Raw genomic sequence first — 70152 nt, 5'->3', positions numbered from 1 at the left:
ATGAAAACATGTCATTAACTTATTACCTTATTAGGAATCTGAATAAAAGCGACAAAATTGTATTTACAGGTTTCAGAGATTGAGGCAAGATTGACAGACAAGTTAATGGCTAATTCCTGGCATGGAATGAAATGAGACACTAATACAAAAAATGAAAATGGCTCTCGCAGATATTACAGGTTTTTGTCCTAATGACTAGATCTCGTTAAAGGGTTTAACTGCTCCTAATTTGTACCTGCTTTAATGGTGCAACCTAATTACAGGTCTGGCTTTTTTTATGGAAGATTAGTAGTGTGAAGCTGAGCACATTAAGCCTCTTTCATGGGGAGAGGAGAGATAGCATCACACCATCATGTGGGTATGTGTTGGAGTTGAGGGCTTGATGCGCAGGACGTGACAATATGTGGAACATTTTGCGTAAAACACCCTAAACCAGGGAGAAGGTGCTTCATTTTCACTGACATTATTAAAAGAAGAATTACATGTCAATTATGAAAGGAAGATCCTAAAAACAGATGTTTCAAACTCTGAGTGGCCTCTATTTCACATCACGCTGGGTTTGTTTGTGCAATATTTATTCTCAGTTTTAAAGGTTATTTTACACCTTTTGCGAAAGGAACAGTGTAAAAGTGAGCTCGGAAAGAAGAGGCATCACATTCCAGTATTTACTCACATATTACGGGGCCGATTTCTTTGAAGGTCTTGTTCAGAAAGCCTTAAAGTGAAAGAAAATGTTTTCCTATTACTTAATTCAATCAGAGTGCGAGGCGGGGGCTTGACGCGCAGCGCATTGGGCTCCTCTATGACAGAGTCGCCTTTGTTGCGTCTATCCGCCGCTGTCACACACTTTAATTCGACTCTCTTTCTCTCTCATTGAAAACCCTCCACAATGACATTCAATAAGGGCCGCAGAGTGAAAACCTGGTTATTTTTACATATTCTTTCCCCCGACTCGGCAGGGGCCCGAGCAAAGGAATTAATCACTGCTCTTTAACAGCACTGCCTTCAGGCAATGACTTGTCCCTTTTTTGTGCCCAGAAATGACACATTAACCCTAAAATGGGTATGCATAAACTTTACATTCAGCTGTTGCGTTTATGTTTGCGCTCCGCGCTGTCGGTAAAGAAGCCACACAAGTACAGGAGACTTGTCAGGATGCGTAAAAATAATTATGCGCATCAGATGAAAAGTAGTGCGAGAATTTGGTGTATGCATGTGTCATCTTGAAATCTGTGACGATACATTTTACACCTTCTTGTATATAGTCTCGCCAAATTGACCCTGTGATTTTCATAGTTGTAATACTAAAAAGTGAAACATTTAAATGTATACTTACAGCAGTTTTTTTTTCTTTTCTTTGATATTATGACACGATCTCGGGCACAACTTTTAGCCGCACGCCTGTTTCAACTCTAAGACAAAACTTGAATTCACTCTGGCTTTCCAAATGCGACAGAAACGTTTTCTATCTCAAATTTAAGCTCTTCTCTATGATAAAATGAGAGAGATGATAAAAGGGAGAATGGGCAGTGCCGCCTCTTGCGGCGTGGGTGGGGCTGACAAGAATAGACTACATTATGCAGTTCATTTAGTTAACAAGTGAAATAATGGGGAAGCGTGCAGTGGGAATGCCGAGAGAAAGGCACAAAACCCTATTGAGAGCTCTTGGCCGCTTACAGCGTAACCGTCACATGGCCGAACCGAGTCCACGGCAGCTATTTAAGGCGAGGCTGTGCGCCTTCAGCACCACTTCGCTGTCCACCGTCCAGAGGAGAGCACTGACACTACCGACCGCGCAACGGCTCCGACTCCAAACAAGCTGAGCAACAAGTTCGCAGACATGCCGAGGTCTTTTCTCGTGGATTCCTTGATTCTTAGGGAGACGAATGACAAGGGGAACGAGAACAACCCGCCGTTATTCCCGTACGCCGTGCACTCGCCGCACCACCCACACGGGCTGCCGGGGTCCTGCCACTCCAGGAAAGCCGGGCTGCTGTGCTTCTGCCCGCTGTGCATGACCGCCTCTCAGCTCCACCCGTCCCCACCGACACTGCCGCTCCTGAAGGCGTCTTTTCCTCCCTTCAGCTCACAGTACTGCCACTCAGCTCTATCCAGGCAACACTCTTCATCCAACAGCGTCAACCTCACTCACGGACCCGGGATATACCAGGCTGCGTACACAGTACCAGACCCGCGGCAGTTCCACTGTATCTCTATCGGTGAGTACAGCATTGATTAAGTTTTGGATGAAGTCAACATTACATTTCATGCATTTCAATCTTATCACTCTGGCTGACAGTCCCTCATATTTTCACAGAAAACAGCAACGGCAAACTTCAGAGCAGCAAGCGCATGCGCACCGCCTTCACCAGCACGCAACTTTTGGAGCTGGAGAGAGAGTTCACTTCCAACATGTACCTCTCCAGACTGCGGCGCATCGAGATCGCCACGTATCTGAACTTGTCTGAGAAACAGGTGAAAATCTGGTTCCAGAACCGCAGAGTGAAGCACAAAAAGGAGGGAAAGAGCAGCAGCCAAAGGACTGGATCACACAACTGCAAGTGCTCGTCCCTGTCAACCGCAAGATGCTCGGAGGAAGAGGATGATGACATTCCCATATCTCCATCCTCATCCGAAAAGGAGGATGTGGACCTGTCGGTCTCCCCCTGAACTCTCCTCTTCACTCCACCTGAAAGAGTTTGCTCTGAATGATTTTGAATACTGCCAAAAAAAAGAAAAAATAGACTGTTCCACTTACGTTCAGTCGTCTGTACATACACAGAGAATATTTAATCAGGGAATTGCCCTGAATTATTGTATAGCTGTATACCTGTTGTACGTTTTGTATGTAGTTTTTTTCTGAAAACAGTCAATTGTTGTTGCCAATCCGATAAGTATGGTAGGCATATTTGTAAAGACAAACCCCAAAAGAAAGAGCACCATTTTTTTGTTGTTTTTTTTGTGGGTTTTTTTTTTTGTATTTGGGGGTAGACGGTATTTTGTACTACACTGGATGAATACTGGTTAGATTCATTCTGTGGATGGAACTGTGATATGGAAATTTGGAGAGAAATTAATAACCCCTCCGTCACTTGGCTGAGACCACTCTGAAAATATATCTTCAGTGTATTTGAAAAGTATTTATTTATTTAAAAATGTTGATACTTAAATAAAAATATTTCTGAGCGGTATGTTGTTGTGTTGAATATTGTTTTTGCGCACCACTCTGTGCGCGCAAAGACGCACATGAACCCAGTATGATTTTATTAGTTGGGAAAAGTTCAAGAAAAAGAAAAAGCGCAATGTGAAGACCCTTAGATAATCCAACATAGAGTTAGAGTCTGTGGTCAAAGTAGAAACAAAATGCGCACTAACTCTCGTTGGTTGCGCGTATGTGGAAATGCGCGGATGTGAAGAATGTGATCGGTCTTTTCAGGCGTAACATTTACTCTTCTCTGAATTAAAACGATATATTTCTCAGTTCTTTTGCTTTACGCTAAAGCTGCAGTATACATAATGTGCTCAACATTATTCAAACCACGATTATAGTGGTTAATTTGATCTCGGGATGAATATAAATATTCCCTTATTTGGGTCTGCACACCGGCCTTCGATTTGTAAAGGAGCGTTGTGTTTTTGTGTGACTCGGGAGCACATTGGAGGGTGTGTACTTAAGAAGTAAATCAAACACCTCATAATCTTTATTACTAACAAGTGATAAAGGCATTATTATGGGGTCCTCTTAAGTGCTTTCCCCGGGGGACACTCATCCCAGATATCACTACCCGGCCCTTTGGAGCTCTTTTGAAGTTTCATCCCTGAAATGATCCGTCTCGTGTGACTGAGTTAATAATCACTATGTGTGCATAATGGTGCATCAGGAGTGCGCATATCTTAAGATATTGATCTAACATGGAAATAAACGAGGGAAGGACCCAGTTTGGCGCCATTACCCATATTGTCCTTATTGTTAACGCAGCACTGTGGTCAAGTGTATTGTCGGTTTTATGAGCTCCAGGTGTGTTTTAACCCCCCGTGCAAACCTCGTCACAGTCGGCCAACATTATTATTTTTCAAGTACAAACACACATTTTTAAATGTGTATGCAAATTTCTTTTTAGCTATGATAATTTAAAGCACAAAGAGGAAATATTCCAAGTGAAATAGGTATTGCGCAGCAAGCTCGAACATCATTTTGCCTTAAGGAATTTTTTTTAAATGCTATTCAAAGTAAAAATGAGTCTAAAACAGTGCATGTGTACTTTATTAAATTATAATTTATAATATACTGACTTCTCGATGAAGTATCCTGGTAAAAACCAAACCGGGAGTTTGGCGTCTAGTTTCAGTTCTGTGTTTTACGCACCGCTGCAGCTGCTCTCTGGCCGAGCTTTGGCTGTCAGAAATATATTTCACATGCTGAATAGGCTTTAAATGATATTTGCCTGTATATAAACGTATTGATGTACTTTTTAAAAGAGGGTAAAAACTGTTTTTAAATTGCGTACAGCACCTTATCTGCATCGCTGTGCCTTTTGGATGTGAAGTTTCACTTGTAAACTTTCATTTAATTGTTCACTTAACCATTTTAACAAAACTCCAATATTTGCATTTGTTAAGATATGGGATTAGACTATTTTGTTAATTGCACCATAGAGCCCCATTTTGCTCACAACGTCCTCTGCAAAGCGCCCTTTATCCATTCAATAGCCCGGGGGTATGCGCCCTGGGGGAGCTTATACGCTCGGTGCTCCAAATGCTCAATTTATTTATTCTTAATTTTGTGCCGATCAATTCATTGAAGCAAAAAGGACTACGGTGTCTTTTTAAAAAAGAAGAAAAGGGAATTGTGGACGTAACCTTGACGGAGCTGAGGAGAGGGCTCCCCTGACGCTGGAGAGCCGCTTGAGTCAACAGGCGCCCATCTAGCAGACTCGCCCTTGTCTTTATCCCGGCTAATTTTTTATTTACGGCTTTTCTTTGACATGTCTCTTATCTATCAGATTAAAAGAACAGCTTGTAACAAATCAGTCTGCACGATTTACAACAGCATTAAAAGGGGACAAAGGGAGCAGGCAGTCAGTACCTGAGAGTCTGGTAGACGGCGCGGCGCTGCAGCTGATTCGATGGTTTGAAAATACGCACGAAACAAAATACTTGAATCCTGAAAAAGAGCCTTTGTACGTTTCTTTAGAAATCAAGCAATTCTGCATGACAAAGGACAATTAATAAGCCGTCTTTTCACGACCAGCAGCTGGTTTCCCCGTCAAGGAAAGTTGGAAAAAATTCAGACTGAATGCGCGCAAAAGCCCTTTGCGCGCAGACAGCAACCCAAGGTGACCCATTTGGCACAGTTAAAATAACCAAGCCGAGGTAAAAGCGAGGGAACTGTCAAAAACATTTAAGCTGAAATATCTTGAAATTGCAAATCCCTTTATGTGGAGGGACGCTGCCGATGTGGGTTAGTCGTACAAAGGAGGTGGTTAAGTTGGAGAGGCTTTGGAAACGGACACGTGGCTTCTCAATGAGAGCTCTTTTGGACCCGCGTGGCTTGCTGTGGCACTGCACATTCAACAACTTAAAACTTATCCAGCTTAACAAAAGTCCAGAGTAAACTTTAACAAGTTAACATGCAAACTTAAATGCAACATTTTATAAACTTTTAAACACTTTAATGCCTTTATAACGTGTTTATTTACACGTTTTAAATAGACAATCGCGAGCTGTTCCAGGCTTCCAACTTCACCGTGAATGCAAAGTTAATGATAGAGGAAGCAAGGATATCTTATACACAAGAAGTTTAAGACAAGTATTTACAGATTAAATGTTATTTTGTGTTTACAGTATACTACTTTATGCTATGTTTTATGGCTTTATATTTTTGCTTGTAGCTGTATTTAACTTTTAAACGCACAGTCAGGCACGACTTGGTTCATAAATATAGAAATAAATAAGCTAATAAAAGTTATTTTGGATAGTAAAATAGAAAAGAGCAAGTGTTCGTGGAGGTGCATGTTAACTATCACATTTATTCTATTACAGCTTCATTTTAACAGCTTTATCTACACTTAAGGAGTCAAAGTGGGTTCAGGTTTTGGCCAGTCTTATAAAACGGAAGAGCAGCTCGTGTCTCATTTTTGGAGCTCTTGTTGATGTGTGTGTTGAGCTGAAGTGCCAAGGAAGGAAACCGCTCGTCAATGCTTTGAACTCCAACTGTTTTCTGCTGCAACATTTGAACCCATCCAGCTGTATATAATCTGTTTAACAGCTAATCAGTAATGTAAGATGAAGGACTGGCACGCAGCTCCACTTCTCCTCAGTCCCCCCTCGCTAATTGAATATTCAACGCGCGCACCGTGCCCTGCGTGCCTTTTTCAGTGTGCCGAGAATACGCCTTTTTAATTCTCGGCCCATACACAAGGAGTGTCAAAGGTCGGGAAATAATGAACTGCGCAGACATGGAAGAGACCTCTGCCAGCGTTGCCGCGGGTGCAGAATGAATGCCTCTGCGTGTGACTCTGGACTAAATATTTGATGTGGCACTAAGACAAAACTACAATGTAGTTTTTCTGCGGGCGTTTGACTGTACCATGTGTACATGTGCAGACGTTCCATATGTGTGAGCATGAATGTTAAGATCAGAAAGTCCTGCGTAATGATTTGAATACTGAAAGAAGCGTAACGGGCTGTAGTCTCTTATTTAAAATATACGATGTAAAGAAAAAGCAGTCGCAGGTAGTAAAACATATGAGTGAGGTCTGATATTAAATATTTGAAACACACGATGTTGTGTGACGCATGTAGTGCACCATCAAGCGTTACGTTGCTGTCCATGTGGTGACTAAAATGTAGTTTTGTAATTTATAAACTTGGATGTTTTTTGTGTGCAGTGCCTGGATTTTGGTTCAGTTTTAACACGAGGACGCAGTTCAAAAGAGTACAACGTTTATTCAATAACAGGTGATCCAAGTTGGCCAAAATAACGCACAGGGGACGCGTGCGTACACGTACACACGGCCAACGTGTTGATGGCCCCCCGGGGGACTGAGTTTTTCTTCTAAAACGAATTAGAGGCCACCTGCTACTGCTCCACCTCAGTGAGTGTATGTGCACTGAGATGTGTATTCCACGTACCTGACGCCAACACTTTCCCTCCCCGTGTTCAGCCCCTCCGCCTGTTTAACCGGAGGCGCGTGTGGAGCAGGAGCGTCATCTGGTGGCAAAGACACGGAGCTCCTCGGCTGGTTGTAGGACGTGTACAAGTACGATTCGAGACATTTTTCATAACACTTAATCCTCTTTTTCAACTATAATTTACTATTTTGTCACCACTCACCGCTAATCATGTGAAGTAAAACATCTCTGTCTCCTATAATGCATGCAGCTGGGTCTAGAATCACATCCCAAAGGGCCTCATACATGTTGGGGGCCCCTTAAATACTCCTCATTCAGGCAGCAGCGGCACCCCAATCTCTGTTTTCATGCTCCTTTCACTGTGCTTCTTTGTGAAGGAAAGAAATTTATGAAATGTTCAAGACTCCCAAAAAAACCCTAAAGAATGCACATTCAATGAGACGGTGTGAACTTTATTATTACCCAGTGGATTACTAAACCACACAGTCATTTATAGTAACTATGGATATTTCGCTATGTAAAACTTGTTTCTTACCAGTTAGATTAAATATTTTAAAAGGCAATTTAAAAAAAGTGAAAAAGCAAAGATTTAAATAGAAAAAAAGTTGGATTTTACGGAGGACAAGTGATAATCTTAGTAGTTTTTGTTACTGTGAATAAAATGTCTTAATGTTCACTTCTTGTGGGGATAAAAAGAGCAGCAAACACATTTCACTGAGTCTCTACTTATAAAGAAGTGTGTAATCTTTTTCTCTGGTTTCAGTAACTAATTCATAGTGTGAAATAAAAAAGTGACATGTGACGTGAAAGAATACTCCCTGCTCAACATTTCACCAAATAAAATATACTTTTGAGCTGATTTATTGAACACGTCAGAGTCAAATATCAACACACAACCTCAGCTTGATGTGATCATTTTATTGTCATAATTCTTTTGTAACAAATCTCATCACACATCTTATGTATATCACTTTATTTCAGAATGATCAACACAAAGCACTCATCTCACAATTATCAACTCAGGTGTTTTTCTTACAAATACACACACACTCCAATCACTCTCAGTATGAACAAGTTTACAAGAGTTACAAAATATATATGTAAAAAAAAAAAAAAATCCCACTGAAATCTTCATCAAAATTGGGAATAAAAGAGTGTATTCATTCACTCAGTCCAACCAAACCACAGTGTCAACACACTGCAAGCGACATAACATCCAGAGTATCTTAAATACAATGTAACACCACGGCTGTTCCATTTAAAGGGCGCTTGTCCTACAAAAAGGTAACGACATCAAATAAAAGAGAGAAAAATCAGCACGTGGCAGCATCTGACTTTGACGCAAAGCGACATCAAGGTTCAAACAAGGTGAATACAGTCAGCATGCACACAGTCAGCATCCAGTTTATTGTGTGATGAGCAGCCGCAGAATTTCACCTGTTGTTTAACACCAAATGGTTAAAAAAAAAAAGTATTTTCTATAAAGCAGGTTTTTACTCACAAACTCATGACAAACAAAATCTGCCATGAAGTCCAAAAATTACATAAAAACAAGTTACAAATTAATATAAATTCTTCTGTGGCTAACTACTATGAATAAAACTTCTGATGTATTCAAATAAGAAATAAAAAAAAAATCCTTTTAAATATTACTCACATAAAATCACATTGGCGTCAGCTTATTAAAGAGCCATTATATAGTATAATGTAAAAATATCACGTGTACATCATGTATGAGTAGATAAAGAATAAATAACTGAGATTCATGACTAATAAACTGTTTAACAGTTAAATTGTAAGTCCTTTGGTTTTTTAGTGTTTTTCACAAACTGTTGTGGCACGTTTACAATTATTTAGCGTTAATGAAGATTGATTTTAGTCCTTATGTGTGAAGAAGTTTCAATCTGGCTTCATATTGAGAGCCGTGAAGTGTCTGTGTTTTCTCTAAAATCATAATTATCTGACTCATCTGGGAGAGAGACGGAGCTCAAACGAGTTCCGAATATGATACTGTGGAAACAAAAGAAATATGAAGTTCCCAAAGCTGACTCCGGTTCAGATTGTATGTGAGCAGCAAACACTTTCAGAGGAGATCCTTCTTCAGTGAGCCTTAGAAAAACACATTTTAAAGTCTGTGAAACATCATGAGTGCTTTATGAAAAGGTAAACATTGTAAATAAACCTAATAGTCTTCCAAGCCTAAACTGCACACTTAGCAATATAATACCACATTCTTGGCTTCCTCCACATATTGAACTGTCTTTTTGAGCTCTAGGAAAAGGCTAAAAGTATTTATGAGGAACAATTATGCATACTTTGTCATAAATCCTTTGACTGCTGCCCTACTCATCATCTTATAAGCCCTCTGATACAGCTTGGGATCCTTTAAAGAGGGGCTCCTCCTACTCAACTCAACCTCTTACTGCACAATAAGCTCCTATGTTCTAAAATATATTTTTGCATAGAACACCACAGCAGTTTTTACATATGGAAGATTTGGATGGAGGCCTTAATCGTCATTGAACATTTTTACATAATTTATCAGAATGTTTTTCCAAAACTGACTGAAACTTCTGGATAAAACTGAATAGTGGGCCTTGGACAAATTAATGTTTCTGAAATTTCTTAATATGTACTGTAATGCCTGGCAGCAGCATGTCTTTAACAATAAACTATTACCTTACAAAATATGTTGGATTGAAATTCAGATTTTAACTTTTGAAAAATGTCCATCACAGTGACGGCATTATTAATCAGTCGAGGAATTCTGGCAGCATGTTACACAAATGGGATTTGTTGTACCAAATATAGTCTGTGTGCGTTGATGTTCTTAATATGATTTTTAAGAATCTCAGTATGAAATCTCTTCCAGGTTTCTGCCTGTTGCAAATGCTTACTCATATGGGATTGTTGGGGTTTTCCTCAAGATTTGATTTATCTGTGAAGTGTCTTGTGATGTCTACAATGAAACTCTTGATGAGTCAAACTGAAGTAAATTTAATTAAACCGGCTCATTTCATTGAATGTCACCAGATTAGTTCCATTATCTGATAATGCATCGTACAAAACTATAATTGCCCAGGTGTGAAATAAAGCAGTTCAGTGTAAAAGAAAGTACTTGTTTGAAGCATTTTAGTTGGGCTTTAATGGCTTCATGTATCTTAGATACTACGATTCAATCTGAACAAATCCAAATCCAATCATCTCCTTGTCATCTTGTTATCCTCCTCCCAGTTTCCACAGTGTGATTCTTTATGCAGTGTTTCTGTTTCCATACACAGGAGCTGAATAGTCAGTGAAAGCACCTCCAGTCATTCAATCTGCCTGTGGCTCCTGCTGTCAAATATCATGGATCTCCTCTGTGGCTGATAAAAGCAGCTGGTGGATGTTTCCAGTCTCTGTCCACTTTTTGGAATTGTCATTTTGTTTTGAAGGGCGATGCCCTCAGCCGTTCTTAAGTTTTCCGTCCCTTCATTGGAGAACACATTCACGGCTGACGGGTCGTTCAGGCTCTTGATGGATGAAAGGAGCTTCCCGTCGTCCCCTGACGACGGATAGTCCATGAAGGGGAACGGAGGGCTGAGCAGGATGAGACTCTGAGGTCTCTGTCTGTTCCGAAAGGATGGTCTTTGCAGGAGGTTTCCCCTGTTGGGTCTGGGACAGTCTACAAACACCTCCAGACTGGGGGCGTGTCTCCTGGTGATGACTGGCAGTTCAGGGGTGGATGTGGCCCTCCCACACTCAGCAGTTTTCTCATTAGGCGGATGCTTGTGGTGTTTGGGGGCAGGCTCTTTATTCTCCAACTCCTCCTTCAGATCCGACATCATCGGAGGTACAGAGTTACTTTTCTCTGCGCTCATTTTAGTGTATTCCTTTTCTTGTTCCTTCACTTCATGGACGTCATTTTCCTGTCTGGAGTGAGGTATCTGACTGTACTGCACCTTTGGAGGGACCACTGGCACAGCCTTGGCCTGGCATGTCTTGATCATGAACGCGGTCCGCACGGACGCCACGCTGACCGGCGCCGAGTTTCTTCGTAGAGGCGCCTGCTGATCACTGAGAAACAGCTCCAGATCTGAGGGCAGCCCGTTGTTTACAGTCCCAGATGAGCTCAGTAATCCTCTCTGACAGGAGGGAAACTCGGATGAATTTGGATTTTGTTGATTAGAAATATCTCTGATGTATCGGTGGCCCAGGTCTAAATTAAGAGAATAGGGTCGGTGCTTCGAGAAGCAGTTTTCCTCCCGTTTAACAGTGACTGCTGACTCGTAAGACATCTGCCTATTAAACCTGTGAGATGACGCTGTAGTCTTCTGCTTAGTTGTGCTGCACTTTCCCGTTTGAGGCTGCGTTGAGTAATTGCTGCTCATCCGCGCAGGCAAAGATGGCAGATGTGTCCATTTAGCATCCGGATTACTGTTTGCAGTCTGAGGAATGTTTCCAGAGACGTTCTCAGAGCTCTTGATGATGGATTGTTTGGTATTATCATCCGATGGAGATGGAATCTGCCCTGCCTCCGAACTCACCTTTTCCCCGAGCGAGCTGAAGGGCGAGAGCTGGTTGAACAACTGCTCCACATCAGGTGAATGGAGAGGGCTTGTAACCCACTGCTTAGAGGAGGTAAGATCCTCCCAGGACTCCATCAAGTCCAGCTCCTCGGCGTTCCCTCCACATCCTTCGTCATCGTCGAGGTTCGGCAGCACCAGCGTGTTGCGTTTCTCCTCCAAACTCAAAGAGAGCTTCTTGATAAGCTCCTCCGCAACGAGCACGCTTCTCTTATGTTCCTCTTGACGAGCTTCACGCCTCTGAGATTTCGTGTCTGTGTTGTCTGCTCCCAAAAAGCTCGTGACCACTGGAACATCCTTGATCGTCAAAGGACTTATAATGTGATCTAAGTTGGTTTCCTTCAGTGGAAGCCGTAGCGGCTTGGTGAAGACTGGCTCATCTTTGTTTGCGCGGAGCATTTTTTCTTTTTTATCCACGTGGTCAGCGGGCCACGCTTTTGGTGTTTTTTCTTTGGGAGTGTCAAATGTTTTGTGAAGGGAAAATAAGATGTCGGATTCTGAGGGTTGTTTCCTTGCAGAGTTGAGTCCAGTGCTGGCCGCATGAGCCGTCGAGGTATTTGGAGTTGGCTCCATGCACAGCAAGGACAGAGATGGAGAGCTGCGGCTTCGCTTCGACTTGACGTCCATCGTTAACTTAGTGTTCTCACAGGCGCTCGCACTGTTAGCAGCTTTAAACTTGTCACCTGGCAGGTCGATCTCTGGTTCAGTTATCTTCAGCTCGTGGTCAGACCACAACTCTTTTCCAGACGGAGGTTCTTTGTCCTGAGGATCAGAAAAACAGTCCAGATTATATATTGGTGAAGTGACATCACCTTTCAATGTGTTGGTAAAATATCTTGACCATCACAAAAATGGTTGTGGCTTTTGTACTGACTTTTTAAACTGGCTTATACTATAAATCTGAACGTGCATCTAACTTTATTCTGTCCTATATAAAACAAATAAAAGCTTTAGTTTTAGTTCTCACAAACTCACACCCTCTTGATTATTGAAAGACACTCATGATGAACAATTTACCAGTTCTTCATCTTTGTGTTCACTGTGCGTTTCTTTCCCAGAAGATGGCGCTGAGTCTTCATTTAAACTTGCAGCGGACAGAGATTCCAGTTCAGAGTCATTCCTCCCCACCTGGGCCTCTGCTGTCACTTCTTTGCTGGTATCTGAAACAAACGTGATTTATTTATTTTTTTCATCCTGTTACTCATGTATAAACCTAAAATCACAATAGCCCATTTTAAAAATGTGATAATGGAAGATGTTCTCACCCGGCAGCAATGCTCTTGAGGTCAGGTCGTCTTTATCTTTCCTCTCTGCTCCTTCCTGTTTCTTTGGTTCCAGCTGAGGGAAAGTGTTGCTCTTTCCACTGCTGCTGCTCGGCTCTAAAGTCTCCTTGGAGGGTTTCAGGGTAGCCGCTTTGTCCTTGGCATGGGCCCTGCACGGTGTGCTGTTGGAGCTGATCACTGCTGACACTCGCAGGGGTACAGACACAGCAAAAGGCTCAGAAATGTTAACGGCTCTGCGCTGATGCCTTGGCGAGGACTCCAGTGGGAAGAAGCTCCCTGGAAAAGAGGGCCTGGAGGAGCTGTTGTGGGAGGAGCCCGAGTAAAGCATCCTCCTGTTTTTTGGAGAGGTGGGCTTGTAACCACTGAGGTCGTCGCCCTTAAACACTTTAAGCTGCTCTGGCAGTGTTTTGGTAGGGGGCGAAGAAGCACCTGGCGACCCCTTCTGGTTCAGGCTGGAGGTCCAGCCACCCGTGGCGCCCCCAGATTTGGTCCCTTTAAACTCCCAGTTCTGGTCGTGTTCGCTGAGGTCATAGAGTGAGTCAGATCCCAGCGTTCTGGACTTGACATCCGGAATAAAAAGGCTGTCGGCTCCGCCGGGTGTGCTGTTGTTTCCTGTTCTGTCATCGTCTGTGCAGTAAAAAGTACACCAGTGATCACAAATTACTAATAATAGACACAAAGGCTCCTTTTCATAAGGAGGCAGTCAAAGTTTGAATTTTCGAGAATTACAATCTCATTTTGCCCCGTGTTTGAAAACACGGCACTGTTATATTTTATATATAAAGCATTAGTCTCACCTGTTGGTAAGGAGCACAGGGACTCCATACTCCTGGACGGACGCAGAGCTGCCTTTTCTATGGAAAAAAGACAAACGGGATTCCAACTTCAATATAAAACACAGACAGAACATTGTCTTTTCTATATTTGTAGAAGTGTTAGAGATCAAGTTTTCTTTTTCATCTCAAAATACAAAATAACATATATTACATACATATAACATATATGCTATATATTACATACATATAATATAACATACATACTACAGCTGAAGTGGATGCTCCAAGTTGTTTCACATTTTGCAGTTCTTTGGATTTTCTGACAAATGTCTGTTAGATGTCAGGCTACTAATACTAGCTGGTCTCTTTCCTATCTTTTTGACTAATAATAATGCATTTCTGTTTTTTTTATTCATGGCCATACCTAAATTTGCAAGAAGGATAATGTACATAAGTCTTCATGATGTTTTCTTCCATGTGTGAGGTAGGTTAGATCAGATTGCTAATGTTCCCATCGGAGGCTTTACCTGTTATCCTCTGCGCTCTTATGAACACACTACCGTTCCGGCTCAGTTTTCCCTTTGGGTCCACAGACCGCCCAAGATTGAAGATGGACTTCCATCTCTTTGACTTCCCAGAGAGCTTTCTTCTAGGAGACAAATTGAGATCAATCAAACAAGCACGCGCTGTGCAGAATTTGTGAATTGTAATCACAGTGACTCACTTGTTGTCTGATATGTCTATGACAGTATGATAGAAGGTGGCGGTGCTGGTGTCAGGCAGGCTGTTCTCTCGCTGACGTTCTCGATGCACAGGGTGGTTTGGACTCAGGGAGCGAGCCTGAGCTTCTTCCAGGCTCATCAGTTTCATCGGCCCGCACTGACCACTGATGGGCAGGGTGGCATACTTTTCCCCACACATCAAGCTCGGTCCTGGAGTGGCAGAATAGCAACTCGGTTTAGACAAATTAGAAAAACGAGTATTTCAGCTGAACATTCTCCTACAAAATAATGTATTCACAGTTTAGGAATGCCATACCTTCTTTAGGTTTAATTTGTGCCAAATCGCTACTGAAGAGCTGATCTGTGTGGTTTAAAATAAACTCAACCACCGACTGCTGTATCCGCACCTCTTGGAAAGCCATGTCTCCATTACCCGAGGAAGCCTCAATGTCTTTACACCTAAAGAAAAAAGTGTTGGAATTCAATGTATAAAAGTTCACCAAGCCTATTTCTTTAAACTAAAGAATTCCCGAGGAGGTTTAATTGTGGATACAAAGACAGTCAGATAGCGTTTCAAGCCGACCTTGAAGCGAATCTCACCTCAAGAGATTTGGCGCCCACACCAACGCCAGGTTACGTGTGTGCATGTTTGTCTGAGTGCTGAAGGTGGCGAGGTGGGCCAAGTGCTTGGTAAGGAACTCCAGGGTCCTGAGGAGAGTCAATGAAAGCATTTTTAAGTCAAGCCAATGTAACGGAGACTCAGTTTAGCAGCTGGATGTTTGTTGAAGCATCAGAGTGTGAAAAGGGATCTAAATTCACCTGAAGTGAGAGGTCGGCAGCTCCTTGATGACCCTCTGAAGGTGTAATAGTCTCTCATGCTCCCCCTGGACTGAGACGACTTCCTGCATGTGAAACAAGTAGCTCAAATCACATTCAAATTTTTTTTTTGTAACATTTAAGTGCTTGTTACAATACTTTTGATCATGTTTGTGATTAGTGATTAAAAAAAACAACTGTATTTTATAACAGCTACTTAAAACTTACATATGCAGTGAATCTCTGGACTTTAAATAAAAGAGAGTTTCTGCAGTCAAGTAAACAAAGTCTTTTGGAGGAATGGATCCAACTGCATTGTCTTTAAAGTTACTTCCTCGGCTCTCAGCTCAGTTAACCCTGCTGAATAAATGTAAACAGCTTGCCGGAGTGCCCAAAACAAAAGTAGCGTGACTAGTCCAAATAACCGAGCACAATAGCTACCCTTGTTGTGCAATATCACAAACAAAAGGAGTAAAACATGTGCCATCAGGTGTTATAGCCAAGGCATAAAAGGTATTTCAGCATGTCGTGTTGCATCCAGACAGAACAACAATCCAAAACACAATGTCAGAATGAAGTGATCTCGTGAAATGAGCACATCTAAAAAGATTAAAAAGATTTTTTTTAAAAAAACAACTCTTTTTCTACCCAAGAAAACAAAACTGGGAAAAAATGGAGATCTGTTATGTTATTTCTGCACTTTGTCTGCAAGGCAAATTTTTCCTAAAACACCGTAGAGCTGCAGTCCTCAGAAACAAGCCGCAGGAGACGCACAAAAGCCAAGTTATGCAAACGGCCTGTCAAGGTACACAGACCAGAAAGCCAGATTTCAGACGGGTACACTCTCTTTCATGTGTTTATTTCTTCCAGAAAATGCTGCCATGAAATATTCTCTAGATGTAGACATTGTGCAGACAACATATTATTCTCATGCTGTTTAGATTTAAGTGTTTTTTTTATTGAGGAAATATGAACTCTTTTTGTTTGATTACACAGCTAAAGCTCATCTGGGATTTTGAAAGAATCACAAACCAAATGTTTTCCTCTTTAAATCAGGTGGTTAATACTACATGTGGCATGAGAACAAATTCTTATTTGTCAGAATAATCTCACAAAAAGAATACTGTACATAGGAATAACTAATATAGTCACACAAAACTGTGTTTTGAAGGCAGGTTTGCTTTTGCACGTTCTCTCTGCACAATCTCTCATCTTGAAATAGCTCTTTTGGTTTAGTTATATCATAGAGCGTAGCATTTGCATATGCTTTAAGGTTTTTCTAAAAAAACAAACAAAAAAAAAACAAGTTGGAAAAGTTGTTCGATTTATTGTTTCTAAAGCTGAGACAAGTACATTGAAGTGCTGTGAACCCCACTTAGGTGACTAATGTGTGGCGTTGCCATGTTGTCCGTCACTAATTGTGAAGCAGAAATTTAGAACAAATGTGCCGTCAGCCCACTTGTTAGTCACACAGGATTTCCCACCTTTCTCGCCATTGCAGCGTAAATGTGATTGAATGATTGGATGTACTCACGGTGAATTTGCTGTATAGCTCATATGTGAGCAGCGGATTGGGAAGCTCCCTGAAATACAGCTTACATAAGGAACCCACACAGTGGATGTCCTGGAGGTACACTTCCTTTGTAAGGTCAGGGCACGCCTCGGAGCAGAATTCCTGCCTACACACACACACACACACACACACACACACACACACACACACACGGATTTAGCTGAATGCAGGGATTGTTACACACTCCCGCAGCATGTGGCTCGTTAGAGTGAAAGTCTTTCCAGTTTGCTGATGTTGTTGTGAGGGGAAAAACTACAACACAGATGCAAAACAAGCAACATATAAACGCTGAAGGACAAAAAATTTCACCTATTTTTGATACATGATTTATTCCGCGTTGTATAAGAGATTAAAAAAAAAAACAAATAAACATTTGTAAGGAATTATAGCAGATTTCATAAAAGGTTTTTTGAAAGATCACAAGGTTGAAGAAGCTCTTTGTAGAAAACACATGGCTACCTGAGACGTTGGATATTTGAGGTGACCCCCGACAGTCTGTAGATCCCGTCCACAATCCCATGTTTTTCGATAAACTCGGCGCATTTCTTCAGAACCTGAGGAACTTCAAGAAACAAACTCTTGGTCATACACGCTGAGAGGAACTTAAACACATTTGTTTTCTTCTCTTTTATCTGACTTGATTGTCACAATAATGGAACCAACAGGGAAAGGAAATGCCTGTAAATGTATCATTTCATTGGCAACAATGCACGTAAGGTTAACTTCATCGTTTGCAGTTTGTTCCACCGTGGTTGTTTTGTGCTCCTCGGGGCCGGTGATTGTAGGTGGACTTTGACAGGAAGTTAAAAATGGTTTGTTTGTTTCAGAGGAAAGTTGACACACCCAGTCCTTGTAGCTGGTATTACTTACGACATTTCCTCTAATAGAAAATGGCTTTTGAAATGTGACCACTGACCTACACAACTTTCTCAACTCCAAAACATCACGCTCAGTACACAGATGTGTTTGGCATCATGCTTTAAAAGTCTTCGTGTATTTCACCTGTGGTGTTGCCGGCATGTGCTGACTCCCTTTAAACACTTAGAAAATAACAACGGATCGGGAATTAATACTCTGAGAAAATCTTATTATCTTGAATTCTGTTCTTCTGTATTTGACACGTGCATATATGGAAATAAAATAGATAAATTAATCTCAAATACAGTGTAGAGGTAATGCAGATTTTCTTTGGTTTTTACATTTTCAAAGAAATATAGAATCATATTGAAATAATTTGATAGTGTTTCTGGTGGAAAACTCCCTAATTTAACTCAAATATTGATTTGTCCCAGAAAGTGTGCATGTGATTATTTCTGGCAGATGTTGATTTCTCAGTCTTCGTTAAATATGCCAGAAGTCTGATCATTTCATTTGGACTTATTGAATTTATTGGATATTCAAAGTCTGTGGGGGAAATCTGGATGATGAATAATTCCCAAGTTGTGACTTGGTGCCTCTCGGTTTCTGCAACGAGAAACAGTCCCACTTCCTTGTATACTGCAAATCTTACTGGTTTACCTGACATAGAGCAATCCAAGTTAAAGAATTATCATTATTGATTATAAGTCAACACGTGATAGACATTATTTGCTCATACAACAGCCTCAAATGTTTAGTTTAATCCAGAAACAGTTGCTGCCACTAAGCGTGTGGCTTTATAGAGAACAAGAGCCTGCCAGCAGTGTTTCTGTTTTCAATATTTCAGGTTGGCTTCAGCAACTATCAGCTTTTTGTGCAGATCCACTGCACAGAAAAAAAACTATGATGGTGCCTGAAGACTTCAGGCACCACAATAAGATACAGGAATACATGTGATACAAGAACTATGGGCTAGATAACATTATTGCGCTGCACATTTGATGGCCTTTCTGTTTAGAGTTTGTATGTTCTCCCTGCGTGTCTGTGAGTTTTGCTCCTCCCATTCCAAAACTCTGAATTTTTAGGTCCTGGTTACCTCAACAGTGGTTTAGATTATGGATGCATGCTTGCATAACATTATTGTCCCCAGTGGAGATTTGTTTATTCATCATTCGTGATTGCTTTTTACTTTATTTCAGTTCTTAATCTTAAAATATGAAAGGCGAGAGGAGTCGTCACACATATTGCTTTATTTTGCAGCTGTGAGTGTGCAGCGTTGCATTGCTATGACTTGATCAAAGACAATTGTTTTGGATTTTTGTGGTGAACCCGGGATGGTAAAACTGGAGCTATTTCCATTCTCAACATGTCTAATTAGAGCTTTGCTGTAAACGTGCGTCCATGTGGTCCACTAAAATGGATGCATGATAACAACATTGTAACATTAACATTTGCCTTGTTCTGCTGGTACTTTTCACCTGACACCCTCAATCCCGCTCCATTAAAAGGCACAAACCGTCTGAAGGCACAATATGTCTGCTGCCTCCATGACATAGGGGTACAGCCCATACCTCCTCCTGCCTCACTTCCTGCACTGCATGCCCCGCCTCCAAGTGTGCCGACTCCAACAGGTCTTCCTTTGAGTAAAGTTATACTCAACACAGCTATTCATATGCACGTGGGAGACTTCTGTTCACTCTTTTTTTTTGACACACCAAGGCAAAGAACAACAGATTATGTCTCTATAAAAAGAGTGAGGCATGAGGAGAAAAAGGAGCTATTTTCTCCCAGCAGCGCCGCCCAGTCTTTTGTCAGACACTAAACTAGTCATAAGAACTATAGTCATCCTAGGACATTGTCACAAGAAATGCTAGAGCCACACCCGAAGCCACAAATGACAATTTATTGCTGCCAATTGATAAATGAATGGGCTTTCTTAATGTGAAACACATGTACACTGCATTTGTGTGACTCTTGAACCAAACTGAAGGTAAATACACCTTTTTGTCTTTGTGGTTGTAGTTTTATCACATATAATGTATAGATAGTTGATTAATAATCTATTGAAGAATAATAACTCTAATAAAGCTCATTTTCCATTATAATATTACCCTTTAGGTCTCAGTCATGTAAATCAGTGAAGGAAATAAAGTGTCGTTTGGTCATCTACTTGTAAGGTAGCATGTATATTTCAAAAGAACCACAAAAAAATGGAGTTTACCATCTTGTCCTGAATTCTGGAGATGTTCTGTCAGGTCACAGCCGAACGCATTTTCACTCCCTTTCTTTTTGGACTTCAGCTTCGTCCCTTTATTCTTCATGTGGCTCCAGTTATTGGTCCAGATGATTAAAACAAAACGTTCCTGGAAAGTGCGGCAACTGATCCATATGACCCTGAGGACGGCTGAAGCTGTAGGTCAAGGAAGCAGCCACATCGAGGTCCCAGCAAACAGCTCCCAAACGTCTGCATCCGCTCACATTCTGACTAACCACACCGTCGGAGGCTGAGCAGAAGTGACGTCACTGTTTAAACTTAAAGTCCCTTAGATTGTTATTACCTCTGGAGATGACCAAACTAAAGACATGGTGCGACTGCAGACTGAAAGACGTGGCGGTCTGCCGCTTTATCTGTGAAGGATTTGCAGAAACAGCATTAGAACTGGTCGGTTTCCTGTTGTTTTTTCACCCCCAGCCAGTCTCTCTCTCTGTTCCTTTTTTTATCTCCTCCTCTTTTCCTTCATTCCAGTCTCCCCTTTTCACTGGCTTCCCTGTGGCTGAGGCGTACATACATCAAGAGAGGCACCCCCCCCATGAGCATTAGTTTTTCTCAAATAAGATTATGTAAATATTGTGTTTAAAGATGAAGTTCTAGCAGTGTTGTGTCAGAGATTTTTAAAAGGTTGAGTCTATGTGAGAGTTGCCTAAATGAAGTTAAGGAAGGAGGAGAACAGCTGACTTGTGTTTCTCTCCTGGTTTAGGAATTACTGGCGTCTTTTATCCAACTTTTTTTTTTTTTTTTTCCATGTGTGCCCAAACTTGGGGTTAACGGGAAAGCTGTGCTCTGCCTTCCTGAATGCTCCCAATGTATACAGTTTCCTGTGCAAAGCGCCCGGGCTGGAAAACAAAAACAGACGGGTTCTGAAGGAAGAGGGAAGTGGGAGGCGACTAAAGCGAGGGCCTGAAGGGCACAGATGGGAAATGGGGGGGAGGTGGAGGGGGGGTTGGTGTGACGAGATGGACAACACATGGTTCTTGTTACTCGCTGTTACATATTTAATGTCAGCCTTTTTTTCTTTGATCTGCAACTTTGATGAAACATCTCAAAAAATGAACGCATGAAATCGGTTCTTGATGAAAATTGATGATAATGTTGGAACATTTATCTCATGTCGTCCTCCTTGTTTTCAGTTATGTAATGCAATCCCTGTTATAACAGTTCTTCTCTGAGAAGTGTCATAGACAATCTGTTATCCAACATTCTAATACAAAATATTAATTACATGCCGCTTTACTCAACTTAAGGTAGCAAACAATGAGCAAAGGGCAGGATGCACCGCGGACTGTTCACCAGGTCACCAAAGAGGCGGACAGCAATTCACAGCAACCATCAATTTAGAGACACCAATTCAACTAAAACGTGTCTTTGAGGAAACCCGGAGAAACCCCACGCATGCTCAGGCAGAACATGCAAATTCCACACAGAAAGCCCCAGTCCCAGCCTGGAATCAAACCAGGGACTTTCCCACTGTGCGACAGATTGCTAACCACTACACAGCATGCAGCTCACACAGCAATATAGAAACTAACATATTATAACCAAACAGCTGAGGTTTGCATTTGAAAGCTGTCAAATAGCTCCTGACCTTTCAATGGAGAAGCATTTTACCACCTAATCATCTGTTTTATGTATATCTATCCCTCCTGAGCTGCTGCAAATCACCACTAATTTACTGTACAAGAGTCATTCTGAAATTTGAATAAATCTGTGACACTCAAAGTAAAAAAAACGCTTCTCTATGCATCAATAACAAAAAAACTTAATTTGTATGACTACTGTGAAACAAAATCAATTCTGTAGTGAAGCTACTTGTCTACATGTAATATCACTTAACTGGCCACCTGATGTTTTGATAATAAAGTACTGTGTTCACCAGCCACTCACTAACGTCAGCTCGTACCTGTTCAATACAGGTCAGGTTGAGTTTATTTCTTTATTCATTTATTTATTCATTTCGTCGGACACAGCTGCTTGCTTCAGCTCAAACACGCACAGTGTGAGCGAAGCAAAGTGAAGTAACAGACAGGAAGATCAAGACAATGAGCCGACTGGAGCAGCAACTCTCAGTGGAGCAGGCAGAAAAGGTGCACCACACCTGTACTGAACATGCAGCTACACCAACGTTTTGTTTTTTTAAATAATGCTTTAAATATACCAGTTACTTTTTATTTTCCATTTAAAAAAATAGCAACGGCTTAAAGGAAGCCTAAGTTCTAACATACACACTTACTTTGGTTTACATGCCTCTTAGGAACATCAGCAGTAACTACTACTCGCCTTTAAGATTCGCCCAACTAACAAAATTACGGTATTCTTATACTTCTTAATATTCTCAGTAATAGTATTATAAATAATCATGGTTTTGGATGAGAGCTTATTTTATCATTTCATTGTGTCTGAATTACACTTACCATAAATCCAGTTCCAAAAATTGCCAGTTTAATCAAATCGTTATTAGTTTTTCCATTTTTGTTTTTATAATGACTTCATCTCCAAAATTAGAGGTGAAAAAAATCGTGCTGAGCAAGGGCATCTGTCCGACCCCCAGATGTTTTCTGTTGCTCTGCACCCCAAACCTCGTTGATACCCCCCCAGGGGAAGCTCGCCTCCAGACTTTAGAAAGCACTGAACCAGAGGAACCTTGCGTCTGTAGAGACAGGAGTCATGTCATTGTGACTTGGTGCAATTATGTCCCTGAAAAACACACACGCATGTAACTTTTAAGAAAGGTGCCGAAAAACAGTACATAGGCTCCTCTGATCTGAAAGTGGTGAGCAGAGTCCAGACTGGACTCGAATAGAGGAAACCGAACAAACTAAATCCACAAACTCAAACATCAAGCATGATTTCAATACATCCCACTTGTGGATTCTCACAATTAGGGGCATAACAATAAAAAGAACACCGTGTAAGCAACTCTGGCATTCCTCTTAACTATCTGAATGGCGAGATTTGTAGAGTAACTCTCAGTGTTCAGATTCATGAAGTTGATATTTTTGTGCTCCGTGAATGTCACATGTGTGTTCGATGACTGAGCCGAGCCTCGTTGAGACAAAGCTTTCTTTCTGCACCATAGGAAGAGGAGATGACATCATTCTGTTCATACAAAGCCTCAGACCTCCCGCTCTTTCTTTGCACCAGTTAATGCAAAAAAAAAAAAAGGAAAATGCATGTGCAAAGAAGACATGTCATTGTGTGTGTGAATAATGAAGAGTTATTCTTGTTGTTACTTCTAATGTTGCCTGCGTCCTCAGAGTGATGCAATGTCTTTAAAGGGCTGCAGCATAATTCAACTTCAGCTCATAGAACAGAATGGGAGCGATGCGATGAGGAAGAAAAAGAGCATTTCTATTATTAATAAACTGCTGATCTGAGGTGAAGATATTGTAACGTTGATGTTGTTCATTCCGACACAGACGTGTTTTTTTAAATGACCAAGTCAACACTATTCAGATATGGCAATCAGACATCATTGATTAAAATGTAATACTATCATTCACAGAGGAAAAATGCATTCGTTTATAAATTTTGCAGAGCTACTTGCAAAGAGAAATGTTAAAGTGTCCTCAGTGGTGTGTGAGCGCCTCGCAGGGCAGCCATCATTATTGTTGTTTAAGTGCATATGAAGTGTGATTAAAACTGCTGGAGTGGTCAAATGAGCCGGATAAGTAAGGTCCATTTCAATTTACTGGGGGTTTTTTTCTGGCTTTTACTGCAATGGTGCACATTGACTTTAGGTAAAATCCTTCAATCCTATCCTTACAAACAGTTACAGTATAATAATGTAATATGTTTAGTAAACCAACAATACAATAACTTTGCAAGCTCTGAATGACACAAAGCCTTGAATTCGGACACAGATCAGCTTCTTTGTGATTCCAAACAAACAGAGTCAAAGTTCAGCTGTACACAGGGACATCATTTGCCCTCAGATAGTGACCCATTCCGGTTTTAGGTGGCAAAATGTTGTCCCATTCTCCTTTATGCTAAAAAAACAAAAGAAACAATGGCTGCCTTGATGTGAGGAGCTGATCTAAGAAAGTAATGCTCAGTGTTTGAAGCCAATTAACCCTACATAACTCTTCTAAAAGTGGAAATGACAACTTAAATCTTCAGAATTAATCAACTTTTTTATAGAATAACTTATTCTGTTCTTGACAGATGATAAATCTATGTGCATGTACTGTGTCATTTCCGTGGTTAATGCTCATGTAGTGTGATCACCCACAAATATTAAAAAAGGTTTACAGTTGTAAATTCATTCATTACTCCTGTTGCGCAAATCGCCTGCCTGTGAAATCATTGTCTTTTTACTTCATTATAAACGACAGGAGACATATTACTGTACCTCCACGTTTTCCATGAGGGTGTTATCACTGCCCCCCAGTGGTGACAATTATAAACTGCAGTGGTTCAGTAAAGTCTCACGCCATTGGAAGAGAACTGTAGAAATTGTAGTCAAGTTTCCATTTCATTAAGTCTAAATTCATTTGAAAAGAATCACAAACGTACCTGCACCCAAGCTATTTCTTTGTTAACACGTAGGCCTTGATGAAGTCCATATAAATATATGCACTGTCCAACTAATGAAATTGTTCCATTTACTGCATGTGTTGTTATATTTATAGACTTCATCCTCTATGAACACTGGATGTAGTTAAAACATATTTTCTTTGCTTTTACAATTGTCAGACAGTATTTTCATTGGGGTTTAGTTTTTTCCCCTCACATTATATCCAGGTGCAGATACATCACTCGCGTGAAAGAACGAGATGGTTGATAAGAAAAAAATACAATTTATTTATTACACATTTGTTCTCAAGAGAAAGTAATGCCACGATCAGTCTGTTCCCGCTAACAAACATGACAGACCTCCTCTAAGGGAGAAGAGAGAAACCCATTCAAAACAAACCCGTTCCATAACTCACAGAGATGTCGAAGTACAAACTCTTAACAAAGGTCAGTCAATTTCTTGATGCTACAATATGATCAGGCGATTTAGTTGGAGTTGATCATTTTATGAAATCGTGCAGATAAGTTGCAATCTCACCTGCCTCCTTAAATATATTCACATATAAAAGCTTTTTGAGCACGAAAGTAGAAAAACAAAACATTCATTAAGGAATGGAGATGCATCGGTGTCACGGTCAGGCCACCATTGAAAAAAAAACAACCAAATAAACCCGAATATTCATATGTGGGCTACAGCATAATGCAGCTTTATGGAGTCGTTCAGCTCACTGACAGCGTAACGACGGACGCCACTCCGACTCACAGCAGCGTCTAACTAGTGTGCAACTCTAGTATGGCAGCCAGGAATATATAATGAGTGAGGAAAGGTAAACTTTTGTCAGTGTTGTCAGTCATATTGCTCAGTCTCGAAGGAATTAGTATTTGCAACACAGCAACAGCTATGTGACATTTAGAAAATAATAAACTCTTATGTAGCAAAGTGGATATGTGTTTCAGTGACATTTTGTAAGGACATGCAATAATCAAAACATGCCAGAACATATTTTTTTGTCACTTATAGTAAGACATACTACGATTGGTCTTCAGAGAACTTTAACAATTAAAAAACAAAACAAACAAAAAATTAAAGTGATAATGCAGCTCCAATAGATCCCACTTTATAAATCTTACATGTAAGGCCTTTCAAAAGTAGTAGGAGACTTATCTTGTTATTATGGCTCAGAAATATACTTTTCAGAACAATAACATCCATAGGGGTCAAGGTTCTCAAGTTCCACACAATGAAAAGTGTTTTAGGTTCATATTACTGAAGACAGTAATAATTCAGGTTTTCAGTACCTACTAAAGCCCAAATCCAAAATTAAATTCTTTATTATCCCTTTTAACAGTAAAGTTATTAGTGGCATTAATGAGCCAATTGAACTGAATCCAAACATAAATCTCACTCTAACAGGTAAAAACTGCTGTAAAATTGGTCTCTTAACATTTCCATAAACTCCATCTTCAAAATGACATACTGTGATAAATACAAGTACAATGAGCTCTACATACATAGTTATTGCTTAGGCGTGTATTGCACACACAGGGTTTGTCTGTGGGATCGTCACTTCACATCTTTTTAAACCACAAAACTGAGTAATGAAGGACAAACTGGTAAAGATGTAGCCCGGGTTCACCGTGAAACAGGGTGAGGACAACATTGGGGGAGCGTTCAATGCGTAAGGTTTCCAAATGTTAGTTACCGTCTCATGTCTGTCATCAGTATTACAGCACGTTACTCTGCCCTTCATTGGCGATCAGATTCTCTGCAGGTTATCATATTTGTGTCAAAGCACCACCCGAATACGACAAATTGACAGATGAACGGATAGGACGTTAACATATTGACTTAAAGAAGCAGACAACTTAGGATGGATGTGTGTACATGTCACCAAGGAAAATAAGGCATAAGTGGTCATTACTGAAAGTCTGACAAGGAACAAGGAAGGAGTAAATGCCAAACCGAGCGAATCATTAATCATGAGAAAAAAAGAAAATATCTGCAGGCTTATGTCAATACTAAAAGATGACGGCGGCGTGATATGAAGAAACGTGTCAGCCAGCTCCAAACGTAGTCGGGCCGAGAGCTGTATTGACTTTTGACGTAGAATAATCAAACCAATATGCATTTGGTGTTCTTGAAATGTAATTGCCCAACACATTTTGTACCTTTTCTGAACAGAGTGGGACTGGGGCTTTTTGGTCGCAGCAAGATTTTTCAGTTTCAGACGTAAACTCTACGGTTTACCGATGTCCACGGTGACGTTCACATAAAGAGGAAGCCTGTCGACTGACAGGGTCTTATAGGAGCAGCTGTTCAGCCCGTCCTTCCTCCAGACCTGCGGCGTTCGTCCCAACAACTTCATCCTGCAAAGAAAACAAGGCATTTTCACCACAAATCAGAATGCCTTCGTTATTTCAACGTTCTTCCAGCCTTCACCTCGACTCACCTGTCTTTGTTTATTTCATTGCCACTGTCCCGTTTGTGGAACACCATGGTATATCGAGCTATATCTGCAGGAGGCCGCACAATCTTCATTTTCTGCAGCTCGACTCTAAGTGAGACAGCGTCACATTAAAGAAATGTTTGGAACATCCACAGCTGTAAAACAAAACGAAGGATCTTTAATTGTACTTTGACTCCGTCTCACCTGATACGAAGGTCATCATCTTCGCCGCCCCAGCCCCAGTACGTGTTGGAGAACCCATTCACTTGAAGAAACTGTTCTCTGGTCAAAGCAGTGACTCCTCCAAAGTAACCTTTGTAACGCAACCTGACAGAGCAACCAGGAAGACAAATTAATAATAAATGCATTAATAGGTTTCTTCTGTTTCAAAGTTGATTACACACTCTTCATGCTGCTCTGATTACTCCTGTTGTCCTTCTGTTTATAAAACGTCTTTACGAAATGTTGCAATACCCTCTGTTTTACACATTGCACGGTTTTAAAGGATTGCACTGTTTTCTTTAATGCTTTTATGAGCTCTTTTAATGTTGGCACTTTGTGTAGACAGCAGATAAAGACTTTCATTGTGCAGTTTGCTTTTAGATCTTTCAAGTCGCTCTGAGGCCTCGGGGGGAGTGCCTTGTGTTGATTAACCAGACACTCAGGACTTCCAGGAATTACAGGGTTTCTCATGTACTTACTTATATCCTGTGGCATTCCGGCCAACCACCAAGTGTTTGGGCTGGTTGTCGCAGATGTACAAGTTGTGATCGTTTTCAGGAACGAGGTCCACATCGTGGAATATGAAGCACTCCCAACCGTAGTCCTTCAACGCCTCCAAATAGCCGACATTCAGCAACTTGGCACGGTTAAAAGTTGCATCCCCAGTCTGTCAATAAAGAAAACAACACAATCAAACATTCCAGTGTGTATCCTGCCGTCACCACGAGTCAGCTACAACACCTCCTGTCGAGCAGTACAAATAGTAGATGGACGAATGTGTAAAAAAAACCCCACAAGAATCTAAGAGACATGATGTTAGGTGTGTGACAAACAATACAGTAAATGTGGAGATAATTATATCAAGACTTTCATAGGACAAAACTTATTTGACTTCTAGATCATTACAGAGTTTTAAAGGACACGTCTGAGCTTTGACACTCATGTGGGTCGTTTTCTAATTCAAGAGTTGGTAGGTCAGTCCCCTTCTCACTCTGTAGTAGGGCCGGGCAAACAATCCCAAAATAAAACGTAAACGAGGCTCCGTCATTCAACAAATTCAAGTTTTAACCCAAATTTAAGGAAAAGTGCAACAGCAACTATGGAAACCCACAAGGAATGGTAGAATGGAATTCAAAAAAATGGCGAAAAACTTTTTGGGGTAAAAACTTGAATTTGCTCAATAAAAATCGTTTTTTAGCTACAAAATAGATTAAATTGATTTATTTTTTTTTTTTAAACCCAATGTCTGTATTCATCTTAATTTGCATAAAGTGTTGTTGCATTGAATTACTTGACCGTCTGATACTGTAGGTATATTGGCATTAAGTGCACACAATTGTGAGTGATGTAGAAAGTAAATAGAATGCCAGTGGCAAGCATGAAAACATTTTACTAACAGCAACTGAAATTTTTCATATAATAAGGAAATTAAGACAAATACATTTCAGAAAACACAACCATTAAAGTGTTTTTAAATACTTGTGTTTGATGTAAAAAAAAATAAAATACCTGCTGGATGACATAAATGGCGTAGTGTAGTTGCTGCCTCTGCAGGAACGGGTGTAAGTGATGCAGGAGGTAGAGGAGATGTCGTTCCCGGCTGCGATGTGGGATGAGGATCGCCACGCTCTGCCTCGCTGCGCAGTCGGAGGGCTCGTACTCGCCCTCTCTCACATCTTTATTGTCAGTCACCACATCTTTCAGTGTCAGAGAGGATTCAAAGGACAGCTTCACCGCCCCCTCTGTGGAAGAGTCATTTACAATCTTGACCAAAAAGCTGGATCCAACAGAATTCTGCTTCTGTGATAAAGGAGCACCGAGTGGGCAGAGTATCATAACATAACGTGCAGTTAAATAGATGATGACACATTCTTACAACTTAGCCATCTTTCATTCTATTTACTGAAGGACGCGAGCAGCAAAGTATTTAAACTAATTGACTTCTGACATTTTATGCCTTTGTCGTCAATGAGCAAACAAATAATATTCAAGTTAAAGCAAACTTGTATGTAAATAGTACATGTGACCTTCAGTGTGTACTACTTACGTAGCAGAGGTGAATCCTGGGGGCAGTCGACCTTTTGTGATGGAGTATTTAAGACATCGGGCGCTTCGGTCAATAAACGGAGTTTATCCCTCAGACCATCTCCTTTGATAAGAGTTTGTGTCGTGGCAGAAGAAACTAGGATTGATTTCACAGTTTCACCTGAAAAGGTTGTTATCCACGCGAGGACCGATAGCGAGAGGATAAGCAGCACAAAGTACTTTGTTCTGCGCAGGGTCTTGCAGGCCGGTGAACAGAAGCCCATGGCTGTGCCACTTTATAGTACAAGCTGTTATTTATTGTTCAAGATATTTCCTTTGTGCTGGGCATATCAGCAAAAAACACCAACGGCCAAAAATTCACTGAACAGTCATCCCATGGCGACAAAACATGTTGCAAGACAATTAAAAAACTGTGCTTGGTGGCGAAATTCCTTTGCCGAATCCTTAGAATCCATTTTTACGGACCTGAAACCAAATAGGTTTGAACTCTCCAACAGCTGTAAAGAAAATTTGAGAAAAATAATAAGCAACACAATCTTATCACGCAACACTCGAGACTGTGGAAATGTATTTGTGTGTCTTGATTACATGTTACAACTGTGATGCTATATAAGAAAACAACTTAAGAGCCATGAACATCGAATAACAGAAGTTTCTTGTTTTTCCTGTCAAGGTTGTTTGGAGTCAAATGTCCTCGTTTACAATACTGCACAGGCTTTGTGAGTGGTATCATTCTATCTAGTAACTGGACACCAGGTTGTTGGGCCTCTTCCTTCTCTTCAGTTGTACACACAATTACTTCAAGCCAGGACTTTTTTCCCCCTCACATACTCCACACAAACTGTTAGTAGGTGTGACAGGGTGTGTTATCTGTACAGGGTGTACCTTGCTTTCTGGACCACTGTTCACTAGGGTAAGCACTTAGTTTTTACTCAGTCCGTACAGAAAATTATGAGCAGAATAAAAGGTTAGAGCAGGGAATCTCGTCAATGTGGTGTTATTTGTTGGCAGATACAATATTAGCACCAAATACAACGCGACAAGTCACTAACACACCGATAATAGAGTTACAGGTTCATGCAGCTACCCTGTTGTTGTCAATTTCACGTATTCTACGTTGCTCGCAGCAGGAATACACGTTTAATACTAAAACTCTGATTTTGTTATCGTTTTCTTGCAGCTTCACCACAGCAGCGAATGTACGTTGACGCTGCCGTCATGTTCACCCACAAGCTAACGTTGCCTAGCTTTCGTTCACAATAAACTCCATAACCGAATCCGGTGTTGGTTCTACCTTCACATCGTGGAGCGGTTCGGCTTCTGTTTACAGTCCGTGTTTCAGGAGGCGTGTGTTCACCTCAGTTCCGTTAACCGTAGCGGTATTCAGATGACTCAAGCAGCAGGACTCGCCTACTCGCGAGCTGGCTGACGAAGGCGGAAGTAAACGGCGACGCGACCATGCGACGCTGTCCGTGACGTCGAGAGATCAGTGGCTGGCACGTGTCATTTCAATGTTAGTGTTAAAACAAAGTAAACACACACACACACACACACACACACACACACACACACACACACACACACACACACACACACACACACACACACACACACACACACAAAAGTCATAAAAAATACTTATATGTAATGACAGTTTCGTATTTCTCTTTGCTTTCGTTAAAAAAAATGTATGAAGTATTTTATTGTTTTGTTTGTTTGTTTTTTCTACAATAACCTGAACAAATTCTTTAAGAGATGTTGTTTACAAAGATGCATTCAGGTACAGAATACAATAAACTGTCTATATAACATGCTTTCCCTTTTATTGCTTTTTTTATATTAAAATTTTGGTGCAATATTACAATAAAACACAGGTGAAAATCTTCTCTGCTACACTTTGTACCCCCCAAGTTCTTCACAACACAGAAAGAAGTTGGAAACAGTAATGATGCAATAATGATTATAATATAGTATTTTAATATTATAATGATTATATCGCTGATGGTAGGCTGTAGCTCATCATGTCACCTAGATATAATATTTGTCCTTAACAAATAAGAACTTTTTCAAATGGTAGGATTGAGGCAAAAATCATTTTAAAGACAGCTGGAAAATAAACCCTGGTGTGCTGCAGATGTTCTGTCTGACTTCAATGTGTTCAATAACAAAAGGGCTGTTGCAAGAACAATCAGAAAATATATATTTTTTTGTTATAATTGCAAGAGTCTGTTACAGGCTTCCTCCTCTATTCTTCTCTGGATTGGACAGTGCCAGATGTTCCCAGCATGCAAAGCTCTCTGGTTATTTCATGCAATATCTGTCCAATTCCACCCTGCAGATCAGACACAGGCTGCATGCTGATCCTGCTGCTGGGCTGTATTTGTGTCTGCGAGGTTGTTTCTTCCTGCACAGAGGAGGTGGTTGTCCAGCTGCTCGTCGGCCTGCATCATGTCAGCCACGATTCTGCATCCGAGCATGTCACTTCTTGTTAAGAGATGTGGGAGGTCCTGCATCCAATAAATGCCCTTTCACCTACTTTTCTGTACTATCTTTGGCATTTCTCCTGACCTGCTGACAGCTTCCTTTGAAACAAACAACCTTTCAGTGGGATATTGAACTCCCTATTACGGCTAGATTTCTTTCCTGCCATTCAGATTTTGCCCCTGAAGGGATCAAGCTCTGTGGTTCATTAACTTGTTAACTTTCCTTTTGTTCAATGACAATTTTAGAAATTCTTGTTACATTACTTGCGGGTTTAGAATAAAACAAATATATTCCCCCTTTCCAGGAGATTACAGGGATGGTTCTAACCACCTTACACATTTCTCCTGGAGAATACTGCCTTTGCTGCATTCCTAGGAGGCGTTGTTGAGCTAAAAATATACCAACCTTTGCTTTAATGGTCACACAATCTGGGACCTCTCTGTTAGATTAACTCCTCAGAAAACATGATCGGCATTTAAGACACAAGCATAGACATGCCCAATACACTGAAGCCAGCTCCTAAATGAACAGTTATGAATCAAATATTTGATGTGTCATTTGTTTGAATAACTGAGAGCTGCAGACCAGACGTGCAGACGACTCAGGAGAAACATTTGAACCAGTTATGCTCTACACAACAAACACAATAATACAGTAGTGACTAACAGTAACTCTGGGATCAACTTCATGTAGAAGTTGTTAGATTAGACTTTATTTGGCTGATCCTCATCAAAACATTTTTATTTTATGTCATTCATTATGAGACATATATATTACAGAACTGGTATCAGAACCAGATAAGGGGGGGAGGGCACATGTCAACCCAATAAGATACCAAGTAATTCTTTAGTTTAATAACATTTAACTGAAATACCTTAATTCTGAGAAGGCAGTTGTGCGTGTCACTTCCTCAACACGGCACATTAATGACTGCGACACTTATGGATGAGGTAACCATGCAAGATTTATGAAAAAAAGCTCCAACAATGAGTATTGAAGAGCACATTTTTGATGTCTTTGTCTGGTTTGCAACAGGCTGACAATAGTTATTGTTGTTAATCGAGTGCACTTTTGCAAGATAATGCAAATTATTTCTAGCATATTTAGAATGATTTGAAATTAACAATGCTGCACACTCCTCCTCACCAATTCACAGACACTCTTCAGTACTGTTGTAGAGTTCCGATGTGATCTGTGGTGAATTTCAACTGAGGAGAAAACAGTTTTTCCCATTATTTCCTTCCACTGAAGATGCAGCCACGTCCCTTGATTAGTGTGCACTGGATCTATTACAAGAGGTTTACTATCTTCTGTATTTTAATTAAACAGTTACCTCTTCCTCCAAGCTGTATTAAACAAGTTGTATAAAGTTTAAGCGCACAAAGTAAATGGTAATGTTCTTCACAGAATTCCCCTCATGCTGTGAGGCTAAATCTCTATTCTGTTGGTCTATTATCTGAAAGGGGGAAGAGATTGTTACAGAGAATTTTCACAGTTGACGTTGAAATAGCTGCTTCTCCTTATTTCCTTTACCTCCTACATACTGGAGGTGCATCACTGTGTAGTGTAAGCCATGCGAAAACAGCAAAGAATGACATTAGCATGTGAGAAAGGCCTGGGCTGTTTGCAGTTGTCAGGAACTTGTGATGTGCAAGCTGAAGGCAGTCAAAGTTCTCCGAAACATCCATAGTGAAATACCCTGTGCACCCACCACCAATGTGTTTATGGCTTTTCAAGTATTTCGTTGTATTCATAAGGAGGATTTTGATATTTTTAATGCTTTGTTATATTAATTTATACGAAACTGATTTGTAGCCATTTCCATTTAGATCGGACGACACAATTAGTTTATTTTCTGGAAGGAGCAGAACATTTCTGACAAAAATAAAATAACTAGAACAAGAAAGGGGCACATTAATTGCCTGATAGCAATTTTATGACTAATCTTATTGTACAATATCGTCGTCTAAATGTGCCTCATGTGTTCACGTTTTCTGCTTTGTGCTGAAGAGTTTTTCATAATAATTTCAATATGGGACAGTACATTTCCAACAAACAACAAAGTTTAACATACAAAGTATTTTTATTCAGTTGTACAAAATGTTTAACCACCGTCTGTAGTCATGCATCTAATGTTTATCCTGACAATAACAAAAGTCAGTGGTAACTTCTTTCCAAGAATTTAAAGAGGTAAGTGGCAGCATGAAGATCTACTTGTAACTACGATACAAACACGGTTCAAAACACATCCTATGGATAAATGAATAGATTATTTGGGATTGAGGAAGCTGAAGTTTGACACACCAACTATCAACACACACGTATAGTATCACATGATTGAACTCCTCCTCGACTCCTCAAAGCTCAAAGACAGAGTAACTGTTCCACTGCCAAAGCTGACCCTCGGCCTATGTTTTCCTGAAGTCGTGTCGCAGTCGTTGCTGTTGGTCTTGAGGCTGATTGATGACGATGGAGTGGAGGCCGAGGATCCACCTATGCTGCCGGACTTTCCTCTTGAAGCTGTGCTATGTTTCAGTGTGGCTTTGGCAGCCACTCTGAAAGCGTGTGCTGCCGTGCTGCATCGGACCTCCTCGATGGTGTTCCTGGAAGGTTTGAAGAGGATGATGTAGATCTTGTTGAAGAAGATACAGGCCAGCATCCCGAAGCTGGATGCCAATATAGCAATGACCTCGACAGCTGAGACAAATTTGCCATAAGTGCTAAAGTATGCAGGTATAAAAGAGATCCAAACAATGAAGAATATAAGCATGCTGAAAGTTATGAATTTAGCCTCCGTGAAGTTTTCAGGAAGTTTACGAGACTTGAATGCAAAGAAGAAGCAAATCGCTGCCAAGAGGCACGTGTAACCGATAAGAAACCCAAGAGCCATTACAGAGCCCTCGTTGCATGTGATAAAAATAATCTCATCAATGTCATGATTCTTGTAGCTGGAAGGAGGGGCATTGTAAAGCCACACCACACAAATCATGACTTGGACAAATGTGCACAAAAACACCAAGAGAAACTGCAGGTTTAATCCCCACCATTTACGGTGGAGACTGGTTGGAATCTTGGCCTCAAACACCAAAAGCACTCTGTTGGTTTTCACAAGGATGCAAGATATACAGAGAACAAAACTGATCCCGAAGGCGGGCTGACGCAAGCGGCATGTCCAGTCCTGTGGCTCCCCAATAAAGATGAGGGAGCTGGAGAAGCAACAGATGAGAGAGAACAGGAGCACGTAGGACAGCTCTCGGTTTGTGGCCTTCACAATCGGGGTGTTGCGGAATTTGACAAAGACACCCATCACAAAGGCCGTCAGGACGACACCCAACACCGCACAAATGGCCAAACCAATCCCAAACGGCTCTGTCCAGGAGAGGAACTCGATTTCTTTCAGGAAACAGGATGTGTGGTTCCCATTGGACCAGGAGTTATTCGGGCACTTGTTGCACACACTGGCATCTGTAAGAATCAATTTATTCTTTTTAGAAATATGCATCAAGAAGAATGCGAGCAGAGGGAACGTTGAGGCTGTAAATATTTGAGTCTCCATACCTTTATGGTTACTGTATTCTCCATCTGAACACTCAGTGCATTCAAAACAGCAGGTGGGCATACTCTCTATTATCCCCTTTCTTGTGCCAGGTTCACAGTCCTCACTGCAATTCGAGAAGGGCACCTACAGGAAATGAAACAACCAGAATGTTACATGAGAAATCTCACAAATACAAAGCAACAAATGCAACAGTGTTTTCACATGAATCTGTTGTACGGCAGTCACTACAAAAGAGGAAGAGGGAAACATTACCCATATGAGAAATGAACTGAATGTGAAAAGGACTCATAATAGTAAAAATGATCACCAAAGTATTTCTTAATAGCTAAGTCCAGCAGCTATAATCATACTGCATGTTTAAGTTATGAGTAAAACTGCATTAAATTATATTGTGAGGTGAATTAGCAACACAGGACACAACTTTAGAATCTTTACTGCCAGTTCTATAATAACTCAGCTATGCAAAGTAATCTTTTCAAGTAAAAAAACAAAGCTCTCCCATTTGTAAACCCTGCAGCTAAAAAAACTGAACAAAAAGAAACCGCATATTAAGATTCACATTCACATGCAAAGGTTTTACATACAGAATAAACAGATGCACACATGCTATAAACATAAGAAGGACCCAGATATATTTCTGGGAATATCGAAACAAGCTCAACAGACCTCTGAACTGAATCCATTCCAGAGAATCTTTGTCTTGTCAAGCAGGAGTTTGGCTCCTCTCTTGGCATGTATATTGTAGTACCCGACTTCCTCAAACACCACGGAGCCATCCTCATTAGACCTCTGCCAGTTTATGATCATGTAGTTCGCTGCCATGTCTGCGTTCTCATCAAAGTGGATCTTTTCACCCATACTGTTGGTATAGTTCAAATGTCTGAGCTGTTTCAGGACCTATCGGCAGAATGGTGTACATAGATGATTCACAGGTACATTCATGAATTAATCAGCTGCGCTGAATCTGAAAGGACTTGTCAGTTACCTGCCATGCTTCCATTTTCCTTATGTCTGCACATGAATTGTTTGCAAAAAGTCCACGTCCAGGTGTGCAGGTGAGAATGTCCTGCAGCGCCTGTGCAATGGAATAGACTGCAACATAAACATTATAGGAGATCCGAAGATGTGTGTAGTCCAGGTACGGAGTCTCAACATTTGTGATGTCCTCCTCACCCGTGCACAAAGGCCTGAAACTAGTGCTGCCATTATCACTTTCCTGGAGTCTGGGGCTATCTTCCAAGTAACAGTTAAAGGTTTCTTCCCAAAACTCTCTGACAAATTCATTGTGACTGTCTTTCTTTGGTTGTACTTGCTGTAAAAACTCTCTAAAGCCGGGAATGCGCCCTGCTTTCAGAGCAAAGCCAATAGTTCCTGCCACAACATCAAGATATTCTGGTTTAGCAAGAAGAGAAGAGCTTGCCCAGGCTTCGCTGGCTAGCCAGATGCGATCTGTGATGTTCCTCCTGACCATCTCTTTAATTAGAGGCTCAATGTCAGGGCCGCTGGCAAACACAACAATTACTTTAGCTGTGGAGTTCTCGATCCTGTCAGCTAGAGCTTTGATTTCATGATCCTCGAAGTACTGAGAAATGAGCTCATTTAGATGAATGCAGATGTCTCGTTCTTCAGTCTCCTTCTCAAACTTTTCTACCCCCGGGCGCCCATAGTCGTCGTCGGAGGCAATAGCAATGACCCAGTTCCACTCAAAGTGCTCAATGATGTCTGCCATGGCTGTGGCCTGGTACTCATCTGTAGGAATGGTTCTCATGAAGGATTTGTACTGATTCTTGTTGCTCAGTAGGCGACTGGAAGAAGCATAGCTGATCTGAAACAAGAAATATTTTTGACGTTTATAGTGACTGTCAATTTTAAATATTCTTACTGTAGCGATGTGGTTCTGACTTACCTGGGGAATGTAAAAAAGACCCAGCAGGTTTGCAACTGCAGTGGAGACTGCAGATCCAGCAGCTCCTACAACAGCAATGGTTGATGGGATGTGATCAGTGCAGTTGCAAAACTCATCTAAATTCAGGGACTCTATCTTATTTTGGGCCACAAAACTGAGGGTGGCTTCCAAGGCTTTCGACACAGTGTTGCATGTGTCAAAGATCCTGTAGCCCAGCGTGATGTTGGGCAGGAGTGTGCTGCTGTTGTTAATCTCATCAATGGCAAATATCATGGCCTGGAGCCAACGGAAACCACGGAAATTGAACCTGGAAAATCCACAAAAATATGCATTTGACTCAAACACATTCACTTTTGTAAGCCACCTTGTCTCCAACTCGTAAACTGGCCATAAATCGTACCTGACACACTGTGTGGATTCTGGTCGGGCTGCGAGGTCTTGATCTTTGGATGCAACACCAAAGTGCATAGGGAAAAGACCCCCAAGTAAAATATCTCCAGTCATCTGTGCTCTCTGGTAGGGACCATAAGTTGAAATCACATAACTGGACCCCAACAGCGTCAAATAATACAGAAACAGTCTCATGTTTCATCTATATCTGATGGGTAGGATTATATTTGGTCACTTCCCAAGGCAAAGAAATCTTCAATATTTGCTTGTTCCATCAATCTGAATGCTGGGATGTTTTGTGTTTTTCATGTTTGCGCTATTGAGAATAACTACCTGTTGAAAAAGAAAGAAAACACATTATATCAGTACAAACATTAGCTAAAAGTAAGAAACGATATGTTCATACTCCCTATGTAGGAGAGGCAGAAGGACGTCAGAAGGATGAATAACGTAATTTTCTGTTTTAGCACAGTTGCTCTGGTAGTTTTTCTCCATTTCTTTTTCTAAGAGTTTGGATTCATTTAAATGAGTTAGTCAGTAATAATTGTCGAAAAAAGATATATTTTGATATTTCACACTTCACTAACAGGGTCATTGTGCGGCTGGAAACACTAATTTGAACCAAAATAGACACAGGATTTACATGAGCCGAGAGCGTTGTCACCCTCTAATGACCCACCTTCCTGCAAATGTTCGGTTTCATGCTGTGGCCAGCGAACCAAGTCACCATGGAGAAAGGCCATAGCAGCCCTGCTGTATTTGGCTAATACTGCTGGAAAAATGCTGGAGCAGAGCTCTGATAATGAAGTAACTAATGCCCTTAAGAGCTGCCACTGATTGCCACATCGGAGTAAAGCAGACTGACTCATTACAAGGAGAAGAAAAATAGCCTTGAACTTATTCTTTATCCGCTCCCAATTTCCTCTTTATCGTTTTTATGAAATGCAGTTGAAAAAGACAAAAATGGTACTTTAACTGGCATAATGCTACTTTCTTGAACAAAAATTTTCAAATACATTATAAATGCATCAATGACTTCAAGTGAAGCAAATTCAAGACAGAAACGCTTCAACAATTATCTGGTGCTTTGAATCACTAAAAACCTCAAACACAAAAGAATAATAGCGATAACACACAAAACAATCACATGCCTTTTAAACTTCCAATTAATCTCATTAAGACATTAGACTGTGGAATATAGCAAAATCAAACTTACCACTTGAAGTCCCGAGTGTTTTCTAAATATAGCTGAAAGTTTTAGTCTGCTGTGATATGCTGTTTTTAAGGACTTTTTCTAAAAGCCTGAATGAATTGCTGAATGAATTCACAAGGCAATGCGGCTGGTCTCTGAACCGTTTTCTGCAGATGAATCATTAACAGAGAGAGGGATTGTCCATTTCCTTCAGCTAATGAAGTCTACTCACAGTTCACTCCTCCCAACTGAAGTGACCATAACCTAAAGAAACAGGGAAAGAGCTGGGAAGGCCTCTTTTGTTATTATCCTCACACTTTTTAATTATAGGCAAAGTGAACTACATTCAGTTAACAAGTAATGTAGAAAAGGCAGGTCATGAGGGTGGTCACTGTTCTTCATTGAGTTGTGTATGGACCTGGATGTTTCTGCATATAAACTTGTAAAATCTTAAAAAAAAAATAATTCCATTGGATTTGTACATATTATAGGTAGTTCAGCCAGTGGTGTTACACAAAACCATATAAACCCCCCAAAATTATTTAAAACAAATCTGGATCTGGAATTGAATTTTCAACTGCAGCATGAACGTAAGCCATATTATTTTTTCTAATGACAAAATCAAAATTGCGCAATGATGTGTTTTATTCAAAAACCCTTATATTTGCTTGTGCTTCACACTCAAAATTCAATCTTTTCAGGCGGGTTTAAATTTTCATTTAATTTCAGCTGCATCGTGATACCAGGAACCCCTGGAAGCAATGGATTGCGCCATTATGTTCCTCAAACAACAACTCCTCATGCTCTAATGAACGAGTTACCTGAGCAGATGTCTCCATGTTAGTTTACAACATGTTGACTTATCTGTGTCTCAACCAACAATTTCATGGAGACAAAGAAGCCCCTGAAAAGACGAAAGCAACAAAGCATATATAATGTTTTATATCAATGTCTTTTTTACTCCGGTAAACTCATTAACATGAAATGACCCCAAAAAATTGTGGCATGCAGATGTGAATATGCTGTTAATTCAGTAATTTGTTCATCCACGTTTTATACAGCTCTAACCTGTAGCTGATCAAGGCGGGCTGTGGGTGAAGCCAAGGACACCTTGGATGGGTCGCCAGTCCGTCAAACGGCATTCACGAAGAGACAAACACACATACTCACAGTCACACCGTTGGGCCAATTGGGGTCACCAATTAACCTCACACGTCTCTGGACTGCATGAGGACAGATGATCCACAGGGAGAACAAACACCACAGAAGAATTGTGGAATGTTTTCATATTTTTGAAACATTTCTCAACATAAACACTGCCCTCATGTGCAGGATCAAGTGAGTATTCTCACTGCACTGTCCTGTAAATACCATTAAAATATATAATGCTTAATACTTGATAGAAAATCAATCACATTGTTGTTGTTTTTTGTATTTTTCATTTCCTTGTGAAAATTGATGCAGAAGCCGTTCATCAGAAATCACCAAGAGTTTAAAGACAACACCAAGGAAAATTTATCAAATCTAGACTGGTATATGCTCTATTGTGAATTATTAAGGGATTTCATCCAGCTTCAGCTTCACACCAATGGTGATGGATGCAGTGCAAGGTGCTCAATCTCCATTGGGAGAAATTAGGGTCAAGTGTCTTTCCCAAATACACTCTGATATGGAAAATGTAAGGAGGATTAAACCACCAACCTTAAGACTGGAAAACACTGATCCACATCCCTCCCATAAATGAATTCCGATATGTGCAATTTATAGTTTGCCGTGTCAAAAGTGTCTTCAAACAAATCATTCTGATATGGTCTTTTTCAGAAATGGCACATACGTCTGAAATGTAACATAAAGTGTCAAAAATGTTGGGCAGCGAGGCGTTCACAGCGAATGGATTTATACTCACACATCGTGTCCACCGGGACGGATCAAAACACAGCGACACGCTCTGCAGTATTCCTCTGAAAAGGTAAGGATTTGTAAGATATTTCATGTATAATCTTTGTTAGCATACAACTTGTTCTGCTCATAATTGTAAAATTAAACATTGTCTGACTCAATAGAGCATCATAAACAAGGAATAAAGCAAAGTAATGAATATATTGTAATTGTACGCGCAGTAAATTTTTGAATTATGGACGCTGCAGTCTTTGCCTGAAAGGAAGCACAGTTTAATGAATATATGGAGAGCCAGTGTGTGTGGCTATATTTCTTAACTGCTCCTCTGTCATATCACATATGGGATTGTTTCCATTGCAGTGCTGATAGGGTCAAAGATTCAAAGCATTATGGTACAAACTGTAAAATGATACTTAAACATTTAAACTGGAAAAAATTTACAAATTTTTCAGTGTTACCTAACAGCAAAAAGACAGATTATTCCATGGTGTGTTGTTTGCAATTATAAGCTAGAAATTTAGATAAGTTATCTTTACTTCTTTTCTTATTCTGATTTAATAATGTTCCTAACATATACAATCATCAAGATTTTTCCAGTAATGTAAATCACAGATCATGTCACTTATTGAAATATTAAAAGCTTCTATGTGATTCATTTTGTTAGTTTTTTACTTTATGCAGCTTTGCCATGCACGTTCCTCAAAATGGACAATTTCTCCGTCAACAGATGTCTGGTGCAAAAGTGCTGCTGTTCCTGCAGAGCCTGTCTCGGAGGAAACCTCTGGAGCCTGAAGGCGAAGTGTCAAACTTTCGGCGATGCCTGACTACCCTGGACCTGGTGGCTCTTGGGGTGGGCAGCACGCTGGGGGCCGGCGTGTATGTGCTCTCGGGAGAAGTGGCTCGAGCTGTGGCCGGGCCGAGCATCATAATCTCTTTCCTGATAGCAGCCGTGGCCTCCATCTTTGCAGGACTGTGCTATGCTGAATTTGGAGCTCGTGTTCCCAAAACTGGCTCTGCCTATCTCTACAGCTATGTCACTGTGGGGGAGATATGGGCTTTCATCACTGGCTGGAACCTGCTGCTGTCTTATGTTATTGGTGATAATACTGTCACTCTGCATCTTACCCTGTACATTTATCTTCAGCTGTCAGTGCAGCGTTTTGATTTTGAGGATGCTTTTGCTATATGTGTCTGTTTTAAAGGGACATCAAGTGTGGCCCGAGCATGGAGTGGGACCTTTGATGATCTCATTGGAAATGTCATTGCCAACTCTTTGGGCAAACAGGCTGCCATGGATTTACCTGGATTAGCACCCTACCCAGACTTCTTTGCAGCTGGCCTCATAATGCTATTGGCGGGCAAGTTTTATAATATTAACCCCAATGAATGGGTTGTATTATTTTCATTTCAGTAAAAATGTCAACGATCACAATGTTTCCCAGAAGACAAAAGTTGATGAACTTCACAAATGTCTAATGAATTGTAAAAAAAAAAAAGTTCAGTTAACTGTGAACATATTGTCATGCTGAACTTCATCTTTTCTGTGTTTCTTTACAGGTATTCTTGCATTTGGCGTTAAAGAGTCGGCCATAGTAAACAAAGTTTTTACAGCTGTTAACATCCTGGTATTGCTCTTTGTTGTTATCGCTGGCTTCATAAAAGGGGACATTAACAACTGGCACATAGATGAAGACACTCTACAAAATGAATATGAGTATGGACTCCTCACTGTTTTGTTTTTTTTCAAATTTTATTTTGTGTTTTTCAAGCTATTTAAGATAAACACAGAGTATGTTGTTTTTTTGTTTGTTTTTGTTTTATTTTTACAACAGGAACTTTACATACTTGAATGGCACCAACCAATATGGAACGGGGGGATTTTTCCCTTTCGGCCTTGAGGGAACATTAGCTGGAGCAGCCACGTGCTTTTATGCATTTGTTGGATTTGACTGCATTGCCACAACCGGTAAGCGAAGGCAATCAGATAGATAAATCCGACTTGCATGCCTCACATTCAGTGAAATCCATCAATCATGAAAGTTTGCAAAAGGACAGAGAAAAAGTGATCCGAGTGACTGATTATGTTTAGACAGATCATGAATATTTCCAGTTATCATAGAATTTTTTATGATTTGTATATGTATGACCTTTTTACTTAATTGTCTGTTTCTGTACACACAGTACTGCACAATGCAAACACCACAGTGTGTTATATCCTTTTTCAGGAGAAGAGGTTCAGAACCCCCAGAAGTCAATCCCACTTGGGATTGTGGCATCACTACTCATCTGCTTCCTGGCTTATTTTGGTGTTTCTGCTGCTCTCACTCTTATGATGCCTTACTATTTGCTCAGCGTTCACAGTCCACTGCCTGTGGCTTTTACATACATTGGTTGGGGCCCTGCAAAGTATGCAGTGGCTGTGGGATCCCTGTGTGCACTTTCAACAAGGTATGACGCACAGCAAACTTTATTACTACTTTATCGAAATGTTCTTTTGTTTTATAAGCAGAAGCCTCTGATTGTCTTTGTCTAACATCTATAGTATGAGATGAGATGAGATGAGATGAGATGAGATGAGATGACATGACATGAGATGACATGAGATGACATGACATGACATGACATGACATGACATGACATGACATGAAATGAAATGACATGACATGACATGACATGACATGACATGACATGACATGACATGACATGACATGACATGAGATGAGATGAGATGAGATGAGATGAGATGAGATGAGATGAGATGATATGAGATGAGATGAGATGAGATGAGCTATTTGAACTTTTCCCGCAGCCTGCTCGGATCAATGTTCCCGATGCCTCGTGTTCTCTTTGCCATGGCCAGAGATGGACTGCTCTTCAGAGCTCTCAGTAAAATGAGTGACAGGCAGAGTCCTGTCATCGCTACACTGGTCTCAGGAGTTGTGGCAGGTAAAACCAGGGAAGCCAGTCACATTAACAGTGTCCTTTTACTAAATTCCTGGTACAATTTTCAGATTTCATATTATTTTAGTTGTGGTTTTGTTATGTCCATCCAAATAAAAAATAAGGCACTCACATGCATTTTTTAACAAAGAATATATTTGATCTTTTTCATGGCAGCTTCAACTGCAAGGTAAAATCCATGAAAGCAATGTACCAAGGCTATGATGTGAATGTTGCCTTTGCAGCTATTATGGCCCTGCTGTTTGACCTGAAGGCACTGGTGGACATGATGTCAATTGGAACACTCTTTGCCTACACACTTGTGGCCATATGTATTCTCATATTAAGGTACGAGTTATAAGTATGCAAGAACATTCATATCTAACTATTAAGTATAGGAATTAGGAACCATGTATTTGTTTGTATAAAAATATGGGCTTGTTATACACATACATGTACATGTTCTCTCGCTTTCACAGATACCAAGGTGACCATAGTGATGATTCAAGTTTAAGTAAAGCTGAACCCTTCACAGTTGGTGGATTATTATTTCCTCCGTCCCAAGCCACCACAAGGACAACTAACAATGTTTCTCTTTTAACTGTTTCTATGAGTAAGTGATTTGGTCCAAGCCCTAAATAAAACGATGTATACAGATTATTTTAATTGGTAATGTTTATTGAAAATTATTATTTGATTTCTCCCCAGTCTTTGTAGCGATCCTCCTAAGCCTCATCATATCTAAGGGCATAGACTCCCTTCAGGCACTTCAGTGGTGGAGTTTGCTTTGTGTGTCTGTGATAACGCTGATATTTGTCATCATTGCTCTGATCATCTGGAAGCAACCCCAAAGTACGACCACGGCTGCTTTCATGGTACGCCACAGCAGAGATGTGATTTGTTATAGTTTTGTAAAGACAAAGTAAGGACAAATTATGGATTTGATCATATTCAGAATGAATTGTATATCATATCACAGCACCAAGATTTATTTCACCTATTAAATGCAACTTTAAAATTAAGTTTACTTTCCCTTTGATGTAATATGTCTGACAAGATGTTTTTACTCTGCTTCTTATCGTTAGGTTCCATTTGTGCCCTTGCTTCCTATTTTCAGCACCTTTGTCAACATCTACCTTATGGTTCAACTTGGCTCAGACACTTGGATCCGCTACGCAGCGTGGATGGCAGTAGGTATGTGAGCAGTTTTACTGTATTGTTGATTAAATTGTGCGATAACAACAAAAGATATGATATGACACAAACAATTCTTTCAGGTTTACTCATCTACTTCGGCTATGGTATCCAGCACAGTGTGCAGAAACAAAGGCTGGAAAATTCAAACAATCGAGTCAGCATTCACACCATCACTACTACTATGGATCAAAAAGATGAACTTGATCAAGACTTGAATGGATAAGTGATGTGACGCAGTTGAATGAATTATGCAAACCTTGTAAACATAATATTTTTAACTGAATAAATATGTTTCAAAATCTCAAAACACTAATTTCTCATAAATTCACAATATTAAGAAATATGTTGTAGCCAAAACTCCTGACTTTCAGTCATTGTTGTTTTCTTTTACACATGTTGACTGGCAAGATGGTCATTGTTTGTATATCTTCACAACTGCTGCAGCAGTGATTCATAATTTTCTTTTTCCTTTGGCCCTAGACTTATATTCCTTTTTGGATCTTCATTTGTTATTTGTATTTCCCTTATATGGTTCCCTTCATGGTTCGTTATGTTTCCAGTAAGTCATGTTATTTAGACATTGTTTATGCTTCTCGTTTCTTGTCATGTCAAGACAATTTCACTGTTGAATTCAACATGACTTATGCATTTATATGATGTATATTGTTGTAGTTCGTGTCAGGTGTGTTTATGTTCTTTCCCACTATTCCCTGTGTGTTGTGATACTGTTATTGTGTGCTAACTCTCTGTTTACCCTTCAAGTGGGTCTAACTGTTTCTCATCAGCCCTGCCTCCAAGTGGGTTTATATAAACTTTCAGTCTGCCCAACTGTCTTGTTGTTTTTTGTGCTGTATTCTCATTTTTAGGATACCTGTAGTTTTTTTTGTATGTTTGTTTGTTTTTTAATAGCGTAACTGTAATTAATATTTGGACAGCCATCCACTTAAATAAATATTACTTTGAGTTGGAAAATGTGTGGAGGGGAATGTGTAAGTAAACTAACTCTTTCTTTCTTTCTTTCTTTCTTTCTTTCTTTCTTTCTTTCTTTCTCTACTGACTTTCAAAGACAAATACTTACAAGACGTGATAGGACAGGAACCTTTCAACGCCCCCGTTGTTTGAGTCGGCTCAGTTTACCTGGCGCACCATTTGGAACCATACTGGCCAATCAGGACGCATGGAGCTGCGTGCTCCAACCAACCAGCGGCTCGCTCTGCAGGAGGAGCGCATTGTTCAAAAAATCAAGTCGGTACTTGGTGGTTGAAAATATCAGCTGATTCTCAGAGCTGCTTCAACGTGGTGACTGCACACCGGGTTCTGGACAACAACTGGAGTTTACTCAGTTTATTGTTTTGGTGTCTTGCAGTGAAGATTAGCCAGTGGACCGTGAGCTCCTCGCAATTTAGAGGTAAGTTAAATAAATCTTTATTTCAAGTCGGTCAACTCGAAACTGAACTCGCTATTCACGATAAAGCTGTTCGCCATAAAGGCTCATAACACAACAGAGAAAGTCACTTGGTTTATTCGCGTATAGGATAAAACTACAACCAGTGAAGCACTTTTTTCTTTCCTTACCACATGTTCAGCGGGGCTGCAAACAAATAGTTTCAGCTTTACAAAGAAATCCTTTAAAATAAAGTGATTAAAACAGCATAAAAAGGAGACTACAAATAAGTAAACGTTTTATTAGACTAAAGATAATAAAATAAGTAAAAATCGGTTGCTACCTTAAACACTAACAAGTATTTATTTAGTGTGTAAAACATTAAAAGTTAAAGAATTTCAAATAATTGTGAAAAATAAATGTTATGGTTGCTACAAAAGCTACTACACGAGACCGGTGCAGTGAATTACACCAGATTTATTGATTTAAATCATGTAGCTTTTTCTAACCCCATCATATCCACTTATTTGGACACCCAGGTAATCCAGTCCAGTTTTTCCTGTTTGACCACTCAGACACTTTCTATCATATCGTGGCTTGTCTTAGGACACACCTTCATTTGAGTAAATCCAATTTTAACAATGAGATGACAGAATTTTCATAAATAAAAAAAACAACTTGTTATATTTCATGCTTCTCTCTGTATTTTCTGACTTGACAATGTTTTTTTTTTTATATATATATTGTGATTACTTCATTCTTACTTGTCTTCTTTGAAACAGGTAAGCATGGCACTGTCTTTGTTATCCCCTGGCGGCTGCCCTTCTGATGAAGAGGGGGAAATGGGTGTGTTTGAGTCCACGGCAGCGGAGTGTGGACTCATGACCAGACCACGTCTGCCAGAGATCTCTGTTATTTCCCCTGGCCTGAACACGCGGCCCTCCGTTACTGAACCAGTGAGAGCAAACATCATTTTATTGCACTGCTGTGTATACCTGTAGAGTTCATTCTCACTGTTTTAAAAAATAAATAAAAAAGGAAGTTTTTAATCATAGAGCATCATGTGTAACTGATGTTTGTGACATTTGTAATTCTTCTGTAGAAACGTGATGTTAAATCTGGAAGCTCTGATGATGGGGCGATGGAGAAGGTGAAGGTCTTTCTGCGGATCCGTCCACTTACTGACGCAGAGAGAGAGAAGGAAGAGCAGGTGGGACAGTGAGATCAATGCTTAGGCCATCGTGTGTGTTTTCAATACTTTGGGCGTACGTGTGCTGAACATCAACATGTCTTTTCTTCTTAGGGATGTGTGGCTGTTCAAAATGAGGAGACTCTGCTGCTCAAGGCTCCAAAAGAGTCTCAGAACATGAGGACAGCAGAGAGAGGCATCACCCAAAGCATTCACAAGTTCAGTTTTTCAAAGGTAGATGAGTCTATTGTTTACTTGTAGCCAAACTAAGACTACACTGCCTATTGAGGGAAAATACTGTTTGTTACTCTAAGTTAATAGTCCTCTGATTATTTGTCCAATACTTACCAAAAGGTTTTATTTGTTGTTTCTGTGTGTTATTCATTATGCCTCCTAGAAACTTTTTTTTATTATATTTCTATATTTCATAGATTTTTGGACCTGAAACCACACAACAATTGTTTTATGAGAGCACAATGAAGAAGATGGTAAACGATGTGCTTCAAGGAGAAAACAGACTCCTCTACACTTACGGTGTCACCAATTCTGGAAAGACTTACACCATTCAGGGTAAGGTAAACCTTCTCTCGCAGTGACACTTGAACACATCAGCTCGGGTTTGAGTTTGTTATTTGAAAGGGGGAAAAAATAAACAGTTTAAACTTTGATTTGCAGGCTGTGGTCGAGAGGCAGGGCTCCTTCCTCGGGCTTTATCGTCGATGTTTAGGAAACTGCAGGGTCGCCTGTACGATGCTTTGGACCTGAAGCCCGTCATGTATCAGGATGTGAGGCATCTGCAGCCCGGTGAGATCAGAGCAGAGGAAATCCGCAGAAACTCTCTCCTCAAAGAGGTAAACAAAACAACATGTATTTATTTATTTTTTTGGCATTGAAAAGTGCATTTAAAAAGATAAAAAAAAATTTGTGCTGCAATATTTTTGCAAATTAGTAAAAATAAAAAACAACCAAAAAACACACAATTAGAGTAATTTAATCTGAACGAACTTCTTAAGCTAACAAGTTTTACTACATCTTGATTTCTGATGATTAAAAATTACATTTACAGCTTTAAAATATCCCTGAATTTTATTTTATTGATGATTTATACTATATCACGAAACGCTGAGTTACTGTGGTTCATTACTGTTCTTGAAGCCTTTTTTTCAGTGGTAGCAGACAATGACGAGTTTTTGAAATCCCACTGAAATGAGTTTGCTTGACAGCAGCAGCAACACTTTGCAGATAGAAGATTTAGTATTTCGCTGAAGTTGGTTGACTTTAAGTTAAAAAAGGAAGGAAAAAAAACAGAGAGCAACTGAATATTAAATGCTTGCCAGAAGGGGGCTAGAAGCTCAGTTTGCCCCGAATAACAATGAGTGTAGAATATATAAATATTTAACAGATAACTTTTCTACTTTCTGTCAGTTATACTCTTTGTCTGTTTTGCAGCCTCACTGACTTTTAAACGGTGTTTTGAAATGTGGATTTGAATAATCAAACCACACTAATAGCACAAACTCCAGGTATTCGAGAAGCTAAACTGATGGCCGTTACGTGTGTGTTGCAGGATGAAAGTACGACTTCTCGACATGTAGGAGCCACTTCGATCTGGGATAGTGGCGTTGGTGGTCTCTCGACTACAAGTAACACCGCCACTCAGCTTGAAGGTGAGGAAGCTTGCAAACTGTCAACATTTCACGTTTAAATGCCTGATAAGTGAGAGCTTGGATGCACACGCGCGGTAAAAATGAAGAGTAGGTCGCCTTTCAATTGCAGGTTTGATCCACCACCTGTTTCATTCTTCAGTAAGGCAATAAACCCCAAACTGCTCTCAGTGGATGAATTGAGCGCCTTGCATGGCAGGCGTCGCAATACATGTGTGACTAACAGAGTAAAGCGCTTTTAGTGGGAAAGTGCTATATGAGTGAAATCTCATTCACCATGAACGTCTTGCCCATCTGCCCCTGCAGGTGCCGACAGTGTTTGTTTGGAGCCAGACAGCCTGTCGCACAGCCGAGGAGACGAGCTGGAGGAGGGCGTGCAGTTTTCTGTCTGGGTGTCTTTTTACGAGATCTACAATGAGTTCCTGTACGACCTGCTCGACGCTTCGCCCTCCCTGCAGCCACGAAAAAGAGTCACACTGCGACTTAGTGACGACAAGCTGGGCAACCCGTATGTGAAAGGTAATTCTCATTATTTGAAGACAGGATCGTCAGTTCGAGAGTAATGATATTGGAATATGGAGCTGCGGTTCATTGAAATGTTAAGTACAACCTGTATTTTGTGTCATTCTTGCTCTTGTCTGTTATTACAGACCTCTGCTGGATCCAGGTCCGCAGTGCAGAGGAAGCTTGGCGGATTCTGAGGGTCGGACATCGAAACCAAAGCTTTGCCAGCACCCACCTCAACCAAAACTCCAGCCGCAGGTATACAGACAGTTACATCTTTCTTTTTTACAACCTTATTTATAATGACAAACTCATCAAGAATGTGTTTCCTACCCAGCCACAGCATATTCTCCATCCGCGTCCTTCACGTTCGCCCCGATGCAAATTTGGGAAAAGCCCAAGGCACGCACATCAGCGAGTAAGTTCCTCTGTTATGTAGTCACAGTCTTTATTCTTTAGCCAGTTTGGATTGCATTGCAGTGACCTGACTTCACAAAAGCAATAAGTGACGGCACTGTTTCATTTTGCAGACTGACCGTGTGCGATCTGGCCGGATCTGAACGCTGTAAGGAGCAGCGCAGTGGTGAAAGGATGAGGGAGGCCACCAACATAAACACCTCCCTCCTTACACTGGGACGCTGTATTGCTGCTCTGAGGAACAACCAGAACAAGTGCGTTTACTTTTTCTTTTTTTTTCTTTCAATGTGTGTTTGTTTCAGTTTTAGGTGAGAGAACTGAGCCGTTTGTCAAGCAAACCTTTCTAACAGTTTTGTCAATAAATCCACAGATCACGCCCCGCTCAGGTGGTGCCTTTCAGGGACAGCAAATTGACGCGTGTGCTGCAGGGTTTCTTCTGTGGACGAGGAATCTCCTGCATGGTGGTCAACATCAATCCATGTGCCTCCATCTATGACGAGACCCTCCAGGCCCTCAAATTCTCTGCCATTGCTACACAAGTAAGAGACGATCACGTGCAGCTTATATGGTTTTAGAGAGGCCAAACTTGGCTTTGCCTCTCGGGATGAGAACAAGTATAAAGAAAAGACAATTTAAAATGTCATCTGTCGCTTTAGCTTGTTCACGGCCCGTCTACAAAGACCAGAGTGGCGTACATCCTGTCCCTGCTCCACGAGCCTGCAGCTCATGGTAATGAGAGCACAGTGATGGAGGAAGACGAGGATGAGAGTGACGCTGAAGATGGAGACGGCACAATGTTAAACAAGGACGTAGCTGAGGTATGTTTTTTTTTTTTTTTTTTTTTAAATCTCAGCCACGCTACAATAAAAGTGTCGTTGAGATTAAGTTTACAAAGAAATGAACAGGTAGATGAACGAAACCTGGTAAAGTATTAAAAATGATGTTCTGTTATACTTTGATTTCAGGCTTTGCTCCAGGCCATCGATGTGTTGAAGAGAGAAGTGCACCGCCAGAGGGAAGAGAAAGAGGTCCTTGAGGCGAATGTGAGAGAGCAGGTGGTCTCCGAGATGATGGAGGTCATCAACAGAATGCAAGATGACTTCAGGTGTGTGTTTTTTTATTTACAATCCTCCAGTTGATGTGAGTATTTGTAATGAAGAGAGGAGAAAGGTTCTGCTCACGTAACATTGCTGCACTGAGTACAGATGCTAAACTTTGATGTTTTCTCACTCTGCAGTGAGACCTTGGAGTCTGAGCGGGCTCTAATCGAAGAACGGTGTGAGGACAAGATAACTAATCTGCAAACGCATCTGAAGAAATTCTACAGCGAGGAGCTGGAGGTCAGAGTCGGCCGAGTATTGTCAGTAGTGTGTTTTCACTGAAGGCGTTATCGGTCACATCTCTTGCTCAGTTTAATAACATCAATCCCAAAATAAGTTGTGTATCCATAGCGGTCTTGTTTTTGTACAAAGACATTTAGATTTATGTGCTATGAGTTCTCAAAGTGGTCTCTTTTTAAACTTTCAGGAGCGAGATCAGCAGATTGAGGCTTTGTCTGCCAAACTAGAAAAAAAGAAGCAAGGTGAAGCCGTCCCCCTCGCTGCACCACTGGGAGACTTGGAGACCCCTCGGCGCTCACAACGTCTCACTTCTCAAACTGAACTCAGCAGACTGCGTGCCGAGTTGGAGCAGTGCCGTGCCGAGTTGCTCACCAAGACACGGGGTACGGTCTCACTGGGAAGCTGCTCGTAATATCTGTACATGCGAGTCAGAAGTTCACCCTCTCTATTTGGTTATGCAGAGCTGACGAAGCTGAGGGAGCAGCTGGAGGTCCCAGGTTCCTCCGGCACGATCGCCGGTGCTGCCGACCGCAAGCTGGAGGAGGGTCAGCGGGTCAGTAACCGTGCACTACCACCAAGGCGGCCGGCCCAAGTCTTTGCGCAAAGTCACACTGATCTTTCCTGCTTTTCAAACAGAACCTGCGTCAGCTGCGTCTCGACCTGCAGAGGCTCGGGCTCGACCTGCAGTCTGGTGAACGAGCCTGCTGCCGCAACACAGGAGCGGAGAGGCTGCGTCAAGCTTTAACTACTGCAGATGAAACACTTGCAAAACAGGTACAGCCATATATATATATATATAAACTATAATTGCTACAAAAATATACTTTTTTTTTTTTTTTAGCTTGAGCCCTACTCTAAATCATTTAATGCAGTAGTTCCCAACCTAGAGTGAGGGCTTCCCCGAGGGTTTTGTCTACTGTGATATCAAAAAGACCTTTAAGATGCTTTCTACAATGTTATATGCTGATAGCAGGGCTAAATAACAAAAGTCATTTTAAATTCCAATAAGTTTTGGGTGTAATAATTCTGTTTTCTCCTCTTTAACTCTGCTCTTAACATTCATGGTGCACAGCCAGCTTTTAAACTAAATCCAGGTTTCTAACCACCGTATGTGCTCACTTTCACTCGGGCACGTTGAGCAGACGCACTCAGCTTCACTCTCTCCAGCTCATCCCTCACTCCCACGCTCTGCCGTTCTAACCACTGTCCACTCACTTCTTCTCAGGACCAGATCCTGATGGAGCTCCAGAACGGCCTCACGCTGGTCAAAGCTGACTTACGGCGAAAAGCTGACACCCTGGCCCAGACGCCGGCCCTCCGCCTTCAGCTGCCCTTCCCTGGGCTTGCCGCCTCTCCCACACCAGGTTCCTGCAAGAAGAGGGGCTGTGGGACAGCGACGCCGTGTGACACTGAAAACCGGCCCCCACACAAGCGCCCCTTTTTCCAGTCCCTGTTCCCGGCTCGTACCCCGACACAGAAATACGGCATGCGCGCTGCTGAAGAGGCCAATCTCACGCCATACTCACGGATCTTACGATCTCGGCAGCACTCTCCACCTCGCACCCCAGTGACCACCCCTCGCAGTCTTCGGGGGAAACGCTGAGCTGCTCTGAGTGAGATGAAGATATTATGCAAGACAAAGATTAAACTGCTGGGAGCTTTATAGTATTTTTATCTTTTCTACATGGGTTTTTTTTTGTTTGTTTTTTTCTTTGCTGCTGTGCCAGTTGTTTAAGCCAGTAAAACAGTTAAGTGTGTTTGAGTTATTGCATGTGTGTAATCAGCAGTCTGCTATATGCTTTTCACACAAACAAATCTGAACCCAAGAATATCCAAATACAGCCTTTTTGAATTTAAATTTCCTGTTTTTATTTACTGTGCCACACAAAATTTTAAACTTCAAAAAGACTCGGTTTGCCTAAGTATTTACATCTATACATCAGTGACTTCATGTTGCCGTGTGTCCTGTTGCACTGTTCGTCTGAATCACGGCTTAATTGTTGGCTTTTTACATTCATCCCACAAAACTGAATCTGTCGTTCGTGAGTGGTTGAAATACATGAATCCACTACTGCATGTAAATGTGGCTGTCCTCTTTTATTACAAAAGCTTTGAAACATACAACTTGTCTTATAAAAATGAACACGGCCTAATGCTGATAAGTCCCGTTCTGTCATGTCGATCTTTCACCGTTAAGTCAAAAGTCCATCGAACATGTGGAATTTCATCATAGAAATTGTTCATTTTAAGACCGGGGAGCAGACAGTCAGGGTGTGAAGGAGATGAGGTTGAGCGGAGAAACTCTCCTCACTGGCGTGTTGTTGGAGAGCGGCGCGAACAGGTCGGCTGAAGGCGTCTCAATCTGATCTCGGACCTGTGAGATCTGCCTCAGCAGGGCTTTTCCTTCCTCGCGAGCCTGCGGCGAGACCACAGACACCGATTAGTTTCTCCAGTGAGTAGCACAGCTGCTTAAACAGTGTTTGAATAATAAACAGACGCTTACATCGTTGTAGTCACAACAGCGCTGAGCACAGAGGGATGCTTCGTCGTACAGCTTGTTCTTGAAATAGTACTGACCCAGGTACCGCAGGGCTGTGCTCACCTCGGCGTGCTCCAGTTGTTCCTGACGGCAGAAGACAAGCAAAGCATGCCCAAAATTATTTTAAAACCACAGATTAACTCGTTTCAACACCACAAACAACGTCCTCTGATTAGGCCACGTCTCGTGCATTTGTGATGAAAGCACCTCAAAAAGGTTGTTTTCACTAGAGGAAATGGTAGAAGACTGGACAGGATGGAACTGGCTGGCTATAAGTATAGCCGTCAGCCGTCACGGCTTCACTTCAGTGACTCAACTACTAACATTAAACCCAACTCTATATTTTGGGTGTGTTCTCAGTAAAAGCTTACCCCACAGGAGAAAATGTCTTGAATGTAAAGCATGTAACACTGGGCTGCATCATCAGACTCATTCAGCTGCTCATGAAGCCTGTCAAAGGAAAACATTTCATGTTTAGCCTTTCTGGGAAGAACAAAAAGGCAAAGTAAGTGTGGAGTGATGAATACGCACTTTGCCAATTTGAGTAGCGCCATCTTTTCCACATCTCCCACAGAGTACGCCCTCCAGTAACACTACGTGAAAAAACAACATGAGAAGGTGTAAAGCAAAAGTCAAGCCAGAAATCTTTGAGATGTTATCACAGACGCTGTAAACGTGTAGCACCTTTTTGGCTTCGACTTGCTGGGACAGTTTTTCGTAGCTTTCACCCAGTGCAACCAACATGCGTGAGTCATTGGGTCTAGAAATATAAACAAATAACCAATTAAAACTTTACAAGAACCCCCCCCAAAAAAGTTTTCTTTTACAAGCCAAAGCAATACCTGAGCTGGTGAGCCTTTCGATAGTAGTACAAACAGTAAAAGGGCATCTTAAGGATTTCATATGTTTGACCCAGACCGTACCAGGCACGGTAGTCCCGCTTGTTCACCTCGATGGCGTGTCTGAAGGACAGAGGAGGAATAAGAACATACAAAAACACCTGTAGGAAAAAGCTGGGACAGACCTCTGACCTGTAGGCCTGGATGGCAGCCGAAGTGTTTTTCATTTCCATGTACTCGTGGCCCATGAGGGTCCAGGCACCGAGGCACCGAGGGTTCAGTTTGAGAGCCCGCTGGAAGTACAGAGCTGCTTTCTCATGTTGAGAGCGTAAGCTGTAATAGTTGCCTGTGGATGAGGCCAGAAATGTACAAGTTTTGTTCACAATATCCAAGGCTCTGACAATCAGTAAAGACAAAAGAGGCCCAGAAGACATTATGAACCTTGATTAAAATAGGTGACTGCTTTTCCCTAATATTTGGATGGAAGCCCCCAAGTGAGTCTATACATATAAACATCACTGACTTCTTTTATGCAAAGTGGAATTATATGGAGTTAGCCAAGTCCTTACCAATGACACAGCAGGTCTCCACTCTGTATTTGTCAATCTCTACCAGGTTGTGGGCCAAGTAGCTCAGTTCTGGTTTCATGCTCTGGAAAAACACAATCAACAATACGGAGTTCATGAAAAATTATTTTAAAAATGAGGTAAAATCAAGAATTCTTTTTTTTCTCCCCCCCACTCGTATGTGTGTGGTAAACTTACTTTGACATACAACAGGTTTGAGAATGTGTCCATGTTGTCGATACGATACGGATCCTGGTCCCTCAGTTCATTAAACAAAGCCAGTGCTTGGTCAATATCTGAAATGGATTTAAAAAAAAAGAAGTGGTATGAGCCTGATCATGCTGACATAAGACCCAACCAACACATAAACACTTTAGGAAAGGTTAAATAAAAAATAAATTAAAAAAAAACCATGAACCTCTGATATTGTGGTAAGCCACAGCAATCTGTGAAATGATGTAGGTGCTCTTGGAAAAGCCGGCCTCAATGAGGTTCTGATATTTCTGCAGTGCTTCTTTAATCATCTGCAGCTCTGTGTACATGTGGGCCTTAAAGAAGTCTTTAATCCAACAGTCTGGAAGAGACAGTGACTTCAGCTGAGGAAAAAAAACAACAACAACAGAATGAGTTTTAACACAAAGATATTCTTGATCTGTTCCAAAACACAGAAAAATTAGCTTGAATCTGAATTTTAAAGACCGTCTAGTACTTGTAAATCACATTCGCTAAACAATGTAAACTATTTCTTTGCGTAATCGAAGGATTTCTTACCATTTCAATACTGGTGACAAGGTTACTGAGCTCCAGCCAAGCGCCCCAGTGGAGGGGAAGTGCATGAATTGCTTCAACAAATACATCCACTGCTTCCTTCAGCAGATCAAGCTTTCGCAGAACCACCCCATACCTGTGTTTCCACACACCAATAAGATACGATGGAAGATTTATTTGATTCTTACACATACGGAAATGTAAGTGTGTGTTCACCATGAGAGAAATGCTCTTACAGGTAAAGAGTGAAGCCGTCCAACTCTCCTGCCGTGTGCTTCTTACTGAGCTCCACCCTTAGTTCCCGCAAAGCCTCGTTACGAACCTGCCCCTTCTCCAGAGGACCTGCATTTACATGAAATGAAGAAACATGAAAATCCAGTGGTAAATAGTTAAAAAAAACTCTGTCAGACAAGTCCTCACCCAGGCTGTCCACAGTCTCGTCATCCTTCTTCTTCTCACCTGACTGAAAAGAAACAAGGACATTTTTCCAAATGTTTGCTCAAGTGAAAGACCGTGGACAGGTCTGGTATCTTAAACACTTACCAGATAGCGTGAATACATATACAGGAAATAAGCCTTCTGACTGCAGCAGCCTTTTAAAAAGTAAGCGGCACGGTCGTACTCCTTCAAGTCAAAGTAGGATTTAGCCAATGTAAGTGCGTCCAAATCATGTGCATCCTCCTGTGTTTGAAAAAATAAAATAAAAATGTCATCTGGCTCCACTTCATACAAACACAGTCACTTGCATTACAGTGAAAGTTTTTAAGAATGGATCGCTTATATCTCTGATGACGTTCTGGTTTTTTTTTCATTAACAAACCTCCCATAAGATCACCATAAGGTGCAGCAATGTACAGACCTCTGTGAAAGGCGGTGATGGTGGTAACTCATCCTTGGGAAGAGGATCCAAAGCAAATGCGAGTTCAGAAGCCCTGAAATGTAAACATAGTTAGTAAACAAACTGTGAATCAGATTTTGTTCGGAGCCTCGTTTGAACTTTCTGAACAGGAGATATTCTCAACTTTTACACTAAGCACAGCTTTCATGAATCTCGTTACAATCGGTGTCCCTCGTTATAGATTATGTATCAGTTTAATGTTATTAAGTGTAACACTAAACTGACGTTTTAATGAATGTGTAGCTGTCACATTATTTGTTGTTAGCGATGCTAACGTTGCTAGCAGGTAACTCCGCGCTGACCCTCCATTACCGGATGCTTCCGGAGCGGTGAAGTGTTCCCGCTAACGGGGTGTTGAGGAGTGCAGCTCTCACCACTTGGCGCTGTGCAGGAGTCCTCTTTCTTTACAGAGAGAAATCACAGATATGAGCTGTTTCTTGATCTGAACCAGGTCCCCAAACTCTCCACACAGAGCCGCCATTTTCATATTTGACCTGCAGGACGCTCATTGGTGGAAGTGATAAATACAACTTCCGGTTCCTCTTTCAGGGTTTTTTTATTTTTATATATTTTTTTTCTTGAGCTTCAAATACATTTTTCGCTTCTAACTTGAGGCTCAATCCGAAAATTAAACATTTAGATCAATAAATGATCTATGTACAATTGTGTATTTTAGAAATAGAGGGTCATACTCCTGAACTAGCAGGACATTATTTTCTCAAATCTAAACCACATATAGAGTATCTGATGCTTAGAATATTTATTATGTAGTCTAAATATAACTTCCAAACCATTGAAACAGTGGTTAGTGCTCTTGTTTGGTTCAAATACCAACTGGAGTTTGCATGTTCTCCCCATGAGTGCATGGGTTTCCTCCAGGAACTCTAGTTTCCTCACACAGTCCAAAAACATGCATTTCAGGTCAACTGGTGACCCTAAATTACCCTGAAGTGTGAATGTGAGTGTGTGTGGTTGTCTGTCTCTGTGTGTTTGTCCAGTGATGGACTGGCGACATATCCAGGCTGTATTCTGCCATCGACCAGAGTTAGCTGGGTTCGACTGCACCTGGTTGGAAAACTCCAAAGTCAAACTCTTGTAGACGTTGGTAATCATTTCCATATTAATGAAGCAGAACAGTTCCTGTCCTACAATACTTCATGAAGTGGATGTTGGTGTGTCATTCTTTATTAAGTCACACTAAAAATATCGGTTGTAAAAGCAAATTAAACAATGATAGGGTTACTCGGAATGAGAAAATTCAACAGAAATAGACTGACCAAGAACTGAAAGTTGTGTGAGCAACCATCATCGTAGTTCAGGTTTGGTAAAACGAGTATCATAAGCAATGAATACATAAAGTATTCCAAGAGTGTTTTAATCCACCTAAATGATAAATCTACCATCACAGTTCTCTCAATGAACCAGAGTCATGTTGAGATTCACACGAAACAAATAGGTGTGTTGTATTACACACAAGGTCACCTCAACATGTCAGAGCAACACAGCTGTTTATTTTTGACACAGGAACTTGTACTCCCCATACCAGTGTTTTACAGGTCTCTTACATCTAGCAGCTCCCACACTGTTTAACACTGTTGCAGACACACTAAGATCAGCTTCATTCCCCTTTCTTGTTAAAATAAGAGTTGATTGAATCACAACAACAACAACAACAACAACAACAACAACAACAACAACACCTGTTTTCTTCAATCATTTACTTGATGATGTCATCACATCATTCACTTTATATTCAACCTTTGAATTAGATCCCTGTTATCTCAGGGCTCATGGCTCTGTCAACCCAGGACTTTCCTTCATTTCACACTGAGAGCTTCAAATAATAAAAAAAACCAGTTCCATTAGCCGGAGCTTAACCCTGCTTCAAATCTATGTTATCCATGAGTGTTTGAGGGTAGTATGCTCATAGGATCAGGCTTAAAGTCACTGATGTGAACCAAAGTTACAGCGAAGCGATCTGATGTTCGGTGTCTAGGTGTGAAAGCTCTTTATAATGTGCTCAGATTTCTAAACATGAATGCACAAACTAGGGCTCACCAGCAAAGGCTGTAGCTGTACAGTAAAGCTCATCCCAGAGTGGAAACTCTTTGCTTCGGTGTATTTTTGGAGCAGGTACTAAAAATACACCAACTTGAAGATCTTTCCCATTTCAGTATTCCCTAAATGTCATTTGGATGACCTTCAGTTTTCAAGTGCCTGCGAGTGTCTCCTATTGTATTTTCTGCTAAACACATGAATCCAAACCTGAATCGTATTTTGAAATGGATCTTTGCAGATGTTATACTGTGGAGAATTTAGCCTTCAAACCTACTTACATAACTCAAGGACATACTGAGGTTTCTCTGTCAAAATAAAATCCTATTTTTAATGAATCGAGAGTTAAGTCAATTTATCATAATTTAATAGGCTTCAGGTTTGGAGGCTTCCATAGAGATATTATTGTAAAGTATAAACCTCTTTACTCAGCTGAACTCACACAGTTGCCGGCAGCTTCTTGCACCAAAGCTGCAGCAAATACAATATCAAAGTTTACAGTGAGTTTTGAGCAAACTTCTTCGTGTACCAATAATGAGTTTGAATTGATTGCCTGCCCAGCTCCTGTCATTAGCCTCTGTACTCGACCCTGTTTGCTTCACTGGTGCAGAGCTAACATAGTTTGTCATGTCCTTGTCTGTCAGAATCTGCAGTCACACAGGCTTTGTGATTTCCGCCCCGCTGCACTCAACTTGGTACTTGTGTGCAGTGTGGTAGAAAGCGCAGCTGCTTTAAGAATAATATGCAAATCCTCATTTTTTGTCCCTCATCCAATATAATCATGATAACCCTACCCCCACACATCTGTTTGAATGCTGCCTTACAGTTTTCAAAGTGTGTGGTTGGTCTCTGGTGAAGCAGAATTCACCAAGCGTTGGACTGTTCACCCACTAATAGGGAACGTGTGCTGGGATTAGACCGTCGTGAGACAGGTTAGTTTTACCTTACTGATGATGTGTTGTTGCAAAAGTAATCCTGCATATATTTATGTCTTTATTTCTTCATTTTTTAAATGTATCTCAATAAGGCAAAATGTTACCTTTTATATCACATTGGATTACACAAGTGGACCCATTGAAGTAGTTCATGAATGCAGTTTAGTGATTTATTTTCTCTCTTATGTCACACATACAGCAAAATGTGAAGACATTGAAGTTCTGTAACATTAAGTCTGATGCGATAATCTTTGACTGATGCAAGAGTTCTGCTAAATTGAGAGGTCCTTCAAATCGACCTCTTCCAGAGAGTCAAATGTACTCACCTGCGAAGTGCTGAGCACAATCAATAAATCCACAATCAGCATGCGCTCTTGAAACAGTAGGCCAACAGGTGTTCACAGTCTGAGCTGCTACTTAAACCCTCATGACAACCTTCAAATGCACTTTGATCACAGAGAAGGCTCGTGCTTCAAGTATCGTTTAGCACAGACAATTTGATGAGAAGTTTTAAATCAAAAAAAAAACTTTTGAATTCACACAAAGAGCACAGACTACACATGATCACAGAGTGTGCAGACTTGTTTCATGCAGCAGTAGAGGAGAGGAAAGTAGGATCGCATTTTCATGTGCACCTCTTCAACCTTTAGTAAACCTAAACATTGGATAGATGAGGGCATTATGAATGACATGTTCATACAAGAGTCTTATATACACTTTTCCAATATCCCACCATGCTGAGTGTTTAACAATTAATGATAATACAAATGTGTGGCCCCTGCCCCTTCGGGTTCATGAGCAATGCACTCAATCTCCATCGACACAGATTGGACCAGGAAGGCATAAAACTTGTGCCATATTGTGCCATATGGATCAAATTGTTTTGTTCTTGCATGAGACACAAATAATTAATAAACAATTTTATGCTTTCCTTTGTGTCATTCATTTAAATACAGTGAGTGTTGAGAGCAATCAGAGCATCCCTGCCATAAAGAATATCATTGTGCCAGAAACCTGTGGATTTCATGAATATGAAGTCTTTTATTTTAAATGTCTGTATCATATACTTCACATTATAACAGAGTTTAACTTCCCTGTGAAGATAAATTGTTTTCAGTTGGATGGGTAGTATGAACACTGAATACTTAATTTTACCATGAGGTGGCACTGTCTGCCCTGATTAATCACTTCTGAAGTGTTGCATGAGCAAACTGTAAAACTAATCTTGGCTCTCTGTGATCATAGTAGAGCTCAAACGATTGTTCATTTTGTCATTTTGTCATCATGTGCGCCTAAGAAAATGCTGGACTGAAGCACTTTGCCAGTACCACTGTAGTTGTTCTGCAAAACAGTCATGAAAGCAGACCAGGATTTTCTCGGTATTTCACTAGACTTTGAAAGGTACTTCAGCATGAGTGTGTTTGAAATGTCTCCTGTAATTGCTTGAATTCCATCCAAAGTACTGAACTGGGATTCGGTATGAGAAAAAAATTGTTTCTTGTTCCACAGGACCCCTTAAGTGGTTAATGGGTTGACATAGAAGAGATGTAAGTAAGTAGAAAGTAGATTGAGACCAAGTTCACTGCCTGATTGTCAGGTTTTGTTCTTTGGTTTGATATAACACTACCATTATATTACAAAAATAAGTGACTTGAAATGACTTACTGTACAAGATTATTCACTCACAAGACAGCCAAATATAATTTCCCTTCATTTTGTTACGGCCTCCCCAGTCATTTCCCTGCACTTCTTTGTCGGACAACCTCTGTCAGACATGCCGCCCTATATTCTCCGCAGAGCAAAAGCCACTTAAGAAGACTGACAAAGTAATCAAGTTGCACTGCGGTTTACAAGGCCAGGCACATGGCTCACTGAGCAGGTTGAAAAAGGTGCAGCGACAGGCTGTACAGCCCATCCTTCCTCTCAGCCCTTCAACACAACACACACACACACACACACACACACACACACACACACACACACACACACACACACACACACACACACACACACACACACACACACACACACACACACACACACACACACACACACACACACACACACACTTCACTTAAACGTTGCACAGTTCCCACTTGCAGGTATGTAGCAGCGAAGTGCAAGGTGGAGTTGTCAAAGGAAAGTTTTGAGACCACTGTGCAAATAAAAAAAAGTAAAATATCATAATTCCTCCAATCACGAGACTATAATTTCTCGATCCATCCATTTCCGATACTGTTTTATCCCACTTGGGGATGCGGGGTACTGACGCTGCTCCCCTTGACGGGTCACATAGAGATAGACATACTTACATTCACACCAAGGTCATTTTAGATTCTCCAATCAATCTCAAACTTATGTTTTAGGACTGTGGGAGTACCTAGGAAACACACATGACCGAACATGCCCACTCATGCATAGGGATAACATGCAAACATGTAAACCCCAAACCTAATTTTCATGGTTTATGAAAAAGTGGTGATAAATATAAGATTGTCCACAATTATAAACCATAAAAAAGAAGCACGACTCCCTTTATTTCTTCAAGGTTGGAGATAAAAACATGTGGATGAGCGTTTGATTTGCTCTCCAAACAAAAAAGAGCCTACTTACCCTCAGAAAAGTGCCATAAAGTTTGTTCTTTTTGTTCTCTTCTATGTAGCTGCATTTCAAAGTAGCATTAGATGGTGGAGGAGATATGTCTCCAGTGGTACAACTCATGAAACAGAAAGAAAGAGCTTGAAGATTTTATCAACCAAAGTGTCTGAAGGAAAAGAACCAATACGTTTGAGCAAAAAAGGGAATATTTTCCTCTAAAAGCAAAGCATGTACATCTGTTTTGTTTGTGTAAGTAAGCGTGAAAAGAGGCTTCACAGGCAGGCCCGGTCCCTGTGGTTTTGATCTTCTGGGCCCTGTGCAGGACCTTGTGATTGGCCACTGATGATGTTGTTTAGTTGGACTGAAAACAGCAAACAGCCATGTCTCATCAGGGCAGCCACCACCTGAGCACTGGGCACTGCACCACATTGCCTTTTCACGGACATAGGCATGCAATAGTTTCCACTGACTTTTTTATTTTTTATTTTTACCATTATGAAACAGTGAAAATACAAACAGAAGATGTGAAGCTCCCGAGTTCACCAGTTACCAATCCAGATTCCAGGTCGTAATCCTTTGTTATTTCCACCTCAAAGTGCACAGACAGGTTGTATTCTGACATCTTCTTGCCAAGAAAATGTGTTTTGACTGAGGTTATGTGAAAAGAATGGAGTGGGTGGGGGAATAATAGGAGTCATCTCATACTGTATAAGGCCTTTTCCTCGTCAGTTTGGCCGAATGCTGCAGTACCTTCATCCTCCTCCATGTCAAGGAGCATTGTGATGTATCCCAGTAGCACGTCGGCCCATGGATAATGGCTGAGACAGATGTGTCATGTCTGTGCACAGAAGGGGGGGAGACAGGGATTTGTTTTGGTCCTAGGATTAATTTCCCTTTTGGGACAGGTGCTGAGAGGAGGAGGGGGCAGACACAATAACTCTAATGTTACATGCAAAACCTCCTTCTAACCCCCACCGTCAGAAGTCTTCGGGACGCTGTGACCATGTAACTCATTCATATGGAAAATCTCTGTCAGCGGTGTGCTTTTGCACCACTGTTATTACATCCTGTAACATGATACATTTTGCACTCCTGGTCTTTGAGCAACATGGATTTTGGACGGTAGCACTGACGCAACCATCAAATTCCACTAAGTTAGTGTGAGTCACCCTTGATTTAAAAGACACTACATCACATTTTAAGTGACAGAAAAAGAGCCATCTCTCAGGTTTCACTGAGTAGAGGTTTTACATTTTCATATTTTAATAATTTCATATCACCGGGTCCCTGGTCAACTGCAGGAGTTATGTTGCACGGATGAAACTAGACATGTAATAAGCCACTCAAATATAATTATCTTCAGATGTAATTCATAACAGAAATGGCAGCAAAGAATATAGATGGAGATGAAGGGTCGCTACACCCAAGGCTGCGTAAATACATGATTTAATATTTTATGATTCATGATTCTCACAACAGTTCTTTTTCTCCTTTAAACCAAAAAGAAATCTAAGTAATTTATATGAAACAATCTAGTCTTTGTACCCTCCACCGAATGGTGCTCTGAGTCCACTTAATCATTAAAAATCTTTTATAATATGTACCTTATCTAGCTGTTAAATTCTCCCAAAATATACCTTCAGCAAACAATGTTTCAGCAAAAATGTATATGATAACTTAAAAAAATATATCAGTATCACGATTTCAAAACTGGACAAGATATTGACGAAAATGAAGTCCAAGACCACCATAATTATTTCTGTCGTCTGCTATAATTGTCATAAAGCACAATTTTTTGGGCAAACAGGAAGTGGAATTAATGCAACGGGAGATGTATACTCCTGTATGAGTTAATCATGAGTGTTGATTAACAATCCTGCTTAATTTTTGCGAGCATGCTTACAAGAAAACAACTGATGTAAGTCAAGTCAAATCTTCTTTACATTTTTTTTCTAATATTGATCACAAGTGTGATCATGTGGCTTCTATTTCTTTGATGGCCAATAATCAGCTTTTCTGTTTCTTTGATGTCACATGGTAGAAATGATTAGTAGCTTTAGTTGAGCCACATTCTTTTATGATTCTTCCTGTATCAAAAAGATAACTCAGTTCTGTCAACAGGCTTTGACTACAAAAAAAGAGGAGGTGATCGTGTCCATTTTCTGATTTTCTTTGTGGAAAAGACCAAAGGTCTGAGACGTTAGGAATATTATCAAAAAACAACAATGACATAGACGACAAGGTAGTCAGCAAAGATCTTAAACTCCACGTGTCAATATGGTGTGATCTACAAAAGACTTTTCAGTGGTCGTGAACTGTTAACCCTTCCTGGACATGCAGCTGAGAAGACGTTAGTGGGATTAGAGTGTGAAGGTTAAAAATGGCACACAGGGCATGTAAAGAGCTTGAGGCTGAGCTGGGATGATGAGGAGTGCTACTCCCAGTGTGTAACAAAAACCGAGTATGACTTCATGAATAAATGAAGACATTGCTGATTGAATGAAGGCATTGCTAGTAATAAAAAAAATATATATATAAAAAAAAATGTGAGATGTACCGCAGTATTTCTGAGATAATATTCTGAAATGAAACATGAAAATATTTAATTGGCAGGCAAAAAAATACGAAGCCAAGAAAGACATGTGCAACGTGTTTACAGTAAAACATGGAGGCGGTATCATCATGCTGATGGGATGCTGAGCTGCCTCTGGTACTGGAGGTACTGAATGTGTCAAAAATCGTATTTAAAAATGAAAGAAGTGATTATTAAATTGGACTGCTTCAAAAAAGCCAGCAATGAGTCACGACCTAAACTCACCAGAAAAACCTTGGACAGAGTTGAAACTTGCCACTGCAGAAATAACTCAGCAATTTATTTCTAAATGGATTCAAGCGATGACAACATTAGTTTTAATAGTTGGGACAATTACATTACAATTAGCTGTCATTTAAAAGAAAAATAGAAATCAATCACAATCTGCTGGATATTCAGACAGTCAGAGGCAGTGGATCAATTTTGGCACACAGAGCATCAATTAGCAAACACATGGTGGCTGGGCATGAAAAACAATGTGAAATCAGTCATCCATCAAAACTACACAACATGGGTCTTCAGGGTTTGCAATAACCTCGTCCTCTGTGCCATTATCAACATGCAAAAGTCTGAAACACACATACGATTTTCTTTCTCTTTTAGGCTTTTTTTTGTAAGGTTGGAGAGTTTTTGCAGGAGATCTTTGGTCCATATTGCCTCTATGTTTTACTGTGGATGATGCTCACTTCAGGGTTGAGATGTTTTGTTTTCCTTTTCTGAAAATCGACAACTAACATTTCTACAACTATAACAATCTCACATCGACAGGTGGTATAGTAGTATAGTGTGTCTACACTATACTTTCAGTCTAATTACACTATGAGAGCAGTTAGTGTCAAAGTTAACCAGATATCAGGATGAATCTCTTAGATTCTTAGATTATAGCTTCTTCAAAGGTTATTTAAAAGGGGTTAAAAAGGAATTCTCTAACTATTTAGACTGAGAACACCTGTACTGGGGCAGGAAATGAGCCCTGTAGGCTACACTATTTCTCATTCTGCCAGATGAACTGAAGTGCCCTTTAAATTTAAAGGTGAGATTATTTGCTTCATGGTTACGCACTGCTGCAGCTATATCGCTACATAGCGTATAATGTTCACCTCACTAACGACCAACACACAGTCCATTCTCTTGTGGCAGATGGTTCATTTTCTTTGAATAAATACACAACGAGGTGTTCCCACACTTTGCACTGTCACCATATTTGGCAACATGAACCACACCAATTGACCCTGATGACCAGCAGAGGATAACACGACCCTGTGGACTAAACACTGGAGCAAAGCTTCATGTTTCACTCATGCTCTGCGCCTGCTCCTCCAGACCCTGTAGGGACTGCCGGACCATGTCACGCAGCTCAGCTCAGGGACTGTTTCTAAGTGGATTATGTTCACCTCAGCCTGCTGTGGACACTTTGATGAACTCTCTGACAAGACAGTGGCACTTGTTCCATCGATATACGCAGCACTGGAAATGCTGCTTGTGAACTGGCCTGAATCAGAATCAGAATCAGAATCAGAATCAGAATCAGAATCAGAATCAGAATCAGAATCAGAATCAGAATCAGAATCAGAATCAGAAACAGAATCAAAATCAGATCACTTTGTTAATCCCTGTCAGAAATTCTTTGGCGTAGTGCCACACAGAATGAAATGATTAGACACGAAATGAAATGATTTTAGGAAAGTTAAACGAGAAATATTGATTTAACTAAAAGTAAAGTTAAAGAAGAAATATTAATTTAGCTGCCCATATGTTCAAAGTTATACAAAGTTAAGTTCAGCACTGATGGAGTGGCAGAGCAGATAGAGCTTAACAAGCGACACAACCCACATTATTTACATGGAGGAGTTATAGAGTCTTATTGCCACAACAATGAAGGATCTCCTGTGGCGCTCTGTTGGGCACTTTGGTGGAATGTGTCTGTTGCTGAAGGTGCTTCTGCTGCTGACCAGGACTTCATGGAAGCAGTGAGAATAATTGTTCAGGATGGACCTCAGTGTGGACCGGATCATCCTCTCTGAGGCCACCTGTACAGAGTCCATCTCCAACCACCACCACATCACTGGCCTTTCTGATGAGTTTCTTGGGCCTGGTGGTGTCGGCCACCCTCAGCCTGCTGCCCCAGCATGCAACAGTATAGAGGATAGCGCTACACCACAGACTCATAGAACACCTTCAGCATAGTGCAGCAGAGGTTGAAGGACCTCAGCCTTCTTAAAAGATAGAGGCGACTTTGGCCCTTCTTGTAAAGGATTTCAAAGTTCCTCACCCTGTCTAGTTTATTATCAATGTGGACCCCCAAATATTTGTAATCCTCCACAATGTCCACACTGTCCCCCTGGATGGAGGTCGGGGGTGAGGGTCAAGCTGAAGAACAAGCTGCATGTTGGAGTCAGACAAAGAAGAAACATTGACGGAAGAGACATCAAGTCCCCATTATGTCAATATTCTGTCCCTGATTCTGATTGCTTTAATGTGGGTTTGGTAAAATACTTGAAGCCCTTAACTGCTGAAGAAGCACAATTCATTTAGACACCCGAGGACTCTCTCTCTCTCTCTCTCTCTCTCTCTCTCTCTCTCTCTCTCTCTCTCTCTCTCTCTCTCTCTCTCTCTCTCTCTCTCTCTCTCTCTCTCTCTTTCAAAAACACACTGTGGCCTTGAAACAAATTAATTAAAAACTGAGCAGAATAATTAAAAACTGATGCGGATAAGGACAAAAGAATCATTAAGATGACAAGACCGGTGATGTAAAAAAACAAAAAAAAAGACCTACTGCATAGTGTTTTTGATTTTCAGAAAGCATTTGATCCACCACGGCACATCAAGTTATCATTTTGAGTGACATCCCACACATATTAGGTAGGCTAAAAGTAGCGGTAGCCACGGCTCCTAATTATTAAGTTCTGACACAAAGATGCTCACGTTTAACCACCAGAGAAAGAATTTTGTTATCTCATGTTTCTGTTTTTTGTGGCTGCACAATGTGTTATTGTTATTGAAGCTAAATCGACTGCATGCCACTGAGCTTTTGTTGAATTCCTGATTTAATTATTGTACATTAATGACTTCCAGGCTCTTGTGCGTGTACAGAGAGAGAGAGAGAGAGAGAGAGAGAGAGAGAGAGAGAGAGAGAGAGAGAGAGAGAGAGAGATGGGGGGTGTTGAATATAATTGAACAATATTTGTGTAGAGCCTGCCGTTTAAATGAGTTGATGTTCCTGGGCATCACGACAGAGGATGTCAGGAAAATTATTTGAAACATCAAAAACTTTCAATTCATCACACATGAGGGGACTATTACAGATGACAAACACCATGAAGTTTCTCACAGCAGAAGTGCAACACAATGCATGATTATACAGAATACAATTATGGTACTGCAAATGTTCTAACACATTGAGTGATCACATGACATTTCTCACATGCAAAGTTGACACAACTACAACAAATGAATAGTGTACGTTTGTTTTAACCTCTGAACCAGGAGTGGGTAATAAACAAAATACCCTGGGATCACATTGCAAAGGGGAAAAAAGCTACAGACATTGGATTAAAATCTCGAATAAAAAAAGCTGCAGCTAATAATTTATTCTCTGGAGATTTTGCTGTTTTAGTGAGAGAAGCAGACTCATCAGTAGTATTCAGGTCATTACTCTGAACAGACTCGCTCTGCACACTCGTTATGATCATGTTTCACGGGGGGTCAAATTATCCAGACGACTCAAGTCTGTTATGTAACGTCACCACATGATGCTTCTGAAAAATAGTGGTTGCAAAGCATGACTGTTGGATTCAGAAGATAAGACAGATCTGAAGCAATTGTTTCTTCCTGATCAGAGACTCAACGAGGAAAATGCTTCTTTAGTATTTCAGCTTCAGAAGAAACGCAATCCGTCTCCAATACTGGTTGACTGCTGTAGCATAACAGTGCAAAGCATTATGGGTATTGATCCTCTGTCTGATCTAATGATATTCTTGGGGCATATAAACTCAATCAATTTGATCACTTGAATCAGAGCACATGTAAACGGCTCAATCTGAAGCCGCACTGTCAGCTATTTGCCGGTGAAGTTGCATGCTGAAGGATGCAGAAATGGTGTTTTGAAAAACAGAAACTTTAGTCTGAAGAGAAATACTGTGGAGGACAGGATTCGTGATCTTTAGGCAGATCTGCACAAGAAACTTGAATCTTTGATGAAAAAACATAAAAAGAAAGAAAGAGTCACAAATCAGGGACATTGCACTGTATTTTTGTTCAGGGAGTAAAAAAGACATAATTTTCTCCAAATATTTCAGCTTGTTAATATAAATGTAGATAATTTCATTGGTCGGTCTGCTCAAGATCCAATCTGACCGTATGTGGCCCTTGAATGAAGAGAGTTCGACAGCTCTGCCAGCAAGGCACAATGTTTGATAAGGCTTCGATAAACACCATGTGGTGTTCACTTATATTATATTGTTCTGAAAGGGGTAAAAGAAAATCTAAATATGTATGCTGAGCTTTCTCTCTGGCAGGTTTCAGATGTTGCCTTTGGTTCGCTCAAGACACTGTGATCCTGAATCCTTAGAAACCCACCGAGAGAGACTGAGGTCTCTGATGTGGTCAATTAATGTGACACTACGCTGAATGTCAAAAGTGTAAAGTGAAAAACCTTAAAGTCTCATTATCTATTTCAGTCTTGTCTTCAGGCAGAGGTACTCTAAAGGACAACTCTTGACTCGGCTCTTGATTAAATAGATCTATGGATCAATTTTTCACCCCTCAAAACTCATTTTTTTTTTAAAAACGACTCGAGGCAATTACTGCAGAGTTTGCCAAAGGTCTCTTATGTCTTCTCTCTGTCTCCCGCTTCTTTTCTTTGCCTTTGCTTGCGTCACTCGCATCTGCCTTTGTAGAGTGAATTAGTAAAAGACTGCACTAATAAAAGAGCAGCCAGCCAGAGCTGACTGATTGAATTAATAAGCAACATAATCATAGCTGATCTGTAAAGTTATCTACAAGTCAAAGCATTAGGAGCACCGGGTTTACACCAGAGAGCGCCTGGCTGCCTGTCACATCTCT

At 40.8% G+C, this 70152-nt stretch overlaps 7 protein-coding genes across 8 annotated transcripts; 3 read left to right on the top strand and 4 right to left on the bottom strand.

Annotated features, from left to right (window-relative positions):
* Positions 1 to 1691: 1691 nt before the first annotated feature.
* gsx1 (GS homeobox 1) lies at positions 1692 to 2670 on the top strand (the record flags this gene model as incomplete). Its single annotated transcript, XM_080482540.1, is given in 3 exon segments — positions 1692 to 1767; positions 1770 to 2219; positions 2318 to 2670. Coding segments are annotated over 3 exon segments (879 nt in total).
* Positions 2671 to 8039: 5369 nt separating this feature from the next.
* arhgap31 (Rho GTPase activating protein 31) lies at positions 8040 to 20696 on the bottom strand. 2 transcript variants are annotated; one of them, XM_080483492.1, is made up of 12 exons: positions 19949 to 20696; positions 17329 to 17431; positions 16831 to 16975; positions 15300 to 15382; positions 15081 to 15188; positions 14797 to 14939; positions 14483 to 14690; positions 14286 to 14407; positions 13780 to 13836; positions 12965 to 13609; positions 12717 to 12859; positions 8040 to 12461 (listed from the first exon to the last, which is right to left on the bottom strand). In XM_080483492.1, exons 1-12 carry the CDS (start codon positions 20046 to 20048, stop codon positions 10446 to 10448), a joined length of 3873 nt encoding a protein of 1290 aa, XP_080339618.1. In that variant the 5' UTR covers positions 20049 to 20696; the 3' UTR covers positions 8040 to 10445. The 2 variants fall into 2 exon arrangements, with proteins under 2 accessions (XP_080339618.1, XP_080339619.1); XM_080483493.1 differs by having other exon boundaries at positions 14286 to 14404.
* Positions 20697 to 24783: 4087 nt separating this feature from the next.
* Positions 24784 to 30658, bottom strand: b4galt4 (UDP-Gal:betaGlcNAc beta 1,4- galactosyltransferase, polypeptide 4). The gene is made up of 7 exons (XM_080482523.1): positions 30527 to 30658; positions 29234 to 29729; positions 28696 to 28928; positions 27666 to 27853; positions 27169 to 27291; positions 26968 to 27072; positions 24784 to 26884 (listed from the first exon to the last, which is right to left on the bottom strand). Exons 2-7 carry the CDS (start codon positions 29493 to 29495, stop codon positions 26755 to 26757), a joined length of 1041 nt encoding a protein of 346 aa, XP_080338649.1. The 5' UTR covers positions 29496 to 29729; positions 30527 to 30658; the 3' UTR covers positions 24784 to 26754.
* A 3387-nt stretch (positions 30659 to 34045) lies between these two features.
* On the bottom strand, positions 34046 to 37766 carry casr (calcium-sensing receptor; the record flags this gene model as incomplete). The annotated part of the gene is made up of 6 exons (XM_080482703.1): positions 34046 to 35181; positions 35275 to 35398; positions 35942 to 36172; positions 36261 to 37100; positions 37182 to 37488; positions 37582 to 37766. 6 exons carry the CDS (start codon positions 37764 to 37766, stop codon positions 34046 to 34048), a joined length of 2823 nt encoding a protein of 940 aa, XP_080338829.1.
* A 3623-nt stretch (positions 37767 to 41389) lies between these two features.
* On the top strand, positions 41390 to 45022 carry LOC308121850 (cationic amino acid transporter 2; the record flags this gene model as incomplete). Its single annotated transcript, XM_080483376.1, has 11 exons — positions 41390 to 41759; positions 41865 to 42020; positions 42220 to 42376; positions 42495 to 42628; positions 42888 to 43110; positions 43472 to 43608; positions 43848 to 43950; positions 44082 to 44215; positions 44311 to 44477; positions 44688 to 44796; positions 44880 to 45022. 11 exons carry the CDS (start codon positions 41390 to 41392, stop codon positions 45020 to 45022), a joined length of 1833 nt encoding a protein of 610 aa, XP_080339502.1.
* Positions 45023 to 46017: 995 nt separating this feature from the next.
* Positions 46018 to 53463, top strand: kif20a (kinesin family member 20A). Its single transcript, XM_080483494.1, has 19 exons — positions 46018 to 46207; positions 46966 to 47139; positions 47286 to 47393; positions 47487 to 47606; positions 47804 to 47942; positions 48048 to 48223; positions 48940 to 49039; positions 49343 to 49555; positions 49687 to 49798; positions 49878 to 49958; positions 50071 to 50211; positions 50328 to 50496; positions 50614 to 50775; positions 50923 to 51062; positions 51195 to 51297; positions 51485 to 51680; positions 51759 to 51850; positions 51934 to 52071; positions 52523 to 53463. Exons 2-19 carry the CDS (start codon positions 46972 to 46974, stop codon positions 52898 to 52900), a joined length of 2736 nt encoding a protein of 911 aa, XP_080339620.1. The 5' UTR covers positions 46018 to 46207; positions 46966 to 46971; the 3' UTR covers positions 52901 to 53463.
* On the bottom strand, positions 53147 to 57408 carry cdc23 (CDC23 (cell division cycle 23, yeast, homolog)). The gene is made up of 16 exons (XM_080483495.1): positions 57282 to 57408; positions 56869 to 56941; positions 56553 to 56690; positions 56430 to 56472; positions 56246 to 56351; positions 56013 to 56145; positions 55660 to 55837; positions 55440 to 55537; positions 55245 to 55326; positions 54868 to 55021; positions 54679 to 54798; positions 54521 to 54596; positions 54368 to 54429; positions 54208 to 54286; positions 53801 to 53920; positions 53147 to 53713 (listed from the first exon to the last, which is right to left on the bottom strand). The coding sequence occupies exons 1-16, from the start codon at positions 57392 to 57394 to the stop codon at positions 53564 to 53566; spliced, it is 1725 nt and encodes a 574-aa protein (XP_080339621.1). The 5' UTR covers positions 57395 to 57408; the 3' UTR covers positions 53147 to 53563.
* Positions 57409 to 70152: the final 12744 nt, after the last annotated feature.

The sequence above is a fragment of the Lipophrys pholis genome (assembly GCF_963383615.2).
Source record: "Lipophrys pholis genome assembly, chromosome: 16".
Classification (NCBI taxonomy): domain Eukaryota; kingdom Metazoa; phylum Chordata; class Actinopteri; order Blenniiformes; family Blenniidae; genus Lipophrys; species Lipophrys pholis.
This window is presented reverse-complemented; position numbering and strand designations above follow the sequence as displayed.

Bases quoted from the DNA above. Each gene is read 5' to 3' on its own strand.
- arhgap31 (XM_080483492.1), bottom strand. From the start codon at position 20,048: ATGAAGAATAAAGGGACGAAGCTGAAGTCCAAAAAGAAAGGGAGTGAA. The intron at 17,432-19,948 runs GTAAACTCCATT...TGTTTCTTGAAG, and splicing joins CCAGAATTCAGGACAAGATG to TTCCTCAGGTTCTGAAGAAA. The intron at 13,610-13,779 runs GTGAGACTAATG...TTTACTGCACAG, and splicing joins CCTGTGCTCCTTACCAACAG to ACGATGACAGAACAGGAAAC.
- b4galt4 (XM_080482523.1), bottom strand. From the start codon at position 29,495: ATGGGCTTCTGTTCACCGGCCTGCAAGACCCTGCGCAGAACAAAGTAC. The intron at 28,929-29,233 runs GTAAGTAGTACA...ACTCTTCCACAG, and splicing joins CCAGGATTCACCTCTGCTAC to AGGGGGCGGTGAAGCTGTCC. The intron at 26,885-26,967 runs GTGAGTCGAGGT...TTTTCTTTGCAG, and splicing joins AATGAAATAAACAAAGACAG to GATGAAGTTGTTGGGACGAA.
- kif20a (XM_080483494.1), top strand. From the start codon at position 46,972: ATGGCACTGTCTTTGTTATCCCCTGGCGGCTGCCCTTCTGATGAAGAG. The intron at 51,851-51,933 runs GTCAGTAACCGT...CTTTTCAAACAG, and splicing joins AGCTGGAGGAGGGTCAGCGG to AACCTGCGTCAGCTGCGTCT. The intron at 52,072-52,522 runs GTACAGCCATAT...ACTTCTTCTCAG, and splicing joins ATGAAACACTTGCAAAACAG to GACCAGATCCTGATGGAGCT.
- cdc23 (XM_080483495.1), bottom strand. From the start codon at position 57,394: ATGAAAATGGCGGCTCTGTGTGGAGAGTTTGGGGACCTGGTTCAGATC. The intron at 55,022-55,244 runs GTAAGGACTTGG...CCTCATCCACAG, and splicing joins GGAGACCTGCTGTGTCATTG to GCAACTATTACAGCTTACGC. The intron at 54,430-54,520 runs GTGCTACACGTT...TTTTTCACGTAG, and splicing joins AGCAAGTCGAAGCCAAAAAG to TGTTACTGGAGGGCGTACTC.